General features: G+C 36.4%; 3 protein-coding genes across 6 annotated transcripts; 2 read left to right on the forward strand and 1 right to left on the reverse strand.

The window, feature by feature from the left end:
* Positions 1-9,567: 9,567 nt before the first annotated feature.
* Positions 9,568-19,802, reverse strand: LOC121422032 (caldesmon-like). 3 transcript variants are annotated; one of them, XM_041616835.1, is made up of 8 exons: positions 19,726-19,802; positions 18,507-18,630; positions 18,012-18,029; positions 15,479-15,536; positions 11,392-11,414; positions 10,982-11,042; positions 10,621-10,716; positions 9,568-9,995 (listed from the first exon to the last, which is right to left on the reverse strand). In XM_041616835.1, exons 2-8 carry the CDS (start codon positions 18,584-18,586, stop codon positions 9,909-9,911), a joined length of 423 nt encoding a protein of 140 aa, XP_041472769.1. In that variant the 5' UTR covers positions 18,587-18,630; positions 19,726-19,802; the 3' UTR covers positions 9,568-9,908. The 3 variants fall into 3 exon arrangements, with proteins under 3 accessions (XP_041472769.1, XP_041472768.1, XP_041472770.1); XM_041616834.1 differs by having other exon boundaries at positions 18,012-18,032; XM_041616836.1 differs by lacking the exon at positions 18,012-18,029 and having other exon boundaries at positions 9,574-9,995.
* Positions 19,803-26,956: 7,154 nt separating this feature from the next.
* On the forward strand, positions 26,957-39,222 carry LOC121422033 (synaptic vesicle glycoprotein 2B-like). The gene is made up of 11 exons (XM_041616837.1): positions 26,957-26,992; positions 27,604-27,704; positions 28,652-28,696; positions 29,235-29,396; positions 30,111-30,273; positions 31,821-32,088; positions 33,224-33,307; positions 34,003-34,181; positions 36,313-36,527; positions 37,229-37,388; positions 38,503-39,222. The coding sequence occupies exons 2-11, from the start codon at positions 27,620-27,622 to the stop codon at positions 38,684-38,686; spliced, it is 1,545 nt and encodes a 514-aa protein (XP_041472771.1). The 5' UTR covers positions 26,957-26,992; positions 27,604-27,619; the 3' UTR covers positions 38,687-39,222.
* A 4,700-nt stretch (positions 39,223-43,922) lies between these two features.
* LOC121422034 lies at positions 43,923-51,682 on the forward strand. Of its 2 annotated transcripts, XM_041616839.1 has the most exons (3): positions 43,923-46,904; positions 48,745-48,993; positions 49,947-51,682. In XM_041616839.1, exons 1-2 carry the CDS (start codon positions 44,580-44,582, stop codon positions 48,973-48,975), a joined length of 2,556 nt encoding a protein of 851 aa, XP_041472773.1. In that variant the 5' UTR covers positions 43,923-44,579; the 3' UTR covers positions 48,976-48,993; positions 49,947-51,682. The 2 variants fall into 2 exon arrangements, with proteins under 2 accessions (XP_041472773.1, XP_041472772.1); XM_041616838.1 differs by having other exon boundaries at positions 48,745-51,682.
* The last annotated feature ends 2,742 nt before the right edge of the window (positions 51,683-54,424 follow it).

Genomic DNA, 54,424 nt, shown 5'->3' on the forward strand with positions numbered 1-54,424 from the left:
CTATTTTTGTTTTTGTACGATTCAATTAATGCTACATTGAAATCCTTCAAAAAAACTTGTGTTAAAGAATGGAATATGTTACCCGCTGATATAAAGTAGCAGTACCCTGGCTCAGTTTTGAGTTTATGTAAACAATACTGTATCTATTTGATAAATTCAAGACCAGTTGTTCAGTTACACTTTGGGATGCCTTGTTTCGAGTGTGAGTGTGTATACATGGCACTATAAATGTCAGGGTGTGCATATGGGTGTGTGCTTGCGTGTGAGTTATGTTTCTATACATGTGCTCTTTATATAATTACCGTCTTTGTACAAATACCATGTAAATATTTTTATCATAGTTATTCACTTTTCAAGAGAAATGTTATTTGCAGGGGACCCTGATAGCAAGCTGTGCTTCTTTGGGGTCCCAAACCTGTCCTTTTCAGGTATTTATATGAAACCATTTTGTTTGTATGGTGCATTCCTGTTTTTGTCTGGTTTAAATAAATTCAATACAATTACAGACAACCTTGCCTGGTGACTCATTGTTTGTTTGTTTTACTTGGTCCAATATAAATTTTAGAGCTTAATTTCCTGTGGCATGTTTAATAAAGAATGAAGGGTAAATTATACTTTGCCCAGGAAATGGGAGTCATTATCAGTTAATAACCGGTATCTGCATAATTTAACTTCACCTCATGTGAATAAAGGAGTCACATAAAGATTCAAAAGTATTTGATAATGCTAATTTTTTCATCATTGTGAAGGGGAAGTATTACTAATCAGAAAAATCACCTCCCTTCTAAAAATAGTGAATGAGGCTTGCAGAAATCATCTCTCAAAAATGAAATTTCAATCCATATTTCTGCCTTAATCGGTCTGTCAAGCTACTATATGAGTGGGGTCACACCCTATATGCAACTGGCTGCAGAAAGTACATGTGTCAATTATTTTGCACATATTTGATAATGCACAGCAAGTATCTCAGGTGGTATCTACTATGATGGGGTAACAAAGGCCGGGACTCCAATGCAGAACTTTGCAGACATTTACATACTCATCAGGCTAAAACTGAAGTTGAATTGAAGTTTGATGATACTGGATGCAGATTTTTATTGAGAAAAAGCCATGGAATGATGGTCTCATTTGGGTCAGATGCATAAAAAGAAGCAAGTTCATGCAAACAATTGCTAGCCGAGCTAAAGATAATGCCTTACCAATTGCTTTATTCCATATGCATAAACCCTTTGCTTATGTTTTTGTACACGGTTAGGAAAAAAGTGTGGAGGCTGAAGCCCCGCAGCCCCCCCCCCCCCCCCACCGTTTCTGCAATGCCTGCTTACATGTACTAGCTAGTATTTGCTTGCTTAATATTTTTATGCATTAGGAATCAGCAAAACCAAAGCAAAAGCAGAGTATCAAAGCAATAGCATCTGACCCAATGCACTTGTTATTGACCCTGGATGTTCTACATGTAGCACTTCTCAACCTTTTTTACTCGAGGACCACTTTGACTCTCAAATTTTTTTCGAGGCTCATCTACCAAAAATTTAAGAAAGCGGTATGACTACTTGTCTCGACTCAAAGATAGACAATGATTGTGAGCATATTAGTGCGTATAACTTTCAGTAGCTCGGCCTTTGAGCCCCTCCTCCAAACATATGTACTATGACAACATAACAACTTGTTAACAAGAAAGCGCTGCTTTATACTTTTGGCCCTGGCTATTTGTTTTGTAATATGTAAACTGAAAGAACAGTGGCCTTGCCCTAATAAATGAAAGTTAAGGAATGTTATGTCGTCTTATTTATGAAAAAAATGTATTTTGTATGCATATACTAGATTTTTGTTTGTGCACCTAGAGGATACTGAATTTCTGCTTGGACAAAAGTACAACTGTGCCTAGCAATCATCATTGTTATCATTGGAATCACATCCCTGTACTGTGGACAAAAATCGCTCAGTAGCATTACAAAAAAAGGAAATGGAAAGAAAGTGACATTCACTTTTTAATAGTTTTTTAATTTGATAGATCTTTCAAATCAAAACACTATTACCAATTTCAATACCTGCTAAACATTATTTACATATTTGGGAAGTATCAGTCCCATTATGGTCAGTCACATTATTCTTTGTCCGTCACCACAAATTTGACATTTTTTAGCCCTTCCTGCAACATATTTGAAAATTTTCTTTGAATATGATGTAAAATGATGACCTTCAGAAAATCCAACTGAAAATTTTACAAAACAAACAATAGGATACTTTTCTGTTAAATTGAAATAATCAAATCTAAAAAAATATATATGTAGTCCCATGTATTTTTTTTTATGGTTGGTATTCTCCCATAAGGAAATGCATAAGAAAAAAATGGAAAATGTCCAGAATATTCAATAGGTGAGCTGATGATTGATGTCATGTCCTCATTTTTCTTTTTTCTTATTGTAGGTAACTAGTTTGTACATTGTTCAAGTTTATTGCAGTTTTATTTGTTCATTTCAGTTTTGGTTACAAGTTCATTATTTTTACACCAGAGTCCAAAGTTTGTTAACCCCTCTCTCATTTTCAGGACATTGCTCTACTCCAAAATGACTCTAATTTACTTTCCCATTTTCTTCAGTCTCCATCAGCATTCTTGCCTTTATCCTCATTTATCTTTCTTATCCCCAACTCCTTTGTTACCCTCCTCCATCCTTCATTCCTTGCACCCCACACTTGACCGTTCCTTTTGTTCTACACTTCTTTATCTCTTGGTCCTCTCTTCAGCTTTGTTAATTACTCCCCTCCTCTCTCTTGGTTGACTGAATCATGAATATTCATGTTGTAAGACTCCTTATGTGTGATTGGTTCTGATTCACGATGATGCGTTACTTCTATAATTGTCATCTTCCAAGTTAATTTGAATATGCATTGAAATCTAGTACCTTGTGCAAAGAAAGCCGAGAGAAGAAATGAAGAATAAATTGTGCCCTGCCAAGCTCAGGCAGTTGAGCACAGACCTTCAGACCAGCAACATCTACCTCTTCATCTGTTCTTGTTCTGTGTTGGAAGAACCTGCGTATACTTAGAGCTAATAAAATATAAAATATAGCTCCTACACTGGTGGAAGTGGTGGGAACTAGTTTGTACATTGTTCAAGTTTATTAAAATCAATACATACATATAGCTCCTACAAAATCATAATTATTGCATATTTTAATATCATATTTAGTGTGAATGTTATGTCTCCCTTAAAACAAAATAAGTTGCAGCAATTATTAGCAAACAGTTAAACACTTTTCTTTGTCTGACTTTACTATCTATTTGAATCATTTTTTCCAGCCTGGAGAACCCCTTATGATATCATTATCAGAGAAAAATCACAAAGATAATTGCAATTATGGTGCTTAAAGAAAATGTTGGGAATAACCCATTGTGTAGTGTACATGTAATAAAAAAAAATTGTAGGCGGATCCTACTAGCAGGTAATTTCCTGAAAGGAAATCGCCTATTTTATTTTAATTTATAGAGTGGAATGGGTATCACCTGACAATAATACTGAAAAGGTTATACGATTTATTGGCTTTCACACTGCAATGTACATGTATTTGACATTCTTCAAGCTTGGGCTAGTGTAAAAGTTATGAAAGTGAAACTGGGAATCAGTCATGAACATTAATAAAAGTGATGACTACATGTATGTAGCGACTTGCATTTGTGCATTTACAACATGTAACCAGCTTTTTAAGTGTCAGTGAACAGTTGGGTACATGTACATGTACATTCTTTCTCATACTGGTGTAACAGACCAGCTACAAGGCTCCAAATAGAACATACATGTAAGTAAATCTACTTTTCTTTATTCCGAAAGCTGATTTTAGAAATAAGCTTAGAATTTTCTTTAAAGAGGTGGTCCAGGCTGAAAATATTTATAGCTTAATACACAGAGTAGACCTCACTGAGCAAAATGCTGAAAATTTCATCAAAATCGGATAACAAATAATAAAGTTATAGAAGTTTAAAGTTTAGCAATATTTTGTGAAAACAGTCGTCATGAATATTCATTAGGCGAGCTGATGATATCACATCTCCACTTTCCGTTTTCTTATGTTATTACATAAAATCATATTTTTTTCATTATTTCATACTTGTGTGAATAAAATATCTCCCTTATAATGAAATAAGTTGCAGCAATAAATATCTAATGCACTAAATCAGTTGTCAATCCAATTTTTCTAGTTCTTGGAGGAAAAAATTTGAATAAACCTAATTTCATATAATAAAATAAAAAAAGAACAAGTGGAGATGTGACATCATCAGCCCACCTAATGAATATTCATGATGACTGTTTTTACAAAATATTACTAAACTTTAAAATTCAATAACTTTGCTATTTGTTGTCCGATTTTGACGAAATTTTCAGCATTTTGCTCAGTGAATTCTACTCTATTTATTAAGCTATAAATACTTTCAGCCTAGACCACCCCTTTAAGAGTTTTATAGAAATATATATTTTATTTGTTGATATATAAGCTTTGCAGAAAGTATATTTTTCTATCAACTGAAACAAAAAATTACTTGAAGATCTCTCAGTAAATCAATCGTTGCAAAAACCATAAAAATAATTATATGATCATTTTTCTCCTCTTCAGAATCTGTGGACTAGGTCAAGCTACAAACACATTAGTATGAATTTGAATATTGAACTTTAATGGAAGACACATCTAACTGCTTTACACGTGCTAAAATTGCAACAGCACAACAGGAAATAACCACTCATTTAACTACTCAAATTCCATCTCTGCTTCATCAAAGTGAAAGTCTCACTCTTAAAATGGATCCTCTCAGAAAGTAACTACCTACAGGCATACATACAAGGACATGTTTTTGCACTAAAACTTTGCGGCAGACTACATGTACATGTAATTCTTGATATTTCCAGTGTGTGAAGTGAAACATGTTAAAAAAAAAACATTTTTAGCAACCACTGAGCATCACAAGTGATATATCAAGATCAACAACAGAGAAGGCAGCTTTGGCAAACTTGTGAATTCTTGATGTAATAGAATAGAATATTCAACAAACACTGTACATGTACATGGAAATTACTCTAGTTAACATCTTTGTTTCCTATTTGATAATAATCTAATTCTAATGCTTAATACATTGATGTTGCTGTTATTGAAGTCTGTTAAGACAAAGTTTTGTAGACATAATCCATTTGGGCATATGCAAGAGTCTAGTATAGAATGTGAGGTGAACAACATCAAAAAGACATTGATCTGAGAATCTATAAAAAAATATATATATATTCTTTTGTCTTCTGATCATTTAATCTCCCTTTTTGTTCACTCTTCTGTAAGTTTTTCTTTGTAAATTGAGTTTCCAAACTGAAATCCTCAGTCCTTGCAAATCTGTATTTTGAAAAGATTAATTGGAATAACAATTTCAACACTCCCTTTCTGTGATTCCCTACTTCTCTTTAAATTTGAGTAAATAATATTAATTCGAATATGTGCAAGTTCGATAAAAGTCAAGTTAAAATCACTCAACTCATATTTTTTTTTGTCTTGAGCATGACATGCATCATGTTTAACAATCCAAGTGCTGGTACAATCCTCTATGCTAGAGAAGGGGAGACTGTAGCCCTTAACTTTTCATACCCATGTGACAGCACCACAACCACTTTGCGACATGGATACAAGTTACCCTTCTACAACTCGGCAAAACAAGATAACCCAACACCGCTGCGATATGACCTTCAACATTTTGAGGATAGTGTCACAGATGCTACCTGCTTGGTCCGTTTGACCATAGATCCTGTATCAAGAAATGACGAGGGAACGTTTATTCTCTCGGTATATAACGGGAATGAGTTGCTACCCGACTACCCAAGGATAGGGTTACGTGTTGGTTACCCTCCTGGTAAGGCATCGTGCGGATCAAGCAGTGGCCATCTAGATGGGGTATGGATGAAGCTACACTGCACTGCTCCCAAAGGAAACATAGCAGGCCAAATTCAGTGTTACCAAAATAGTTTACGGCTTCCACATTTTGACAGACCGGTCGAACGTAATGGGGTCTTGCGTCAGGTCATACTGGCAAGAATGACTAATCATTCCATACGATGTTGTTCTTCCATCTTCGATCAAACCAAGACCGTATCACAATGTGTGGATGGTGGATGGGATCCAGTCAAGAATGAAGCTATTACAAATATGACAGACTGGAACACTACTCCCTCACCTTTCCCACAATCAGCAACAAACTTGCTTCCAGGCCGAGGAAGCAATGCTCCTTCTTCTAATCAAACCTTGATACCAGATGCGATAGAAAGCAAAAAGATGCTTTTGAAGAGGTCCCTATTTATAGTAATTGGGCTTCTGAGCTCATTCATAATTATCATGATCATTGTTACATGCATCAAGTGTATTATAATAAAAAAGATTTCAGCCAAAAACCAACATGTAAACATAAATCAAACATGGGGGCCACTCAAATTTGATATCATTCACAATTCTGTTGACCAACCGGTAACCATTCGTTCCATATACAGCGTACATTTCTTAATCCAAGTTATCCTGTTTTGCATTTGAATAGTGCAAGGGCAGAGGAAAACTTTGCTCACACTGTCTGAAATCAAATGCATGTACCTCAGATAATGGAATGCTCGTGTTACAGATAAAACGGTAACACTAAAATAAATGTAACAAAAATCGTTCATGCTACATCAAAAGCATATACTTAATTGTGATCTACTTTATGTTTATATTGGCTATGTAATACCAGTCTTGGAATACTGTGTACCTCTCACATGCCTATCAGTATCAGACAGATAAAATGATCATAATTTGATGACAGAGCGCTCAGGGGTTACCATTTCTTTCATTTTAAAGAGCAAACTCAATCAAGATTTTCCAGTTTCATTAGAGAAAAATAACACTTCTTGCAAATACTATCGTAAATAAATAAGACTCTGATGTATGAAATACAAACAAATGCAAAGGATTTGAATGGAAGAAAAACAGATTCAGAAACAGCGTTACTACAAATCAAATGTTCTCCGTAAAAAGTAAGTAAAACAATTAGGAACTCTTAATGATTTAATATGCTTATTTTGTCAATTTTAATATATTTTTACAACACTGTACTGTATATGTTGATTCTCAAAAGTTAATCATGATCATGAATATCAGTAGTATCACCGATGCATTTTATGATATTTATTGTATTGTCAGTGGCTTTTGTGCAATATCATTGTGAATACAATTTTATTGTTCTTTGTACATGTACATTGTAATATTTGACATACAAACCATATTTGAATTATTGAAAATTATTAAGAATTGAATGCATGTACAAATAGAGGCATTCCCAAATGTATTTCTATTGGTAATGAGTTTTATACAAGGTCCTTTGACAGGAAGAATAATTATTTGTGTTGTTCCAGCATACACTGATGATTTCCCTATTCTAAGTACAGAGGAAGTGAAACAACTAATATTCAATCAATAACTACTATAAACTCCAACAATATTTTTAGAAGATTCATTTCAATGGTGCATGCTATTAGAAACTTTATCAAGGTATCGGTATTATTCAAGAAGGACTATTATACTATCTACATGTACTATCTTCATTGCACTGCTCCCAAAGCTAACATAGCAGGCCGAATTCAGGGTTACCAGAATAGTTTCCGGCTTCCCCATTTAGACAGGTCAAACGTGGTGGGGCCTTGTGTCAGATCATACTGGCAAGAACGATTAATTCCATACGATGTTGTTCTTCCACCTTTGATCAAACCAAGACTGTATCACAATTTGTGGATTGTGGATGGGTTTCGCTCAAGAATGAAGCTATTACAAATATGGCAGACTGGAACACTACTCCCCCACCTGTCCGACAATCAACAACAAATTTCCTTTCAGGAAGTAATACTCCTTCTGCAGACCAAAACTTGATACCAGAAGCGAAAGAAAACCACAAGATGTTTTCTACACCGTCCCTGATATTAATTGGGCTTCTTATTGCAATCAACTTCATCATGATCGATGCCATGATCATTAGAAAGATTAGAGCTCGAAATGAACCGAGCATGAAATAAACTGAGTGATGTACATGTGTAGAATTTATGTAATGAATTGGATGAGAAGATTCTTTAATACATGTACATGTAAAATATGTGAGAAATGAGGGCAAGGCTGTACTTGAGGAAGACTTTTATACATTTTAAATATGAATTATACATGCATAAATTTTGTACAATACTTGAGTATTTCTGGCATCTACTAAAAAAATATGATATTAGCATTTGCTGTAGAATTGTTAACTTCCATGCAGTTGTGTACTGGTACTTCAATTACCAATTAATCAATAACTTCTTATTGAATATTAACACAACTTTTTACTCTTTATCTTATTTTGCATACATATACCGGCATTCATACCATCACACATTTTACATGTACATACACATTTTTAAAAACATTTCTTACATTTCCCAAAAAAACTTAAACTTCCATGTAAAAGCAATTTTAGATTAATAACTCTTGCAAATGTATATGAACTTTAAAGTTTGTTATCAAATACAATCTGAACTTCCAATGTCAGCTCATACATGTTTCATATTTCTGAAATGTTTATAAATCAAGAAACATCTTAACTGGAGATGACTACTGATGCATAGTTATGCACTATAAATATATGTACAGTAGAATTTATTTTATACCTTACACTGTATATCGCATTTTGTACTTTCCAATAAATTTTCTATACAACCTATATACTGGACCATGTGTGTCATGGACTACTCTATTCATACCAGTTATTGTGTCATAGACTTTGGTTGAATCTTACATAATAATAATGTCCCCAACTAATCCTGTCCAGCCCAAGTGTTTATTGCCGTTATCTTGTGTCAAAATCTTGTTCTGCAATCGTCCAAACACCGCCCCCAGCAGATTGCCTATTTTCTTTGGAGGATCTTGGATTGCCCTGTTTCCCAAAACAAACCTACATGTAAATATGATCCATTTCTCCAGAATAGGACATTACCACCGGTTCCATTGGTGGTGCCCTCTGCAGTTATGGCAGACTGCCCAGGAACGACTGCCAATTTTCTTTAGAGGATCTTGGATTGCCCTGTTTCCCAAAACAAACCTACATGTAAATATGATCCATTTCTCCAGAATAGGACACTACCACCGGTTCCATTGGTGGTGCCCTCTGCAGTTATGGCAGACTGCCCAGGAACGTTTGGTTGTACATATGGTGGCAAAATAATCCAAGCCGAATGAGCGTCTCCATGCTGCCTCCTCTAGATACAACTCCTCTTTTTCTCCTCTGCCTCTTTCATCTTCCTTTCCTTCCCCCACTTCCTCTTTCTCATCTTCCCCCTAATTCTCCTCCTCTTCATTCTCCTCATCCTGATATTTTCCCTCCTCTTTCTCTTCTTCCTCCCTATCCCCCTCCTTGTTATTGTTCCATTTCTCCTCCTCCTCTTTCCTCTTCTTTCTTCTTCTTCTCCTCCTCCTCCTCCTTCTCTTTCTGCTTCTCATTCTTTTCCCCTTCTCCTTCTTCATTGTTTGGCAAAACCCCATAAAAAAGTGACAAAATCAATCATTTGGAACAGTAAAATAAATTGATATGCTTCAAGTTTTTCTAACTTAATGTTCCTCTGACTTCAAGTAGAAATGTTAGACTTGGGTAGATTCTAATATAGGTCTAGATCTAGATCTCTTCTCCTTTCCCTTCTTCTCCTTCTTCCCCTTCCTCTTCTTCTCCTCCTCCTCTTCCTCAACATCCTAATCCTCATCTCCTCTTCCTCATCTTCTTCCTCTTCCTCTCTCCACCACTGCCCCCTCCTCCTCCCCCTGTTTCTCCTATCTCCGAAAAAGACTCAATCTGGACGGCACAATCACAAGCAAACCAACCATACACAACAAGTATCATCTTACCTCAGCCCTAGCCTTCCTTTCTTCTGCCTCTAGCATTTCCTGTCGCTCACGTTCTTCACGAGCTCGACGTATCTCCTCCTGTCATTAAAAAAAATATACATTCATACCTTTGCCATCCCTTTATAGACAAAGACCAATGGTAGTGCCAAATTTAAAGAGAAAGTAATTGAATCTACATGTAGTTTGCTTGGGTTTTTACCAAAATAATGATCATTTATTTTTAATATGACATTTCAAAGTAAAACAAATGAAGAGGTACGAAAAAAAATCAAAGAGAAAACAATCATTACATCAAAACTTTATTAATTTCGATACTCTTCCTTGAATTTCCTGCATTTCTCTGGTAATCTTACAGGGTCTATCCTTTAGAGGGTTTCAAGAAGTATCTTGTCAGAGATTTTCACTGACAAATTTACACTGGCATACAGAGGGGGAGGGGAGGGGTTCATGAACAAAAAAAAAGAAAAGAGATAAGGGTGACATATATTATTTTCTGAATTTTATGTCAAAGTCTATCACAAACTTGCATTTTTTAAATGAAAATGTAACAAATTTTCTCGCTCACAATATTTTGTTAATATTACGCAATATGCCATATCAAGCCCACTCAAAAAGTTTTGGCCCATTACGCCACTCTTTGCAAATGCTGTTTTCAAATATCATACTTAAAATTTTACATTGGAATGATTTCAAAGATACAAACCTTCTTGTCTAGGTCCAATGTGACAGAAGTTATGATTTCTTCCTTCGCTCGCTGTTCAGCCTCGATACGCTCCTGCTCTCTCTTTTGACGCAACTCCTATGCAAGAAACAATTTTTTTCAAATATCACTGAGAAGTAATAAAATGATGATTAAGCCAGTACATATTTCTTTGGGTTTTTTAGGATGAATTCCAGTTGTAAATGATTTTTAATATGAGTTTGTAAAGAATACATGTAGGTCTTGAAATGAATAATATCAAAGTTCTACTTCTTCTTATTCTCCCTCCATAATCTCATTGATCTACAGATATTTACTTCTCCTAAAATCACCTCTGTCATTCATCTTAATCTATATACAGTACCTCTGCCTTCTTTTCAGCTTCATTGAGTGGTTTCTCTCCAAGATTATTATTCTTCATTGCCCTGTTAAAAACAACAATAAAAACATACAGTTTTTAAGCTGGTAAAATAAAAAATACACACAAGATGAAACACACATAAATGATGTAAATATACTCTCTCACTTCAATAAAAAAAATGGTGCAATACAAATTTTTAAGTAAATCTGAATCTTTGACCACACAGCGTACTTGTGAAGTAAATTTTTACACTATTGTCTACCTTCTTGCATACAACGAGTACCAAAATTTACCAAATCTACCAAATTTTGAATATTACATGAAAATATGTAAAATACAGATATACTGTTTTGTATACATGTACATTGACAGTGCAGTTAATTTCTTGACAAAATTGAGTTGATAAAACTTACGTGGGTGACTTGGGAGTCTGTTTCTGCAACAAGAGAGAAAACGTACAATGTACAGTAAATCAAACAATAGAAAAATGAAAATGTATATTTTTTTCAAAATACTGAACAAGGAGTGCACATATGAATCATGTAATATTTTAATGATTTATCACATTTCACAGAAAAATCAGTGAGATTTTTTTTCTCATTTGATCATCCAATGGAGACATTAGATTATTAATCAGAGAAATGTCAAACATTTAAAAAATTATTTTCCTTCTCATCATTAAAGAACAAGTCCACCCCAACAAAAACTTGATTTGAATAAAAAGCGAAAAAATCAACAAGCATAACACTGAAAATTACATCAAAATCGGATGTAAAATAAGAGGGCATTTTAAAGTTTTGCTTATTTTCAACAAAATAGTTATGTGAACGAGCCAGTTACATCCAAATGAGAGAGTTGATGTCATCACTCACTCACTATTTCTTTTGTATTTTATTATATGAAATATGAAACATTTTTATTTTCTCGTCATTGTCATGTGAAATGAAGTTTCATTCCTCCCTGAACACATGGAATTCCATTATTTTAACATTTTGTGCTTCAGGCAAGGAGGTCCTAATCGTCAAATTCGTAAAAATTTAACTATTGTATAATTCAGACAATAAAAAACAAAAGAAATAGTGAGTGAGTGACATCATCGACTCTCTCATTTGGATGTAACTGGCTCGTTCATGTAACTATTTTGTTGAAAATAAGCAAAACTTTGAAATGTCATAACTTTCTTATTTTACATCCGATGATGAAATTTTCAGCATTGTGCTTGTCTGATTTTTCTCTATTGATTCAAATCAACATTTTCTGAGGTGGACTTGACCTTTAAGATAATTCAGGTTCCAAGAAGGGGGGGAGGAAGGGGGAAATTCAACTACAGTGCTGTATGCATGTGTGAACACAGGTTTCCATGGCATTTCCTCCAGTGACAATTGTTCCGATGGAAAATCCGCATGTTAAGCCAAACATAAAACCTAGCCTCCCACACTAAATAAATCCTGTTTTTTATCTCTACATTATTCTGAACCAAAAACTCTAAATTACAATCCTACAGTAAATTTAATCCTATGCCGTCTGAGGCAATGTCGCAGGAGCAAATAGTGTGACACCCATCAAACATGCCCCCCTTTTCTAATAAAATGTCTTTGAAAAGACCTGTTTCTCCTCGTCTTTTTTGTTTTGTTTTTACACCCTGAGCATACATGTACCATGCAGATATCACCTTTAAACCAAAAGAAAATCCCCATACTATATAACATTTAAAGTGTGGGTATGTGTGGGTGTGTGTGTTTGAGCAATACAGTTGAGTGCTCCCCCCCCCCACCAAAAAAAAAAAATCCAAAGGGTTGGCTTAAAAGTGTCAAACTGAAAATCAAATCTGTCTGGCTTGGAGACTGACCTTAATTCTGACCTACTGTGAAACATACCCCAATGGAAATAATTGAATCTGTATGGTTTATAATAGGAAGGTTAACATTTCAAGCATACCAGAATCAGGCACAATTCTCCATGGGAAAAAAACAGAGGCACTAGTCTTGATGCTACATTAGATGCTTCGTAATGGAATGATAGAAGGTGAGAGAACAAGAGAAAGAGAAAAGGATGGAGAAGAGGAAGAAAAGAAGAAAAAGAAGAATTTGAAGGAAAAGAAGGAGATGGAGGGGAAATGGGGAGCAAGGAGAAGAAGAAAGAGGAGATGAATATGATGAAAAAGAAGACAACAGAGAAGAAGAAGAAAAAAGAATTTAAAAAAAGAGTAAGAGGAGGAGGGAGAAGAAGCAGAAGAAAACGAAGAAGAAGAAGAAGAAGAAAAAGAAGAAAAAGAAGTAGTAGAAGAAAAAAAAGAAGAAAAAAAGGAGATAAAGAATAAGAGTAAGAGGAGGAAGGAGAAGAAGAGAAGAAGAAAAGAAAAGAAGAAGTAGAAGAAGAAAACTTTATGAAGAAGAGGAGAGAAAAAAAAGATGGAGGAAATGAATGATATATAGACAATAAATTGGAAGTGACAAAAAGAATTGGGAGGTTTTTTTTCACAGAAGAAACAAAAAGGAGAAACAGAGAGGATATGGGATCCAGGGAGGAGACAGATTACAAAAAAAAAGAAAGGAAAAATAAACACTGGGTGGAGGAACAAAGATTCAATAGTGCTCAATGATCTAACCAGTTTTTTTTTATTAAAGGGGAAATTCACCCTGAAAAAAACTTTGTTGCAAAAATAGCAGAAAAAATAGTAAACAGTATTGGTGAACGTTTGAGGAAAATCCGTTAAAGAGTAAGAAAGTTATTAGAGTTCAAAATTTTGGATTTGTGACGTCATAAACGAGCAGCTGCCCCATGTGTTATGTAATATAAAATGCATGAATTTCAAATTTTGCATGGTTCCTGATGACTTAATTTTGTTTTCTATTCATGATTGGGTGTGAAATGATTTGTCTATTGATATACAAAAGGTACAGTGAAACCCATTTTCAATTTTCTGAGAAAATGACATTTCACTGAATTTTTACCATTCGCTATGTACATGTAGGAATGCTGCTCGCATATGACGTCACAAATCAAATAATTGAAATTCTAATAACTTTTTTAAAATTTGATGAATTTTTCTCAAACCTTCTGCAATATTTTTTATTATTTTTTCTGCTATTTTTACAATAAAGTTTTTGTCAGGGTGAACTTCCCCTTTAATGCATTGACCACTATTTGTACAAAATGCATGTAAAATCAGTCATGAAAATCAATTGCAAAATCAATCACCACACTTTGTATCTAAGTTCCCTGTATATATTTATATAATATTGACTGGCCTTGAGGGGAACATCAAATATATTGCCAGCAAATGAATCATATTGGCCCGAGTCTTTAGACGAGGGCAATATGGGTCATTTAAGGGCAATATATTTGATTTTCCCCGAAAGAAGAGCCAGTCAATATTTTTATTATCATCCAAATCAGATATCTAGGGCAAAAATCATGATAATGGGGATATTTTTTTTTAAATAGAGTTCTATTGTGTCATGTTAATATCGGTCTAGGCTCTGCACTTAACCATTATGACGTACTTGCAAGCGCTCGGATTCAGCGTTGTCTTTATTATGACGTATATTGTTGGTGGGCGGATCCTTATGAAGCGTATCTCTTTATACGCATCCACAAATGCCCAGATGTGAGACCAGGGAAAATACAAAGGTATATTTTGCCTCGTCTGTGCATGCAAAGTAAATACGCGCATTGAGACCGAGGAAAATACAAACAATATACCTACCCTTCCCGATATTCAGAAGATGTAGGGCAATACGGTTTTGTAAATGACCAGCTCAGATGTCTGATACGGGTGATAATAGTAAACATACATGTACATTATGTATAGTCATGTAAGAGTAGGAGAGTTTAAGGAAAGTTAAAAAAATCTGGAGACTGTTGCAGAAAGATTTGTCCACAACTCGATAAAATCAAGCGCAAGTCCAGAATGCACACTTTTGAAGATCAGGGCCCAGTCTTACAAAGAGTTACGATTGATTTGACCAAGCGTAACTCTATGGAAATCAGTGTCAGAATTTTTTCTAGGAAAAAGCTGCACAATGTCCTTTGAAATTCAAGGCACAGAAAAGCGCAGTAAATTTTCAAGGAAACAATGAATGCATGAACATACATAATAGCTAGGAAATATTTTGAACAAACATGCATAATTGATGTTGACATTGCTGGCCGTCCATAGTTGCAATTGATCGGATCAATCGTAACTCTTTGTAAGAGGGGGCCCAGGATCCCGCCTTAACATCTAAAATCTATGTTTGTTCAAAATATTTTGCATATCTGATGAATATTCACACATTCATTGTTTTCTTGAAAGTTCAGTGTGCTTCTCTGTTTACAACTTGGACAGTGTGCAGATAGTTGAGGTTGATCAGATCAATCATAACTCTTTGTAAGAACGAATATCATTTTAGAGTTGAGCTTGACTGTGCACATCCCTTTTTGCAATTGGCCCAAGGAAAATGAAGAAAGTAGGTAAAGAACAAGGGATTAAAAGTTTTCAAAATATTTTTTACATACCAGCTGAACACTTGGGACTATCACGTGAGAAGTCTTGGTTGGTGGGGAAACTGAGCCACTGACAAAAATAAAAAGAGGAGAAATGTCTTGATTTTCAACATTTCTAAACGAAAAAGTATTATATAGACACATATGTGCATAGAGGGATTTATAGTTTCTAAGAATTACATGTTACTACTTATGGAAACTTATGGATGCTTCTGGATGCAGGCTTTAGCCTCTGTGTTCAGCTCCAAATTCAAATGAATCTTTAGTTCATTTCCATCAATTACAATTTAGAATGACATTATCATGATTTAGTAATCATGTAACATAGGGATTTACAGATCATAAAGTACAATGCAAAAATTGAAGTTCTAGGTATTATTTGGAGGTGCATATGATACCCATGTACTCGTACTGTATTTAAAGGCCTGCAAGAAGCCACAGCTTGAAAAAAAAATCAAATTTCAGATACATATTCGTTTTTTTTTATTTTGCAAAAAAAAGAAAAAAATAGTTCAATAAAAGAACAAAAAAAGCATCATCAAGGAAATTGCATCGATTTTATTGTTTCATGACAGTCACATTTCTATAGTATGCACATGTACATGTACATGTACCAGTCAAATATATTGCACTGTAAACAGGCATGACTAAAAAAAACGTGTTTAAAGGGGTGTTTTTGTTTTGGATGCGGTCGCGCATGGACCCGTTAAAGGGTATAAAAAAACTCTGATTTTCAAGAAAAAGGGTGGTTTTGAAAGAGTGGTCAAAGAACAATCGCGGGTGAAACGTATTTTGGGTATGTTTTTTTTCCCCCAAAGCTTTTTATTTAGACTAGCCAAACGTGTTTAGGGTATATTTTTTTTTTTTTGCTTCCCCCCAGGTCATATTTTGGCAACATCTTGTTTAGGGGCCAAAATATGAAAATAAAGCCCCCAAAAACTTGTTTCGGGGGTTATTTTGCACACAGAGAAAAACTTGTTTTGGGGGTGTTTGGAAAATTCTTGTTGGTCACGCATGCACGTACAGCAATATATTTGACTGCCCCCCCCCCCCCCTTGTAATCACGATTTGCTCTTTTTAATTCAGGATGGGTACCACACATGTACATGAACATTGGAGTATCAACATTTATAGAAAATTTTCCTCTTCTTGTTCAGATTTCATGCATGATTGAACAATTGAGAAACTGCATCTTCAATAAAGACATGTGCATAACTCTATGGTCTGTACTCTGTCTCCAAAGTCAGGTTTAATCTAAAGTGTGGTCTAAATAACAGTCAAAGCTCATTTGACACTCAAATCATCCGTAACTGCCTGGGAGTTATCTTTAACTTAAAAGAATCAGGAAAGAGCAGTTACATGCATTATAAAAAAAAAACGTAAACAAAATTTTGACATTTCTGGCTTTCCATATTTTCAGCACAGAATTTTAGACCAAATACAGTGAAACCTGTCTATAGTGACCACCCAAGGGAAACACAAAATGTAGCCTTTATAGACAGGTGGCTGCTATAAACAGGTTCTTATACACACAATCTGCCTCCATGGGAAGCGGTTTTAGTGGTCACTATAGGCAGGTGACCACTGTAGACAGGTGGCCACTAACACAGGTTTGACTGTATGTTATCCATTAAAGTTAAACCAGACTTGTAGAATATGGGCCTATGAGTTAAACAAGGACACAAGCTTTTAAATCACCTTTTTATTCATTCCATTCCATAAAAATCTCCCATTCACACACCTTTGCTTATTGTGACAATAAACCCATCTGTAAACAAACTCACAATTACACTGGAGTGATTTGCTTCTAAGCAAACACATTCCTTCCCCATTCCAATACAGCTTGCATGGTGACATTAAAAAGCATAGGAGAGTGTACAAACAGGGCCACATTGTAAACAAGCAATATCGTGCAGGGGATTACATGTACATGTACATGTAGTTGGAACTGGGGTCCGTTGCAGAAAGAGTTGCGTTTAAACGCAAGTCAAAAAATCAATCGCAAGTCCCAAATGCGCGCTTTTATATATGTTGAAAATCAAGTTGCGCATGATTTTTAGAGTTGCGTTTGATTGCGACTCTTTCTGCAACGGGCCCCTGAACTTTTAAAAAATCTACAAAAAATACATTATCAAAATCAAAGAATGAGAATTAAACAGTCCGGACAAGAATTCATACACCGTACAGTATATGAAGGGATATCAACATTTTTTAAATAACACAGGACTTTGTCATGCAATTTTTTTAGCCCTGAAACCTTTTCATGAGCATGCACACAATACTGTAACCACATTTCTGAAGGAGAGCATGTGTTTCTCCCAAAAGAGATATCAGAAGATCCTTGAATTCAGATGAAGATATACATGTAGATAGGGAGTGTGAATCATTTTGAAGTATTTATATTTTCATACTTATTTTGACAGTAAAATTTGCTCCTATACTTCATATAATTGTTTTTGTTAATTTTTAATTTTGACTGAAAGATAGGGGTTGGGGGTTGAGGAGAGTAGCTATGTTACTACATCTCTATGAGCAAAGTACTTACTACATGTATGTATATCGCCTTCTTATCCAATGGGGGCATTAATTCAAACAATAGGCATACATTACGTCCATATTACAATTAAATTAAAAATGAGAAAAATAATAAACTTAGGAACATTTTATTGTCAGAAAAAAATGTAGTACTCAAGGCTCAGACAATTAAATATTCTCATCAAAATTCTAATCTGACCTTTATACCATTATAGCATGAGTATTGCAACAAATCTTGTGAAAGTTGGGGAAACAATCCAAAAGCTGCTGTATGAAATTCAACAAAGCCCCACCCCACCCCCTCTGCCCCCTGCGGTTGTACATGTATAAAAAAGCGTCTTGCCAATCGTCCTTTTTATCCTCCTAATATAAACCGATTGAACACAATTTTCTTACTGTAGACTAGGACTTGATTGCTTACGTTATTTCTGCAAATAGTAAGGCTCAATGGATTTTAAAAATCAAACAATTGCCATTTAATGAGATTGTTAAGATCTCCGCTTACTTTGAAAGTCCTCCATCCATCTCAGTACGCTTCCGTTGTCTTTCCTCTTTCTTCCTCTCCCATTCCTCCTGGAAACTCATGATTGATCTCAGTGATGAGTGAACAGATAGCTTAACAAACAAAACTGTTCAGAAAAAATTAAAAACACCAATGGCAATAAATGGGAATCATTTTCATCATCAACATAATAGACAAATACATTATAACACCTGAAACAATAATGTAATAACAAAAATAATGAAGTTTCTTCTCCCCCCCCCCCCCCCCCCTCCTCCTCCTCCTCCTCCTCCTCCTCCTCCTCCTCCTCCTCCTCCCCTCCCCCTCCTCCTCCTCCTCCTCCTCCCCCTCCCCTTCTCTTTCTCCTACTCATGCTTTCCCCTTCTTCATTGTTTGGCAAAACCCCATTTAAAAAAAGACAAAATCTATCATTTACTAAATGATAGATTTTGTCTTGTTTTAATGATTTAGAATAAACAACAGTAGGCCTAATGATTTAGAATAAACAACAGTAAATCAATAATATGCTGATCAAGTTTCTCTAAATTGATGTACCTCAAATAATAAAAAAATGCTAGGCTTAGGTAGATACATGTTATGTAGGTTCTAGACTTCGACATATAATTAAATCTAACTTTATTATTATAGAATAATAGAGTGTGGACCTACATCTAATTCTAAACATATCCTACTAGGCTAGGTGGCCTAGGCCTACATTCATTTTACAGTTTTAACTTTTATTGGTTATGTAATGCCAATGAATTGGCATTACCAATCAATCAATGAATGTAGATCAGATGTAGCCAGACTGTGCCTGTAAAAATCACCGCCCTCTTCAAATACAAATGTCCAGTTACCACTAAATTCAACTAAATTCAACTAAATACCACTAAATTCAACAAGTTACATGTATTGTAACTTGTCAATGTCAGACTCAGCGCAGTTACAAAATCACTCGCCCAGCTCCCTGGCCCTAGCGCGAGCAGAGCATCAATAGACGCTTCCCCGGATCCCAAGGCTCAGCGATGCACAGACAGGTGTTTCTCATTCTCAGAGTCAAGTCAAGACTCAATCTCGAGCTCCTCGCCAAATGCAAAGTAAAGTCGAATAAAACGTTATTTACATCTCCAAATCATAAGATTTACACACTAAGACTAAGATGGTCAACTCTTTCACAATTCATGCAAAATTAAAGTAACTACATATGTATGCATACACTCACTTTTCGTCTTCGACTACGTCGTAGGATCTCACCTCCGTTTTGTACGCTTGATCGATCGCGATCGATAAAACACAGATTTGTTTATGAAGATTTACAAACCGTACGGTACCCGTGGTGCAGAGGGGCAATGGCGTAACAGAGGGGGGGGGGGGGCAAGCTTCCCCCTCCCCCCCTGGCGGATTTCACCGGAAAAGTGTAAAAACAAAAAACAAAAAACGGAGAAAAATTAAAGAAAAGGGAGAATAAAAGGGAAAGGGAAAAGAAAAGGAGGAAAAGGAAAGTGAAAAAGAAAATGAAGAAGGTAAAAATATTTTTAATAGAAAAGGAAGGAAAGCGGGAAAATTAAGGAACGAAAGACATTTGAAAAGAACAAATCATTCCGAAATAGGCCTAATGCAATATCATGATGGGATAAAGATATCAAAGTGGTAGCGGGAAATGAAGGTTAGTCAAAGCTAAATTGGAAAACAAAGAAAAGGGGCAAGAAAGAAAACCCATTTAATCGAACACGCCGGACTAGGCTGCCGAGGATTGAAAATAAAGAGCCGAAAAGAAAGATGGACTGCATACAACATTGTGCTATAATTAAGCTTGCTAAATTTTATGCAAGTATAAGCTACCGGGGCTTTGCCACTGATCTCTCCCCCCTAGGGGAGAGATCAGTGGGCTTTGCCCAGACCCCACGCAGTGGGGTCACTCAGCCGCAGAGGAGGACACGTCGACCGTTACCACAAATACAAGTGACCCCCTATTGCAGTCAATTTCAAGGACATTTTGTGAAATTTTTCACGCAAAACAAGGACAAAATTGCGGTACCTTGAAACACCCCTAATTATAAGATTGTAAGGACACTTTCCCAATTTCGCAAATTTACCCCTATTTACCGTATAGTATAGTATTTCAAGGACATAGGGCATTTACACCCTTTCCTCATTAGAGGAACAGGCGTCAGAGTGCTCAGTCCTGAAAGAGGACCAAGAGCCATAGTGATACAATAATCCAAAAGAACTTTATTTTTCTTGAAAAATAAGAAAAGTTGAATTTTTTGTAAAAAATAAATGTAGAGTTGTCCATTATAAAGATACAGAGCATGATGATGCGGCTGGTGACTCGGCGACGGACTACACATCAGTGCTATGTTTTGCCCTCTCAAAATATTTGGTTCAACTGGGTTGAATAAATGTTTTGTATAAAAGCTATTTTCTGTATATACCAGCAATTTGATTAAAACAGCGGCAATCTGCAAGGTTTACTGGATTTGATATCACAAAATTACGGGGGATCCAGGCGGACCCCAACCGCATAGCACTAGCTGTCGTATATGGTAGGGTTGGGCCATGGTCCCCAAAAGTTAAACCAAGAAAAAAAGGAGGAAAGAAAAGCAAAGGAAAAGTGTAGGATATGATTTTATTTACAGAATATAATGTCCAAAAAATCTCAAAGAGTTAAATTCTCATGAAAATGTGATTTTTATTCTCGCTCGCTTCGCTCGCTCGGGACTTAGCCTATATTAAGCAGCTTTTTAGCACATGCGCCATACTGCGCCTCTTGTTTTTTACTCTTCACGCTACTGGGGGCGGCCGCAAAGAATCATGTTCACAGTGGCATACAGACCACAAAAAAGGGAATGGAAAGAGAAAAGAGTAAAATATATTATTCTCTGGATATCTTGTCAAAATCTATCACAAAATTTGATTTTTTAATTAAAAATGTCAAAATTTTTGCTCGATCGCTTAATTTTCTCGCTTGCAACGTTCTTTTAAAAGATAAATTATGCTTGATACGCATATCTGGCCTTCTCAAAATCGTCGCCTCATTACACCTTTATGCCTGTATCATACCATGATTATGACCGGGAAATTTTGGGCTCTTGCCCCCCCCCCCCCCCATGGCCTCCGACCCCTGTTACGCCGCGGCTGCAGAGGGGGTATACAGAAAAAAAGGTAAAATTGGATGTGAAACCTTTTGGGGGGATCAGAGTGGGGTAATCAGAGGCGGGGGCAAGCTGCCCCAGGCGGATTTCCGGGAGGGGGACGGTGGGAAAAGGAGAAAAGGGAGGGAGAAATTTAAAAAAGGAAATGGGTGAGGCAAGGGAAAGGAGAGGGAAAGGGAAAGGAAAAAATCGAAAACGCATTGTATATTCTCCTGAAGAAGACGGAGGTCCGTGGAAAATTCGAGGAAATAAAAACTATATTGGCTTTGAAAGCATTACCATTTATCTTCAGCATATTTTGTTACTATATAAATTATATACACTGTATATATATATATATATATATATATATATCATATATATATATATATATATAAAGAATAAAGGAGATAACGTACTCGATAAAAACAAAATATCATGGGCCAAAGCAGACGAGTTAAAGATAACAAAATAACACGATCTGCCTCATGGATTATCTAGTGTGTCTTTTAATCACTTTGCTTTCAGCAATAAACAGGGCATCCAGTAATAAACAAACTTCCTTGCACATTTTTCATGGCAGTAATCTTTTGTTTGATCAATGACAATGAGTAAAGATGATCATAAGAGAAATGTCATTTGTCGGAAGTCTAGTTATCATCTTGGTCATGACAGTCCTGCTAAACATGATCTAGAATAATTCCTTATTTTACTAGTATAGTAGTATACTCTTTTAAAAGTAGCGATATTGTTAATGATCAAACGAATGAATTAACAACTAAAGGAATAAACAAATAAACAGCCAAATAACTAAAAAAATATCAATTACAATTATAGTAATAGGGGTAAAATAAAAAAAGCTCAACATTATATTTCTTATCCACGTGCAGATATGCGGACACTAAAATGATAAGCACACTCTGTTTAAAATTACCATGATTACAAAGGCTTGATTGAATTAAGTATGGAAATGAAATAAACCTCACCGGGTTGTCGAAAGTAAACTGTATAGATAGTAACTTGTTATAATTTCGATTCATTTCTTATTATGTACCTTGTTATCATAGGCGGATCCAGGGGGGGCCCGAGGGGCCCGGGCCCCCCCTATTGGCGGAGCAAAAAAAAGAAAAAAAGGGAAAAAGAAAGGAAAAAGAAAAGGAAGGGAAAAGAGAGGAGAAAAGAAGAAAGGCAAACATAAGAAAAGGAACATGATTGAATAAAATAACATGAGGGGAAGACTTTGAAAATAATTTTGTGAAAATTCTATTTGTTAGGATATAAAATTTTCGCTCGTGCTTCGCGCTCTTATTGTCTTTTAGGGGATTTGCATATCTTGCTCAATATGGAGCTTGAAATATCAAACTTTGAAGTCAATATACAAAACATATTTCAGCTGGGAAATTGAACTTTCATTATTTTGTTTGATTTACAAATTGATTTTAAAAAAGTGCTCTGTAAAAATGTCTGTGTTATGGTCTGAATATTATCATTTTCTGCTTGCGCTGCGCGCTCGCAAAATTTGATTTGTCAGGTACCTATTATTTTCCTGTATTCCATAAAGTTCTCAAAAAGTTCCCTATTCAGGTCAGATTGTCCAAACGTATCAGCTAGCGCTGCACGCTAGCATTTTGATTAGTGAGTTATGTATCCCAATATTATTTCTAAATCAAACTACTTTGATGACAGTTTATCAAAAATTTCGGCTCGCGATTTCCGCTCGCATTGATAGATATCATGCATTTTATGCATGATTAAAAAAGTGCTTTAAATGTCCAGTTTTCAGGCCATAATATTAACAGATTTCGCGCTCTCATGCTTAGGAAGAGAAATAGGAAGTCTCAAGATAGTCATCATTTTCTTATGATGACATAATGTCCCGGTCCTATGTAAAAACTCAAAGTAATAATAATAAAATACATCAGCTCTTTTTTAACTGTCATCCATCACGATTCACAATTTTCCCACAAAGTGTTTGCAATACAGAGCTGAAATTGACCCTTTGTTAGATGGGAATATCATATATTTTTAGCTCGCGCTTTGCGCTCGCTTTATTGATTTTCATGATAAGAAAGGTACTTAGAATACCAAATTCTAGGTCGAAGTCTAAAACACGCGTTAATTCAGATATGCAGATTGTTCTCTATTTAAATCATTATCCAGTTTCAGATTACAATATCAAAAAGTGTCTGCTCGCGGATAAATCCTTTTCCTGATTTACAAAACATGAATAGAGTGTCCAGAATTTTTCCGCTCGCGCTTCGTGCTCGCATCAATAAAGTTTAGTTTAAATACTTAGAGTCCTTCCAAGAATACAAAAAGTGCTTAACATTTCCATTATTCAGGTAAAAAAAATCAATTTTTTTCAGCTCGCGCTTCGCGCTCGCAATATTTGAATGTTGAAATATGTAACGTCTTCGTGGCTAAATGCATGCAAGCAGTCCATAACAGGTACATTTCGAGCAGTTCAAAACGTATACAAAAATTTTATGCTCGCGCTCTGCGCTCGCATTATTAATATAAGGAAGATCCCCACTTACTCATCCTTTTCATGATTTACAAAACTAATTGAATAGAGTGTCTTGTTCAGTAGGTCTAAATCTCTAAATTTCTTGCTCACGCTTCGTGCTCGCATGTTTAATTATATACCTATTCTGTTAAACAAAACGTGCTAAGAATTTCCATTCCTTAGGTAAAAATGTCAAAAAAATTCAGCTCGCGCTTCGCGCTCGCATTATATAAAAAGGGGTTATGGTATTATACATTTATGTTTCATAAGAATAAAGCTAAAAAGTTACCATTAGGACTACCCCTTCAAAGAAACAAAAAATCCCGGCAAAAATCATATTTGAGCGGCCGATCGGGGAAAATATGGCTGAAAAAATTCCGGGCCCCCCCTATTGGCAAAGGCTGGATCCGCCCCTGGTTATGATGATTATGGTAAAAACATAGGTAAGGAAATGTAACAGTTTATAACCTTCAAACCTAGAAGACTGCGCACATATACAGAAATCACTGGTAGAAGTAATTCCAAAATACAATTGCGCCAAAAATATTGAGTGAAAAAAACCTCGGATATCACTGAGGCCATCCAAAATTTGCACTTTCATTCCAAAATCATTCATTTACTAATTCGCTCCTCAGAGACTGAAAATTTTCACCTTTCCTTTGCAAAGTAGGGGTTGAGGACATGGCCAGCAGAGAAAAGGGTCAGTGTATGTGTATAGGTAATTTCTTATTAATTCGTTTGAACAGTGTTAATGTGTTATGAAAGCAATTGCTCTGAAAGGGAGTGATTAAGCGACACATTCTTAAATCTGTAATGAAATATTTTGAACTTATCTCCTTTGCAAATACATAATTATTATAAGGAAATGTACTTGGTGAAACTCTGAATAACGATCCTTAAATGTATATGACGACGCAAGACAGTTGTTATTACTTAAAACTTGCAAGTTGTAAATGCATATAAGATGATTGACTCTGAATAAAAGTCCAATTTTGATCATGTTTGTCATTGCTGTACGTTATGATTATTACTGCTATTATTATTGATTGATTTTAACTAGCATTCATTGCTTTATTACTGTATAGTTTTGCTTCTTCCCCCACAGAAACCTGGGGGGGGGGATGATTGTACACACCATCCCCCCACCTAAAATTCTGGGGGGATGCATCCCCCATCCCCCCGCTATCTTCGCCCCTGGGCGCACTCAAGTGGCCCCCGGGGTTTCCATGTTAATATCAAAACTTTTGAACTCGCGCTTCGTGCTCGCATAAGTTATATCTATTTGAATACCCGGGTTAAATACTCATGCTCTTCGTAATTTCCAAAAGTGATTAGAATGACCCGTCTATAAGATTTACGTCTAAAAGAAATATCAGCTCACGCTCGATCTTGTTTAAGGGGGCTGCCCGTGCAAAAAATTACAAAAAAGTTAGACAGTAATTTTATTATTTTATCCAGCCCCCCCCCCCCCCGTTCGGTACGTGGTCCCTGCAAGTATTGTCATTTTAGTAAAATCTCACCAACGGCGCGAGTCTAGCGGCGCTCTGCTTCGCTTTAATGATATATCCCTCGCTTCGCTCGGGAAGCAGCCGACATGGCCTCGACAAGAGGCTAGTGCGATCGAAGCTCGAGCAGATTTTTTTTTATTCCGGGATTCATATATACTTTTTGTAACCGTAATGCGTGCGCGAATCGCGAGCAGACATTCCGACTTAAAAAAAAAATGAACAGTTTATATCAACTGCAACAGTTTACATTATAGATTTTTTTGTGTAAAAGAAATGATTAACAAGTGAGCTTAAATTCTTGGCGATTTAAAAACTGGCCCTTTTTTTTTTTTGGGGGGGGGTGTCATATTTAACGGGATGAATATTGTAACAATAATTTATGCGAATGCGAATTAAGCGCTGAAAATATCTGATATATCCCTATTTTTTTCAATGACCCATATATTTTGATCGGATCGATGGAATGCGGTGCCCATGCAGATATGGGGCCGGGCCCTATATCGGTGTGCCATGTGTGATATGGCCCATATCGGATTTGGATGCTAACTCTATTTGGAGCCATATGGGTTAACTCTAATCATTATAGCTTTCAACATTTGGCTTTGATGCTATTAAATCTTTCGGCCTGTCTGCATGACCGTATGGGACAGTATTGCGTGATTAGCAATAATAATAACAAAAATAATTGAACAAATCCCGGAGATTTAATATACTGGGTTATCAATTTTTTTGGAGTATAGCTGCAATTAAGTTTCAATTTTCATCATGATCTTTTTGTCAGTTTCATTGACCTTTTTTTCTGAGTCAGACAGATGCAAGGAGGTCAGTAGCTAATTAATGTCGGTGAAAATCTTTGAATATTTGTTTCACATGCTCCCCCGAGGCCGAATAATTTATCTATTTCCAAACTCTGCGATCCTATATCCCTTCCTCGCACCCCCTAGGCCTACGGGGGAGGGGGCGGGGGGGGGGAGATTTACGTACACGTGTGCACTTCCGGGTTCGGGCTGATGTATATCGCGTGAAGAACGACAAGACATGCAAGACTAGAAGTAGAACACGATACTTTTTGTTTTCAAACAAATTAGGTGTTATGGGACAGCTGTGAGACTGTATTTACGAAGTTTATTGACAGAAGTTCAAGTACTTTTGTCGTTAATGTTGGATTACGAGATTAATGTGGCCATAATAGCTTAATTTTCTTTGTTGGTTTCTGCTGAATCCCATATCTTCGTCTCTTCACGACAGACGCTGGCCTCTGCTCCCTCTCCACCGCCGGGCTGTGCGTACCGAGCCGAGCTCCGTTGCTGTTGCTAAGCTAAGCCTTGCCGTGACGTTGACGTGAGTATACAATCAGGCGGCGCAGACAGATGGCCTTGTTTAAGCAATAATGAATAAGAAAAAAAAACAATAATATAAAAAGCAATTTTTTCCAGATAGTGAAATGCGATATTATTGGTTACTTTTATATGCACAGACACACTCCTCAGTTCTGTCCGGCATTCTGTCTCGTCTGTTTTTTTTTTCTAAACATGAAGTCATGATAATGTCAACAGGCTCAACTTTTTGAGGAATGAGGACTTGTCTTTTTACCTTTTATTTTTTTGAAAACTTCTTTCTTTTTGCTCCTCATACTTAGTCTTCCATTTTTAGGAACAACCTAAAAAAGAGTTAGAATATATTCCCTAGTCCTAGATCTAAACAAGAATCAGACAGAATAATTTAATAATATGGATTATGGCAATAATAGCCATGATGTAATGATACTAGTGCAACTTGTCAATAGGTCTAAGGCTTTAGCTAGAAAATTATATTTTGATGGAGGTGTGCCTCACTAAACCCTAAAATGGGGGTTGAAGGAACTGACCATGGGTAAAATACGGGGTGTTCCTCAAAATAGTACCCCAAATAACTTTTTTGTATATTCATACTCTCTTTTTGAATGTCTGCAGGCCCTCATGAGATGCAATGCCTTCTGCCAATCATCAACATGTTAACTATACAAGACTGAAGGAAGATAAGGATCTAGCAACCGTGCAGATCAAAGAGAATGGTATGTAATGAAGGAAGTCATAGGAAATGACAAAAAAATGATTGAACTGTACAGTGGGGTAGGAACTTAACGTGCACAGGAAGTACTTGGGGAAAAATAGGTGGAAAGGGGAGGAGAAGGAGGGAGATGAAAAGGAATAATGAGAAAGGGGGGATGAAAGAAGGCAGAGCTCACGCATCCAGGGTCCGTCTCACGCATGGCACCCATTTTTCTCACTCGGGACCCGACAGAGAAAAAAAGAGAAAAATTAGCATTATTCGCTAGATTATACGCACTGGCCAACCGATTTCGCATGCCGTCGGGTCTACCTCGGCACGTGAGACAAATCGAGAGTGCAGTCAGCGCACAGCTAGTATGTGATACGATGAATCGCGTGCATGCATCGCATGGTTTTGTAGTATGGATCAATATCATGATGAAGCCCATATCTCGCACCTTTTCGAAACGTACAAGTGTAAGTACTGGCCGCGCGCGCAGAGACGCCGAGTCATGAAAATCTCACGCATAACATTTTTTTGAACTTGGCATCTCTGAGAAGAAGAGGGAGGAGAATGAGAAAGGTAAAAAGGGTGATGAAGAGGAAGACAGAAAGGAATTGGAAAGATGAGGAGGAAGAAAAATAGTAGGAAACATATCTGAATTGATCAAATACAGGAAAAGAGATTAACTTTAAGCTAAGATGGAGATACATGTATGCTTTCATTCTCTGATTTGTATCTTTGTAATTTGTTATTTTCTTTTTTATAAACAATTACTATATTTTTTAAAATTGTTTTAATTTTGTATAAATTCATAAATTTTTGATGTAAATTCCTAACAAACTTTCATTTGATTTCATTTAGTGAAACGATAAGTATGTATTAGACACAGCTGGTTGGAGGCCGATTGTAAAAGGGTTTATGAATAATTTCTAGTTCACTTTCTTTCCTTGGTTTATATTCCTTCAGGAAACCCAAACAGAGGGAACTTTAGCAGTGCAATAGAAGCAGCAGGTAAGATAAATCAATTTTGCCCAAGGTGTGTTTAAAAGTTTAGTCACAATGGGCAATTTTATGCATTTTCTCAAATATAAAGAAGTACAATACACAGGTGCTCTGAATCATTTGTTTGTGAAGTGTGATACAACTATTTGCATGGGATAATTGAAAAGCGATTGGTGTTGAAAATTGATAGTTTGGAATATTTTTCGTCTTCCTCCTCATCGTCACCACCAGCATCATTTATCTCCATCATCATCACCTCCATCAAACAAATTTTTTTAGCTGCTTACATGTACCTTAGGAATGGGGGAGAACAGGTTGGTCAGTAAAATTATATGCTTTGGAAATGCTGGCAAGACTTGATAAAGGGGTCTTAAGGGCCACTCAAACCCATACTGCCATTATATGGGAGTTTCCCCCACCCTCTCCCTCAGCATCAACATCATCACCGTTCTCGTCTTCATCATCATCATCATCAATATTCTTTTGTTAGTTTTATGTAGTTTGCAAATATTTTTTATACCATTGAAACTTTCTCTTTTCTCCTCAGGTTTCGGGAGGTTCCACATCATCTTGCTTTTGGTTTGCGGTTGGGCAAACATGAGCGATGCTGTTGAGATCCTCAGCGTCTCCTATCTTCTCCCGAATGCCTCAAGGGACATGGAGATCAGTAGCCCCCAGAAAGGTCTTCTAACATCTATCATCTTCATTGGTGAGTTCAGTAGAAAGTAGAGGTGCCGGTCCAAAACCATTCTGAGTTCGTTGTAACCTAATTTTTATCACACATATCAGTGGAAAAATTTTATGCTTTTCCAATTGTATAATTGAGCAAAATCTGTTTTTTCACATTTACATGTAAGTGTTTTTTAGCAACCATAGATCTGCAGAACTATTTTCTGAAACATACATAGAATTTCCCATTTACCCAAAAGTTATTTCATCAATTGACAAAACCCCTTAGATGGATCTTCCAAAAAAAAAGGATAAAATTATAGGGGGAAGAAATGTTTTCTTGATTGCAACCATTGGAATAGGCATTGTAAGCCTGAAGAGAATGAGAAAATTATATGTAGTCTGCTTGTTTAATTGAATTTGAAAACTTAGTCTTGGGAACTGGGAATGCTCCCCAGGGAGTGGAGATAGTGCCTTCATTGTTTAATTGTATGGGCAAGATGCCGTGCCATCCTGTATGAACCTTTTGCAGTGATGTCATTGCAACGCCATCTGTAGAGGCTGAAGCCATTGACTTTTATGAATTGGTGAACTGTAGCTGGCGCATCTCTGACGACTCCATTTTTATTTCTATATCCTCTGAAGAAGGGCACTATGAGATTATGATGTCACATGCATTAAGCATTATATAATATGTGGAATATTATTATTAAAAGGAAGGATAAAAGCAGCATTTATCTCTTTTTCGTTTCAGGTATGCTTGTTGGAGGATATTTCTGGGGATCATTAGCTGATATCCAGGGGAGGCGTCAGATACTCATCTATTCCCTGGCTTGTAATGCAACCTTTGGGCTCTTGTCAAGTATATCACACAACTTCTGGCTATTTCTCACCATGCGATTCCTCAGTGGAGTTGGGTAAGTTTTATCATCATTACTTTCAATGGCAAATGGCATTTCATTTTGACTCTCATCATTACTTTCGTGAGACCTGTCTGTAGTGACCACCGAAGGGAAACACAAAATGTGGCCTGTATAGACAGGTGCCTTCCTGTGAAAGAGTGCTTTAAGACCATTTACAAAGTTACCATGTACTAGTTTAATAAATACTTGATGAATAAATCAGAGTCTGCTGTAGACTCTGATATGCTCATCTCTCTTTATGGGAATCCCCATTAATGGTCAGTCATATTCACTAACGAAGGGTAGGGGAAGGCGGGGTAAGTTGTGACACTTTTTGCATTTTGCATGTTAGAATTGATATGACTAGTACTATTGTAGAAATAAGTACCTTGCCTTTAAATTTGATTCTTGGGAAATGTTTTTCACCTACATATAACTTTCTACCCCCACACTGAAAGTCATCGTGACCTTTGAAAAAAACGATGTCAAATGGCTCAACTTGCCCCATATATGGGGTAAGTTGGGCCACCTTCTGGGGTAAGTTGAGCCACAAAAAACTATGTACAAAATGTATGGGGGAGAACCAGCATGTCAATTTTTTGTTTAAAGTCTTTTCACTTGCTAATTCTCTATAAATACTAACATCCTGTAAAAGGAAAAGAGCAGTTATGTAAATTTGCTCCTTTCAGCCTGCATTTCAATCAATTTTTATGGTTTGTTTGTTTTTTAAGATACATTACCATAGGAATTACCATGGCTCAACTTGCCCCATGCCCTTTGGCTCAACTTACCCCAGTCCGAACTTAGTGCGATAATTTTGTATCCACACATTTATTATGCATCCATCATATAAAAGACTATGATAAGAATGAAGATCCATACCTGGACTTATAATGTTGTTGTCATGTCTTTATTATATTTAAAGACGTGTGTGTTTATAAAGCACTTATCTATTTCACACTCTTTTTTACTTTTTTGGCTGAAATTCATATTTTTTACTCTAAAAAACTACTTTTTGTTTCAAAGTTGGAAACAATGTGGTGGGGTTAGGGGTTATGCTATGGGTTATCAATACATGACACCACCACAATGTCTGACTCATTCATTATTGGCCTGGGGCTGGTGGCTCAACTTGCCCCTATGCTCAACTTACCCCACCTTCCCCTACTGTCTTCTTTTGTTTTTGATATTGCTTTAATTATCATTTGCTTTGATGTAAACACAAGTCATGGTGACAAGTGGTGGTGAATATGATATTGCTGATGATATCAGTGATGATGGTGGTGAGTTTTATAATGATGGCATTGATAATAGTGATCATGAGGATAATGCTAAGGATATGAATAATAGTGAGAGTGGTGATAACAGTGATTGTGATTTTAAACCTAAGGTAAGAAGAGTCCTTAGAAAGATTTACATCATTTGTTTTACTGTTACTTTGTTTCGTTTTATTCCAATGTGAAATGATTCTAACACTACATCCATGCTGTTTAAGAATGAGGAATGAATATCCTGATCATTGCTATAATTTTTTTTTTGTATTTTCTTATCCCTGTTTACAGTGTCGGCGGCTCAATTCCAGTCATATTCTGTTACTTCAGTGAGTTCCAGCCGTCACGGCACCGCGGAGCCATGGTCAGTTGCCTCGCTACGTTCTGGATGGCTGGTAACATCGTGACTGCTGCCCTCGCTTGGGCCGTCATACCCAGGGATTCCCTGCTGGCCAGCCTGGAGAGCTGGAGAGTCTTTGTGGCCCTTTGTTGCATCCCAGCTGCATCATCGGTCCTAGCTTTCTTGCTCATGCCTGAAAGTCCTAAATATTTGCTGGAGGTAGAGATTTCTTTTCCTTCATACGTTCATGGAATGTTTATAATTGTGTTCTTTTAAAGGACAAGTCCACCCCAACAAAAACTTGATTTGAATAAAAAGAGAAAAATTCAACAAGCATAACACTGAAAATTTCATCAAAATCGGATGTAAAATAAGAAAGTTATGACATTTCAAAATTTCGCTTCATTTCACAAAAACTGTTATATGAACGAGCCAGCTACATCCAAATGAGAGAGTTGATGATGTCATTCACTCACTATTTCTTTTGTTTTTTATTGTTTGAAATATGAAATATTTTGATTTCATTGTCATGTGAAATGAAGTTTCATTCCTCCCTGAACATGTGGAATTCCATTATTTTAACATTTTGTGCTTCAGGCAAGGAGGTCCTAATCGTCAAATTCGTAAAAATTGAAATATTGTACAATTCAAACAATAAAAAACAAAAGAAATAGTGAGTGAGTGACATCAACTCTCTCATTTGAATGTAACTGGCTCGTTCATATAACTATTTTGTTAAAAATAAGCGAAACTTTGAAATGTCATAACTTCTTATTTTACATCTGATTTTGATGAAATCTTCAGCATTGTGCTTGTCTGATTTTTCTCTATTGATTCAAATCAACATTTTTCTGAGGTGGACTTGACCTTTAAAAAATTACCTTGTACATGTATGTTGATAATGGTAATAATAGAGAATTCTTATTAATTGCATATTAACTACTGTAGTTATCTTTGTTTTAACAATAATGAAAAAAAAACAAATTATATATAAATATCCCATCAATTTAGCAAGTGGGGACTTTATTAACAAAGACAGTTATTAAAAAAGAATAAAATGATATGGCAGTTCATGGATTCTCTTTGTAATAGACAATAATTTCTTTGTAATTCATTGGAAGTACATGTATCCATATTTACTGAGTTTTTAGAAATACACAGTTGCAAAATATGAAAGATAGTTAGAAAGATGGAAAGAATATATGAAATGTTTTTTGGATATATTGAATAAGAAAAGTGAACACTTGATATCACTCCTACACCCCTGTGCAGTCTCTGGTGGAGCCCAAAATAGTAAACGGTTTGATAATGAAATTCAATGATGTATATATTTATATTTTTTTTTGCATTACAGAGAGGAGAAGAATCGAAAGCTTTGAATGTTATAAAAGATATGTATATGCAGAACAAAGGAGTATCAAATGCAGATAGTTATCCAGTAAGTATAATATTGACGGTGGTGCCAGTATGATGGTAATAAGTTTTTTGATAATGTAGAGTTAGTTGAAGCATAGATAACTTATCAGACATTTATTTATGAATTATCAAATGGTGTTTATGCCTACTTCTACATCAAATCACTACACCGTAGTGGATATATTTGCCCACGATATGTGGTTGCCAGTGGCATTGTGTTTTTGAGTCGTCACCATGTCCTGTTGTCATTCTCGCACCATCTACAGTCGTTTGATTGATCAACTTCAAACTCAGTCCAAGTATGGATATAAGAGTGATAATTTGGGATCATGATGTCATAGGTCACAAACTAAAGATTTTTTTAGAGATTTCAACTTCAAACTTTGCTCATGTACGTATATGGTAGTTGTGAAAATGATCATTTTCCATTGAAGAGTGGACAGTATTCGTGATTGATGAGTGATGATGAATTGAGTCGATCTTGGGAGTCTTGATGTCAAAGGTCAAAAGTCACAGAGGTCATTGATGTCATTTTATACATTGAAATATCTTGTTCTTGCAATGACTGCATAAAAGTATAAATTATCAATTGATCTCAAACTTGGTTTATGTTTGCATACTGGAGGTAATGTGATCTGAATGAAATTTGATTGAAGGAATATGAATAAAAAGACTAGTCTAAAGAATTTATCATGTCTTCATCTGTTATATTTTCAGATTCGTTATTTAATAGCATCGAGCAAGGAAGAGAAACAGATGTTGAGGAATGATGTCAAGCGAGGGGGCTATTGCGATCAGACGTCATCCCTCTTCCGAGCTACCTGTGATCTGTTCCAGGGTCCACTGGCAAGAACTCTCATCTCTATGCTCGTCATTATATTTAGTCTCTCTTTTGGGTAAGGATGATCAGTCCCTCGTCTTACAAAGAGTTGCGATTGATTAAATCAGTCACAACTATGGCCGGCCAGCAAGGTCATCATTTAAAAAGCATGTTCAAAACATTTTCTATGATATATATTCATCCATTCATCGTTTTCTTGACATTTCACTGTGTTTCTCTTTGCTTACCAAGGACATTGTGCAAATTTCTAGTAAAAATGATTATGACACTGATGGATTTCCATAGTTAATTTGATTTGATCAATCATAACTCTTTGTAAGATGGGGCCCAGTAAAGCCTTATTCAGATATGGGGAGCTTTTCATAAAATAAATAGTGATTTTCACAGTCAAGTTTGCTCTGAGCCAGTCAGATGTAAGGATTTCAGTAGCTTATTGCTAATGTTGGTAAAAACAAAGATTATTTGTTTCATGAAATGTCCCCCTGGTGCATCAAAGCATATCTGTATTTTGTGTACAAAGTCAACAGTAATAATAATATAGGTATATTTACCCAGCAAAGCAACTTCAGTTCTGAAAACTGTTCTCCCAGCGGGCTAAGCTATTATTATTATTACACCGGCTTTAGCTGGGCTGCCTAGGCGCTCAAAGCATTCAAGGAATTTCTTCCTTCATGGTATTGCCCCTGCTTATCTTCAAGAACTTGTCCAGATTCATAAACCTAAGCGTAATCTCCGTTCTGGCTCACAAAATCTTCTCTCTGAAATTACTGTCAAGACCAAATCATATGGGGATCGGGCTTTCCAGAAAGCTGCACCAGCACAATGGAATTCTCTTCCATCGACATTAAGAAATATTACCCAGCTTGAGAAATTCAAAGTTCAATTAAAAACCCACCTTTTTCAGAATGTTTGATTTAGTCACTCGCGCATAGAGACCTGTAGGTGTTATGCGTATTTAAGAAATGTACTATTATTATTATTATTATTACCCATTTACCTCACCTGGGTTGAGTGCAGTACAGTGTGGATAAATTTCTTGCTGAAGGAAATTACGCTATGGGTGGGATTTGAACCCATGACCCTCTGTTTCAAAGTCAGAAGACTTATCCACTGGGCCACAGCACTCCACATGACATATAAGGCAACAAAGAACATGTCTTCTGCCCCAGCAACATTTTTCGTTGCAAGGTTGTCTAATAAGATTTGTAATAAAAGTATTAAACCAAAAATATATATATTTTTAAAGTTGTGCAGGTTTCACAGACAAACTCATGATATATGAAGACTTAAAACTAAACAAGTCTATCATATTGAACGCTACTAGATGAATGAGAAGAATTAATATCAGTTTAAATTTATGTCATATGACATAGCTCCTGTTATTGTATGGTAATCATTGATTTTTTGTTTTACCTGCACAGATAAGACAAATCTTAAAAGTGGAAGCGTAAATATGCATTAATTAGCGTAAAGGCCTCTACTCACTTTACGATTGGTCTTCTACCTGATATTGTATTAAAACGTCCTAGAAATTGATGCTAATATTGAAACATGGAATATCATACTGTGTAATGTTCTAAATCAATTTAAGAATACCTTTTTTCAGATCTGAGTCTATGCTATAATCCTTATTAGAATAAAGGTGAATTTAACATCTAGTCGTAATGATGTCATAGCAATCGTACAAATGGCTACGATTTGAATCTAATTTTGCCTTTACTCCAAGATAGGCTTGCAATCATCCCAAATTGTTATATTAGTATTCTTTCGGTTAACATGGGCCTCAAATTAAAAGATACTGTTTATTCACATTGTCAGAAAATTAAGCAGACCAATTAGAATGAAAAATCACTCTTTTATGAATTTCATCTCCCATAGACTTTGTACACAAAGTATAAAAATGAGCCATTTTCGTCATGACATTGTCTCGTAAAAAGTCACGTGGCATCACGATGCAATACCTGTATGTCACAAATTTGATCTCAAAAGTTGCGTGAGACGTCAAAAAAAGAAGTAATAAAATTTTGCTTCGTTATCCTTTTTCATTTCGGAAATATCACGCAAAGCATTGAGGGGGCCCATCAATGCCCCCAGTTCTTTAAGGGTAAAGTGAGATGATCTGTCTTACAATACCTGAAAAAATAAAAATTCAAATAGTCTATATACATGTATATTTTTCTCTTCAGGTATTATGGTCTATGGATGTGGTTCCCAGAGTTATTCAAGAGAGTAGAGATGGGTGGCTCGGCATGCAGTGATCTTAAGAAATTAGTCACAGCGCCCTCTATAAATGCAGAAGACAACATCTACAAAGATGGTTTCTATACAGCACTCTCCAACCTTCCTGGGAATCTGGTATCCATCTTTCTCATGGATCGGCTTGGAAGGAAGTTCCTTCTAAGTAAGTATAATAGCGAGGTTTCGATTTCACGACCCAGCTCATGACATAGAATCTTCTCTCGCTTAAAGGGGGATTCAATATAACTAATGAAATATAAGTGTGTAAAGTTGAAAATAAGAGAAACAGATTGGAGATTTGAAAGAAATTAGAAAAGGAAAAGAAAGTTTAAGAATATTACAGAAATAAGATCAGTAACTATGTGCACTTCAAACTGGAATCTTCATGAGTAGATTATGGCCAATGTAAAGGACAACCCTAATTGGAATTTTGTTATTTCTGCTAAGCCCCTTACTCTTGTGACCATATAAAACTATAATGCATATTTGTCACATTCCCTCAAAAAAAAATATGATTCTGAGTATGGTCTTTGGAACAGATCAAAGCAACCATAACGTGATGAAAAGAGAAGAATCAGGTTCTTTTCTTATTGTGCTCAAGAAGAGAAAAATGTTGTGCTTTGAAGGACAACGTGAGTTTAAAAAGTTCAAGTTCAATTCATTTATTTCCAACTAAAAATCACAATATAAAAATTCATAAAAACACATAATTGAGCAAATGTAAATCATAATCTTGTACATGTATTGCAAAAGTCTTCCACTTAAAATATATATGTATACAAAAAGATGAGGTCATCATCGTAGTACATACCCACCAAACATAATCTGACTGCCTAATTTTAATGATTTTTTTTTTTGCTGCAGCATCCAGTCTCTTGGTTTCCGGTCTCTGTGTATTCTTCATATGGTTCCTAGAGACGAGGGGGCAGGTCCTTGCCATGTCTATTATATTTGGCGCCATCTCTGTTATATCATGGAACAGTCTCAGCGTGCTTAGCGTTGAACTGTACCCTACTGTTTACAGGTTAGGAAGTCATTTACCCTTTGCACGCTGATGTTGTAATTTTGCACATTCGTACAATTAAATTCAACAACCGTAATACTTAGTTTTCTCCCCTAACTTCATTTTAGAGAAGCCAATCAGTGGCAAAAGTTCTTGGACAACATGTATGTAATAATCGTAAGTACTAATGGTTCGAAATGGAAATATTGATTCAAATAAAATAACACAGAAACAATTGTCATTATAATTCCCCAAAAGTTAATTCAGCGATCAAAGATTTAGAGGGAAATTTAACGGGGTGGGGGGATTTCATGAAACTAGTTGGCTCCGACTCAGTCGTCAGCTGTGACAATGTCTGTGAAAACCCAGGTTTTGATGGGCTTAGAAGCACTGGTCCCCCATGGAAATTGTCAGAGCTGTCAATGTAGTCGGTACTGACAACTTTCATGAAATGCCCTTGTGGTTAGGTTAGTAGAATTAGTAATGTTAATGCAGAAAAATAAGGAAAATGTAATGATGAAGGCTTGAAAAAAAATCGGACAAGAAATTAAGAAATCAATATAATTTGAAAATTTCAGTTGCAAGTTTGCAATGAATAAATCAGTTTTTATTATTTTCTCTTGCTTGAAAGAGAAATCAGTCACAATGTTTGAACCATTTGCAAGTCTTATTGATTGATTTTAAAACTTGGGTTGACTAATAGTTGATTGCAAGTTTTGATTACTAAGTTCCAATTGTTAGCAAGAATTATGATTGATTTAGTACTTGAAATTTGCTTGCAATAGATCACATGTTTCTTGCAAAGCATCTATGTTGATTTTTTTCCTTTACAGGAGTACAACATTAGGAGTACAGGGTGTGTCTTCACAAAATATGAATTTCTAAACTAAGATTGATTTCCAAAGTCACTTTCATCTCTTTGCCTTTACAGGCGTGAAACATGAGTGCATGGTGTCTATTCATAAAATTACAGTTAATTGCAAAACTTATTGATTGAACTAAGATTGATATTAAAACTCACTTTCATCAATCTGCATTTACAGGAGTACAAGGTGTCTATTCACAAAGTACAAGACTTATGATTGGATTGATGTTATGTAAGATTGATTTTAATTTAATCTCTTTGCCTTTACAGGAGTACAGCTTTAGGGGTGCAGGGTATCCTCAACCGGACAGGGGCCATCTTGGGCAGTCTAATGTTTGGAATCCTGATCGACCTTCACTGTGCTGTTCCGATGATCCTCATCGCATTCATGCTCGCCCTGGGGGGTTTCACTGCCTTCACCTTGCCAAATACGACAAAGATTGAGCTCAAATAAGCTCTCCTGTAAAATTATGATTAAAGGTAAAAGAAAGTAGTTGCAGCAAATGATTATTTCATGACAAAGTCTTGAAATCAAGGTTAAAGATCACAATGTTATCATTGATCTACACCTGGTACATTAATGTAAACCTATCTTTGTGAAATCATAAAATCTCAGATTTTGAACTCTGATATAACTTAAACTGTAGTCCAGTGAAATATGTAGCATATTAATGGAAAGCCAGGTATGAGGCAGATCATTTCAGTCAATATTACATTTAACAGCACTTTTGATACCCAAACAGTTGAAAATTGTCATATATTTCGAAATAATGTGTATGGCCCAAGATAGGCATATGTCAAAAGTGGACTGAAGCACCTCGACATATGCAGATAAACTCACTATTTTTGATCACCGGACTGGACTGAGTCCACCTAAAAGGTAATGTGAGTCCTGCAATTAACCCCCTTGGCGGCTTAAAGAGAAATTCCAGTAGTTGCAGTTAACACTGATTTCATGAGAAAGTCTGTAAAACAAGGCTCAATTGCCAGTATATCATCGAGGATCTAGATCTGGTACAGTTACATTAACTGGACTTTGTGAAATCTTGAAATCTACGCTGAAAAATGTTCACACCGAAAATCCCCAACACAGATAAGGGCACGTGGGACAATGTATAATTATTGCTTAGGGCGTCGGGCCCGACGCCCTACCCGAATCCCGTGCTTATTTGCTGATTTCTCAGCAATTACACAATTTCTTCCAGAATCCTTTGGCACATGCGTTTTATTTATACAAACAGACACTTTAGTGGTCATTTCATTGGATTCTGTACGAACTCATTTTGATATCGTTACCAAACCTAGCATTTACCTTTAACCACTGAACTAGAACAAATATAGAAAATGTTGGCATGAAAAGACGGTTGATTCGTGTCACTTGAATAAAAGATGTGGATAAAGAATCTCAAAGCAATGTTTCAGTCTACTTCTAGCGTATTTGTATCGCCACAAAATTGCAGGCTTCAAGGCACCTCCAAAGCTGGCGGCCTCAAACCCGACACGTGTTTCTTGGGCCTTAGATTGTTTGGCAAATGTACAGGCCAAACAATGATAAATATTGTTAGAAAATTGCTGTTCATGGAGTCAGGGGCGGAAATCTCTCCCAAAAGGTAGGGGGGACAAGGGTCTGGAAAATTTAACAAGCAAAAAAAAGAAAAAAGGCTATTACCTAAAATTTAAGGTCATTTCGACGAAAATATATTTGACAGGAAAAAAAAAAGGTCATCTCGTTCCAAAACACACGTTTTATTCCCAAATGTCCCCCCTACTATTTTGAGTAGGGGGGACACGTCCCCCTGTCCCCCTGTCCCCCCTGGGATTTCCGCCCATGCATGGAGTGAATATTACTTGGATAGATGGCTTTTCAGCACAATTTTCCCCTTCTTTTTTGTATGAAACAAAAGAGACATCAGGGTAGGCTTCCCCATCATAGCCTAGCTTATGTCAATAAGCTTTGGAAGCACATAGAGATACATGTATTATAATCATCATGTGATATGCATTTATGCGCCATACAAGAACTGTTTCTTATTGTTGTTATTAATAAATATAATTATTACTACATTTGGTTTGCCATACACACAGCTGAATGAAAGATGCCCTGGGCCCTGTTGCATAAAATTACTATTTATGGTAACTTTGCCATCCAGTGGTAACGCTGATCAACAGCCAATTGAAATCAAGGATATCATGATAGATACCATTGCAGGGCAAAGTTACCATAATGATCGTAACTTTTATGCAACGGGTCCTGGTTAGATTGCTAACTTGGTAAATAAATTTGAAAAAAATTACTTATATTCTCATAACCTTGGAAAATCAACCCTATGTCAACTCAGACCTCACTTCTATGAAGTGCCACTTGACAACATATCCATTAATGGGTATTATTTTAATCATGTGATGAGAAATTGTCCCCCAACAACCCCCCCCCCCCCCCCTCACTGCCTCCAGTTGTTTTTATTTTTGTATTGTATGCTATTCCAAGTGCAATTATACTCTTATTTGTATGTTAATCAAGAACAACATTTAAAGTACTTTTTGTGTCATCATCATATTTTTAATTGATTGGAAAGAGTACTTGCATAGCTCTGAAATGATTGAATTTTGGTTGATTTTATATGTCTTGTTCATTGATTTAATTATTTTAAAGAGGTCGTTTGTGTTACTTACTCTTGATTGATATTATAAATTTATAACTTAATGAATTGAAAATCGTAAAGAAACAGATAAATGGTGCAAAGATCAACTGATATTTGTCTTTGTGTACAAATCATGTCTGATCAAAAATGAATAACAAACTAATTTGTAAAGTATGTTAAAATAATGATGGGTTGAAATATTTTTTAAAATGTTTTATCAAACTTATTTCTAAAACCTTGCCAAAGTCAAACTTATTCAAGTGAAAAATGTTCCACTCATTTGTTTGAAGTTCCAACTGCTGATTTGTCCAAAAAGTGCCATCTGGGGCCCATCTTACAAAGAGTTGTGATTGATCTGATCAATCGCAACTATGGAAAGCCAGCAAAGTCAACATATGAAATGCATGTTTGACATTGTTTGTTGATTTTTTTTTTATATATATGAATGTATGTTTATAAATTCATTGATTTTTTTTGGGGACAATTTGGTGTGTTCTCCTTTGTTTATAGAAGACATCTTGCAAGTTTCCTGTAGAAAAAATTATGACACTGATGGATTTCCATAGAATTACGATTGATTGGATCAATCATAACTCTTTGTACGACGGGGCCCTGGTCTACACTGCTGTGTAGTTTTATTCCACAAGGTCTAATCCTTGTGTATCTACAACTCATTCATCTAAGCATTTGGTCTTTTTGCCTTTTAGGAATCACCGTTTTGTCTAATTACCGGTTAAACTGTACCCATTTCATCCAATATCCACTTGTTCTAAAACCTGTTAGTCTGTATAGCTAGATGAACTGTTAATGAACCAAGTTTTCATTTGAAAAAGTGAAAAAGTTGTTGATAAAAATACCAAATAGAAATTAGACCATCTGCACATTATACTAAAAGAGAATTAGACTTAGTGGGTATTAGACCAATTAAGTGTAAATAACCAAATGGCCTGTGTTCTGAAGTCAGGTTTAACTTAGACAATGATCTAACTCTGTGCTGAAATTTTGAGGAGCCAAATATTCAAAAATTCTGTTTCTATTGTATATTTCTTATGTTTGATATTTTGGTTTCATAATGAAGAAAAGTTCTTAAAATACTTTTTATCATTCCCAGACAATTATGAGCAATTTAGGTGTCATATGAGTTAAAAGATTGGATGTGTACTGTTAGGGATTTGTGCCCCAATTGGCTCTCCATAGTTAAACCACAACTTTAAACCAGGGGTTTAATTTAAAGCTGAGTTCAAAATATGGGCCAGTGTGTTTACTCCCTGTGGAATTAGACTATCGGAGAAGTAGGCCAAGTGAGTATGAAATTGGTCAGTCTTGCTTGGCAAGGTAATATAGACCAAAAATTTTAAGGAATTTATTTTGCTCATTTCTCAGCAATTTCATATTGTTTTCCAGAGTCCACTTGCACATATTTTTTATTTATATATACAAACACTTGGGTGGTAATTTTATTGGATTCTTTTCGAACTCATTTTGATATCGTTATCACAACTGGTATAGTTATCTTTAAGTGGAAAATAACAGTCACTATAGAAGAGATCTTAAAAGAGATATATGTCATGTCTGTAACTTTTTCCTGTCTAGTCTACTCTATTGTATGTAAATTATTTAACTTTTCTTTTTCACTTTTTCAATGTTTTGGGGATGTATTCTAAAGACTACTATTTTCTGCCAGTATTATATTATTTATATTCATGTATTGAGTCAATGTAACAATCTCAATTTATCATTAAAACAATGATTATATTTTCTCATTTTAGAGTCTTTTCTTGCATTGTATTCATGATGTAAGAGAGGGGAGAGGGGGAAGAGAGAGAAGGGGAAGAGAGGGGGGGGGGGGGGAGAGACACAGGGGGGGTAAAGATAAAAGAAAGAAGAAATAGAGGGAGGTCAGATCGAGAGACTAAAGAGGAGACAACCTCCCCCCCCCCCCAATATGAGGGGAGAGTGCTGTGCATTTATATTGACCATGGAATATTTTTGGTTGCAGGTTATGTCTTTTTTCTTATTTTAACACTACATATAGGCTTATATACTGATGGTCCTCATATAAACTCATACTATATATGGCCTGTAATTTATCGTGATAAATGCAGAACAGCAGAGGGGTGTAGACACAGTCTTTCTTTTTTTAAATTTCTTAATAATCATATCCATCAAAGTTTGAATATTATTTGAAATATTCATGTTCAAGAAATGAAAAGAGTGTGTGACATATGTGATGCTACCTCATCTTACCAGGATTTGTAATAAAACCGAATACTATTTTACATCTATTATCTGCCTATCTTGTGGTTTAAAGGTCTATAATTTTCTTTAAGTATTATTGGGGGGAATTTTGCCCTTTCAAATCTATAAAAAAAAGACAAGATATTTGCCCCCAACACAACACAAATATGAATTCATGATGCAAAACTATAACAAAAATGTAAACAAATAAATATATGTATATTCATATAATAATAAAGCATTAGGTGAATATATGAGAAAATTAAAAGCCAGAGTCTCTGGATGGATAGGAAAAGTGCCTGGCACTTCCCCTAGACCATTAGCATAATCCTAAACCAGTATCGTATTGCGAAATATAAGGGCTTCCAATAGTGTTATGTGATGAAATATACATCACACTGTTATTCAGCATTCTTTGGGTTTTCCCAATTTTTCCCCGCCCGTTCGATCCCGAAAGATGTTTCGGAAGTGTTCGAGACTAATCGTTAGTTTCCGGAAAATTAGTCTTTTTGCAAACTGTGATGGTGCTCCATTTTATATTTTTCTAAATTACACTGTACAATTTCTCTTTAACTGGGCTTCTTGAACAAGAATATTTAGCTAGTAGTTGATGAAGTATTTTCAAATACAAATCGATATTATTTTTCACAAAATAATTTATTGAATGGATACATTAACATTTTCAACGTCTGAAATTTAAATTTAAACATGACGTCATGTGCTAATAATGACGCAATTCATCATTCGGAGACAGTCGAGTCGAGTCGGCCTGCCGACCGCCGGTACGGTCATTCATTAACACACTTTAACATGACAGCCAATCTAATTTCGTAATCATGAATTTCCGCACGTAGTATTCGAACACCAAAAGCTTCACTTGTGTTGTATTTTCTTAAGTTTTCTACGATAAGAAATGGATGTGGAAGATTTATCAAATGTTTTGTCCGAAACCGCGAATTGTGAAGATAACTCTGATATCGTCAACAACTTGGATTTTCCTGAACAATATGTTGCACTTGCAGACACCTCTCCAATTTTTCGTGTATCTGTGCCATCGACTGTGTACAAAGTGAATGGTGAACAGATTTGTATGCGCTGTATGAATGGATGTAGGCCTAAGCTGAGGCCAACATTTCCTCACGACATAAAAACTCTGAATTCAGACGCCAACCCTCCTATCTGTCGTTCCAGTAAGATGAAGCTTACATGGCATGCTTGGCATAGTTTAGCTTTCATGTCTTCATTTCAAGTTCATTCTCTTGTTCCTCATGAAAATGTCGGTGCCAACACGGCCCATCTTCAAAATGTGAATGATCAAGTTCAACTTCAAATTGATCTTTGATAGAGCAAAGATATTAGACTCTAAATTCTAAGTTAGACACTGATAAGTCAGAGACTAAATTTCTGAAGTTTCAAACAAGAATTCTCTTTAATTTTTCTATAAGCAGGATAAGATAATTGTTAAAAATGGCAGACGTTGCAGTCCGTAATTGTAGAATGTCTCATCATGGACATCAAAGACAAAAATCTGAGAAGCAAAATTATAGCTATAGAAGTGGACGAGGGAATCCTTGTGCACAAAAATATCAAAGTAAGAATCCGAACTGGAGAGATCAGAATCGGCCAACTTTCTTCCGTTTGGATAGCACTGGAGAGAATTCAGGAAGCAGCTGCGAGGATTTGAACGGAGCAATTTCCCCTGAAATTCAACAAGCATCAAATCACTGCCAGCCCAGATTTCAATCGCAGGACAATAAGTTTACGTGTACTCGTCAAGGTGGTGGTCTACTTGACAAAGTCCAATCTGCCTTAGGGCCGTTAGGAGTGTCAAATCAAACTTGGCATCCTCCTCGGAGGGAGACGACCAGAAACTTGATGCAGTCGCAAGGGACCCTGTCAAATAGTCCAGACTCTCATCTTGCCACTTTAGATTCTGTAGCAGAAAAGTTAACCAACATGAGCATGCCGAAACACCCTCCGCATTGGGGTAACCCGATGGCAAACTCGCAGCAGAGTAGCCAGATGGGTCCACCCCGTCATAACGCCCAAGGCCAGTGGGGACGGACTTTTGTTCCGCAGGATAGAGGCCATGCGCCAATCTTCCATCCTTACCAGGGAATGAACCAATCCCCTTTTCTGGCATCGACACAAAATTATCAAAGGAACCTCTACAGTAATCCTTGGCATCAAATGATGGGTGGGAATAATCAACGTCATCCTCCTTATCATCAGGGATTCCATCACTTTGCTCCCCCTCCTCCTCCTTTTCCATGGCAACAGTTGCTAGGTCCCCAGATGATGCAAGGGTTTGCCCACCAGGGACCAATGAATAGAAACCAGAGAGCTCGATCTCCTCCAAAGAAGCCTAAGTGGAATAATGGACATGGAAATCGGCAAAGAACATTTCCTCAGTCAAAACCCAAGTCTCAGTCTCGATGCCATGCTGATCATAGCAGTTCTTCTGTAACATCTTCCTCTGAAACGTGTGTCCAAATCTCCAGTCAAATCAGATCATGTATTGACAAGACTGTTGTACATGTGCAAATCAACACATCTGAGGTTAAAAGTGATGAAACATTAGTAACTGCTGACTGTGGTTCAGAAGAATTCATAGGACATGTAGTTGACAGTAGTGCAATAATTTCACCAGAACGGACTGAAGACTTAGTAAAGACTAGTCAAGCTGAGGAACGTATTGCAAATTTTAGTGACCTCAGCAAGTCTAATACTTCATGTCTCATGGTAAAAGCAGATGAGGAAAATGTTGCTGTTCAAAATGAAAATTGTCAAACTACAAATGAGCGTAAAGATGGCAGTAAAAAGAATGAAGAAAGCGAGTTTAATGAACGACACTCATCGATCGAACTTATTCTCGCCGACTACAAGGTACAATCCAGCACTCAAGATAAAGAGATGGCTCTTTCATCCAGCAGTGATCCCGAATCAGGAAGTGATTCAGACAGTGCAGTAGAGGCAAATGCAGATCTTTGGGAGAGTTTCACAGCAAGCGATGACCCATACAATCCTCTGTGTGGCTGGCGCTGTAGTGACAGTATTCAGGAGGGTCACCCTGGCACGAAGTCGTCTTTCCAAGAATGCCACATAGACTCTGGAACAGATGAGGGGGACAATTGGTCAGAGACGGATAGTGATGATGACTATGATAGTGGGGATGATAGTCCTGTTGACGATGTTGACACCAGTCTTCCAAGATCATTCAAGCTGTCCGATCCTCAGCTCCAGGAACTGAGAGACAGCCTCTCCTCGACACCCAAAGAGAAGCCAGATTCCGATTCTGGTCATCACCCTTCAGTGGCCTTTATCCTTGGTTCAACCTCGAGTTCATCCGATGACGATGATGACGACGATGACTGGGACACTCTTGATGATCCCTCTACCCTAGAGGATGATCCTCTCTGGGACTCGTTCAACAGACCAAGGGACCCGTACAGTCCCATGGAGGCCTGGAAATGCCATGATTCTAATTTGTCTTCCAGCGTTCCCGCCTCAAGCCCTTCAACCCCAATGAGAAAAGACTCTGTTGAAGGACTAAGGACTTTGTTGCTAGCATCAACAGAACGGAAAGAGACACTACCTCGGATATGTGAGGGATTGCCTTCCAGGGAGAGCGACATTGAAATCTTTGACATTGCTACTATCAGGGTCCATGGGGCCAGAGATGATATTGATCTTGGATCACCCACAGTCGCTGAAGGTTCTATGAAGCGTGTTGCCAGTGCCAGCTGTCTACGGAGATACCAGTTGACTCCACAAGACAAGGCTTCCAAAAAGGTATTAACCTTAACAGAGTCATACCCCTCCCCCAAAAAAAATATTAATCAAAGAAATGCAATAAAAAAATGCTACAAAATACAAAGAAAGTAAGGAATTTTGAGGTTTGAGGCAAATGGCAAAACATTTCCCTTTCTCTTTTGTGGAAAAAAAATTGTTGTCATAAAAAAATGATTGTTCATAATGCTTTCTTGATTTGATAAATGCTGTAAAATTGTGTACATTGTAGAAACACTCATTGCCGAATGCCTAGTCACGTAATAATAATAGGCATTATGTATAGCGCCAGCTATCTAGAGACACATTGTTATTACATATTATTATTACCCCGGCTTTAGCTCGAGCTGCCTGTCAGCGCTCCTGCATTCAAGGAATTAATCCTGCTGGGTACCCATTCATCTCACCTGGGTTGAGTGCAGCACAATGTGGATAAATTTCTTGCTGAAGGAAATTACGCCGTCGCCATTGCCGGGATTTGACCCCACGACCCTGTTTCAAAGTCAGAAGACTTATCCACTGGGTCACTAGGCTCTTAGGCCTATATTTCAAACCAGTGTGAATGTACTACATGTATAGTTCATGTAACAATGACAACAATGAGATACATGGACATTGTACAATAACGTGTACGCTGGGGTTCTGGGAATGTACACAGTGTCAGTTTGTACATAGATCCCATACAAATGTGATCATTTCATTCCATGCAGTCTGAATCTTGTACATTTTTTTTTTTGGGGGGGGGGTAACTGGAGCTTTTACAATGAATGCTTCATCCTTGTCCCGGGGGGGCCACTTACGTTGGCGAGTGGATACCATGCGCGACCAAAAAAACACGTAAAAAGGATGTCTTTTTCACGATAGGGCACGTTACGTACGTAACGTGATAAGGGTGTCAAAAACACGAAAATTATGAAAAAAGGGTATCTATTTCGCTAGGAAAATTACGTGTTTAGGGTCGAATTTGCGGGGATGATAAAACAAATTAGAATGTTTTAAAAAGGATGTTCTTTTGGCCCCAAAACTTCGTGTTTAGAGTCCGATTTGCGCGAGGTGTAGAAGGTGGGGTCGTATACTAAACCAAATAAGGTTAAGCCGACGACCGAAGGACCCGTAACAATAAAACATTCCTGTACTTGTTTAGGGGTTCATTTCAGGGAATATTTGCCAAGAGTATCATTTTGTTTCCAATACTTGTTAAGGGTAGGGTTTCACACGCCAATACTTGTTAAGGGGTGCATTTTCAGAATATGGAAATTACGTGTTTAGGGTGCTTTCCGAGACCCCATGGTCGCGCATGGTATCCACTCGTGAATGGAAGTGGCCCCCCGGGATCCTTGTACATTTTAGTTTATGTGTATGAACATGTTTGATGTATGTCAGGATTTACAATCTTTGTAGAACTAATTTACTTTCCTTTACATGCAACAAGGACTAAGGTTGCATCAGATGACTAGTACCCATGCATTGTATGACTCACATTGTAAAATAACCTTTACCTGGCTTTTTTCACCATTGCGCAATGTTATTGGTGTGTTGATGCCTTATACCATGGTCACATTTGCTCTACGGCGGCCGTACGGCTAGTCGAAAACAGCCGTTTCAACATTTTTTGTACCAACTACATGTAGGTGGTTTGAATTGAAATTAATAAAACGGCTGTTGTCGACTCGCCGTACGGCCGCCGTAGATCAAATGTGACCAAGGTATAAGTGATGTTATGTCATTAAAAGCCGTCAAACCATTTTTTCAGTAATAACTTACATGTACGCAGTACATACAATAACTTAGGTTGCAATATCCTTGATTATTCTGCTTGATTCGTTAATCAAAATATCCGCAGGTTCGCTTCTGCCCCGACTCGTCTTTCATCGTCCTTGTCGAGAAGGATCCAGCGTCCTGTGAAACCAACCCCACCCAGGCCTCAGAGAACGACTGGCAAGCCTGTGCAAGGGATAGGATGAGATTCAAGGCACGCATTGATCAACTCTCTCGTGTACTCGACCCTGTTCTCACAAACACACATCGGGAGCAAGTCTACACATCTCGAATGGCAGAGGGGGAGGACAGATGACACCTAGACGGTCAAGAAGTAAATTGATTATTATTTTCCTAAATGTGTATTCTGTGATATTATGCTATATATTTGTTCCATTTATTTTTTTGTTAATTATTTTAGTTTGTAAATGAGTTGATTCTTTGAGAACAATTTAGACACTCATAGAGATGTAAGGAGAGGGGACACTTGATTCTTTCAGTTAAATTTCTGTTGCTATGCATATTTTTTTTTTCTTCGAGCAAAGTAATACTTTTCCCATCATGTAAGTTTTCCTCGTACATGTAATTGCATGTCGTTAAGCCATTTTCACAAATGGTTTGTAAATTCTGTAGACCGTCCTATTCACAATTACATGTACATGGAGCCCATTCCCAAGCTTGCTTTTTACCCACAACATTTGTTTGTTCTTACTAAATTTGCGATTAAGTGAATCTTCTATATTTATCTTTAAATAGGTAAGAAAGCCTAAATATATTTTTTTTCCGGACAGTTTGTAATGACTTGATTCAATATGTATATGGGCCTTTTATTTTATTTCCCTGAGTGAGTGCGTGTACACAGGCCTGGTGTACAGCAAGTTAAACAGAATTTTGTTTTACTGACTCTTGGGGCATTTGTTTTGGACACAGCCATTTTCCTGTTTTAGCTACCCCTTTCCTGGTTGTATGGCAATATTTCATTTTTTTTCATATTGCCTTTGAGTTTGATATAAATATCTGGGTTTTTTTTTTTAATGTACATGTAACTCTTATTCAATTTATCCCTTTTTGGGGGTGTAGATTTAGGTCCTTTAACATAATAGGTCATTTAGTTTTACAATTGATTTTAATCTACAAAATTTCTAGCTTCATGTATTCATTTGCATGAACCAGGAGACTAATCAGTTGTAAATAATTGCTTACTGAGCCCTTATATTCTTTTTCTTTGTTGTATGTTTAAATTAAGTGCCTTTTTCTATTAAATTGTACTCTTGTTATTTTCATCAGGTTGGTGTTTCATAAAGCTGTTGGTAAGTTATGACTGATGATCCTTTCTTACACACTAAATAATAATCTATGAACATTTAATTGTGAATATCATTTACCACAAGAAAGGGTCACCAGTCGTTCAAAAAGTGATTCTTAAATTTAGAACTACATGTGTGAACAGCTTCATGAAACTCCCCCCCCCCCCCCGCGATCTGTACCCAATTCAAACACAAAGCTTAGCGCTTAATCGTAGCCGTAGGGCTGGTATTTTCAAGTATGATGACATTGATCATTGTGTGAAATCAAGCATACAAATCAGCTGTATGATCAATGACAAGATTTTGTGTTACTGGATCATGATGATGGCATTACATGTACACATACATTCGCATGATATGGGCAGCTTTTGTCTTTACATGGGCAATTGTGCATTACATGTACACTACATGTATACATGAAGTGGATTTCAAATTGAATTTATCATAAGTTTACATGAGGGTTATTAACATGGGTCCTTTTTAAAGGAATGATAATTGATGAGTGGGAAGTGGCAATTATAACTACATGTAAAGAGAGGTAAAGGAAAAATCATAACTTCTGTAGAAATTGCTTTGAAATTTGTACTTCAAAATAAATAGGGATTGAGTATTTCTTTTCCTGACCTACATGTACATGATGTGATCCTTTATATCAGTTTATAGCACAATTATTCAGTCACGCTTATGAATTATTTCATTGTAGGGACTAGGGCGTCTACATGTGTGTGGCTATATAATGTAATTCACATTAAAATGTAATGCACATCTAACCTGGGGTAGTACATGAAAATGTGTCCCCAGCCATGCATGTACTGTATGCCTAACTGCACCTGTTGTACACGTACATGTACAAAGGTACACATCAACATGCATGGGTATTTATACATGTACATGCACTGTGACAACTGACAAGTGATGCCAGTAACACGAGTGGAATTTGCTGGTATGTACATGTACATGTACACAAAGTACTGTGTATACAACACCACCACATCATATTGAAATAAACGTAAGAATTGCATTTTTGTCAAGTGATTTTCATACACATGTATGACTCGGGACCATAAATATCTACATGTAGTATCAAAGATGCTTTAGTCTAAGCCAATTTTCTTGGTCTAAGGGGGTGTTGCAAGAAAATATTTGCAATCAATCGCAAATATTCTTTTACAATTTTACAATTGTTTAATCACTTTTAGCTTTAGCAAATCAGATTACACTCCTTGTTACATGGAGCAGATTAGCAATCAATCACAATTTTGCAATTAATTGCAGCGGCATATGCTTGATTTCGGGAACGAAAATAGACTTGCGATTGATCGCAAGTTTCTTGCAATGCCCCATTAGTCTAAGACCACATGGAGTTAAACTGCATGTAAATTGATTAGACCAAGTGGCTTAAAAAAAAATGTTTTTGACTTCCTCAAATACTTTCGTGTTTATTACCATACAGTTAAACATTTACATATTACATATAACCCTGTGTGTTTGGAAATGTGTATACACTTTGTGTGTGTTCTGATCAGTCACCTCTGTCATAGTCAGATGTTAAAACCTCTTATCTGAAATTTACCACAAAAAAGGGAGAAATCTCCAGTTTATAATGTCTTTTTGCATACAAGTGGGAACATTCTTTTGACTACATGTAGGAAGACTTCTGTACTGTTATTCAGAGACTATTTTCAGACAATAAGAGGTCACCAACATTGCCATATTTCTAAAAATACAGCCTTTTTCTTAGCTGCATGTAGTCATGTACCCCCATACATGTATATCTTAAAATTTTGAGATGAGAGGTTTCAGCACCCCAGTTGCAATAGAATGTAAATGAGTTCATATTTTATGCGGTTATCTATCTTTTGTTTGTAGTGTCTTTGTACTATCATTTCAGTCAATATATCTTGTTTGTTTTGATCCATAAAGCCTTGCATAGGTCACCATAAAAAAATGATGCAATAGAGTGACAATGCACTCTGATTCGCATGTGCTCAACTAAAGGCATATATTTGCTGGGAATTGTTGGCTTACACATCACCTCATTTAAATTTCATTAGAAAAATTGATTGTAATAGCAAAGAATGTTTTCGTGGAAACCATTCCATAAAAGTTGTAAGCTCTGTTTATTTCAGTAAAATCCTTGGTTATGATTGGTTGAAGATTATTTACCATTCTTTGACTGTTACTATGGTAACTGTTAAAGAATGGAAATGGCAACTTGCCAGTGCTGGCAACCCTAATGAAACTTTTTCCACGTCATAAAAAATGATCTGTTTGAATTCTATTGAGCTTTATTTACAAATGTATTGCTTTCTTTTTACTGAAGTACAGTGTTTGATTTTCAGTTCTTAAAGTTAGATATTTTATGTCCAGATTATATTTTTTATCTACATCTATGTAGCCTAAACATATCTTATGGCAGTTTTTCTGAGCATCGAAAGCTTTCATTGATTGTCATTGGAATTTAATGGGATGTAGATTTTCCTTTTGGAAAAAAAGAAAGAAAAACTTATTCTGTTGGCTTTATTTCATTTTGACATGAGAAAACAATTTCATTTAAGTCAGGTTTATTGATATATTTGATCGCATATTTTGACAAAACTGTTGTTTCTGAAATAACAATGGCAAAAATATTTTTGAAAAATGCTGTTTCTTATACAGGTACATGGTGAAATTAATATCTTTGGGGGAAATTAATTGATTTTACTTGAGCAGTTGATATTTTAGTCTAAAATTATTGGGAAATTACTAGAGTACTACTGAAATTGTAACTATATGTATGTTCTGAAACTGAAGTATGTCAATAATTAACAAAATATATCTGAAGGAAATTTGATTAATTCAACGATTTGAAATTCTTTGTGTGTATGTCTGTTTAGAGTTAGATAGTTTGTTGCAAGTAGAATCGTGAGGAGAGGATTTAATGGAAGAAAGAATTGGTAAAAAATTATGAAATATGGAGAGGAAGAGAGAGCGCGGGGGATGAGGGGGAGAACAGTGAGAGAGGGGGGATGAATGTGAGAGAATGGGGGGGGGGAGAGAGAGATGGACACGAGCAGAAAGAAGGGGGTGGGGAGAACGGAGAGAGGGGGAGAGGGTTAAGAAGGGGATAGTTGAGGGAGGGGGAAGTTGGATGAAACAAGGAGAAAGATAAAATGAGGAGGAAGGGAAGTGAGAATTAAGCTAGAGATGGAGGAGGTGGGGTGAGAGAAGCGGGAAGAAGGACAGATGGAGGGGTGGATGAAAAGACATACAGGGGAGGAAAGGGGAAGAAATAAGGATGAGAAATGACAGGTTTGGGTCGTGTAATTTTATATCACCCCTTCCGTTCCATGATTATAAAGCTAGTCCTCCCCACACCTTACTACTTTTGTACAGTCTCTGTGAGTCCTGTCGCCTTTCCCCTGTGGGGCTTTAAGTCTCACCCCCCCCCCCCTCACGCTAAATAGAAGCATTTTTAAAACATCTCGTCGGGGGAAAATACAGCGTTGTGGTGATGGTGATGACGATGATAGTAATGATATGATGATGACATAATAATGATTATGATGTTGATGATGGTGAGGATGGGGATGAAGAAATGATGATGGTGATAATGATGTGGTGATGATGGTGATTGTGATGATGATGATGGTGATGATAATGATGAAAAATGGTAATTTCATTTCAACGAAAATAAATTTGGCAAGCAAAAAAAAAATGGTTGTCATCACAAAAATAAGGTCATTTTGTCCTAAAATACATGGCTTATTTCGATTTTGAATGATATATTTCTTACCATAAGATCACAAATAGTAGGGGGACATTTGATATTGTGTCCCCCTACTATTTTGAGTAGGAGAGGCACGTCCCCTTGTTCCCCCTGGGATTTCCGCCCATGATTTAAAAAACTATTTATGGTTAAATGAAACATGTCCCTGGGACTGATTTTATTGTCAGGTCATCCGGTCGCACAATCAGTGATTTGATCATTTTAAGATGAAACAATTTAGATTGGAATGTATGAAGATGAGGAAAAATTAGGATCTGAAATTATTATTGATGTTTGCATGAGGAGGGAAGAGACCAAAAAAAAAACATAACCGAAAATTTTAGGTAAAACTTTAAAAAAGGGGCGAATTTTTTACCAGGGATAATAAATGTCATTATCTTTTCCAGATGCACTTTTTCGAAAAGGTCCTAAGAAGCACTCGATCTACCCCCTAGCTGCCCCTTCAGAATGCTCAAGGTACGATAATGGAGATGCGTGATACTGACGGGAGGGGGGGGGGTCTACGAAATGTATGTCTACGCTCTGCAATGACATAATTAACATGGTGTGCGAGCAGAATTTCAACAACAAAACAGTTGTGAGCAAGCAAATGAAAAACAAATAATAAACAAAAGCAAAAAAATACTTCTATATAATAAACAAAAAACTAATATTTGCGATTGATAGATTTTAGCAATATATCTTTGATA

The sequence above is a fragment of the Lytechinus variegatus genome, chromosome 9, assembly GCF_018143015.1.
Source record: "Lytechinus variegatus isolate NC3 chromosome 9, Lvar_3.0, whole genome shotgun sequence".
In the NCBI taxonomy this organism is placed as follows: Eukaryota; Metazoa; Echinodermata; class Echinoidea; order Temnopleuroida; family Toxopneustidae; genus Lytechinus; species Lytechinus variegatus.

Coding starts and splice junctions, on each gene's coding strand:
- LOC121422033 (XM_041616837.1), top strand. CDS start 27,620: ATGCCTTCTGCCAATCATCAACATGTTAACTATACAAGACTGAAGGAA. Junction 27,705..28,651: donor CGTGCAGATCAAAGAGAATG/GTATGTAATGAA, acceptor ATATTCCTTCAG/GAAACCCAAACAGAGGGAAC. Junction 37,389..38,502: donor CTGTACCCTACTGTTTACAG/GTTAGGAAGTCA, acceptor TTGCCTTTACAG/GAGTACAGCTTTAGGGGTGC.
- LOC121422032 (XM_041616834.1), bottom strand. CDS start 18,586: ATGAGTTTCCAGGAGGAATGGGAGAGGAAGAAAGAGGAAAGACAACGG. Junction 15,537..18,011: donor AGGCGATATACATACATGTA/GTAAGTACTTTG, acceptor TATTTTTGTCAG/TGGCTCAGTTTCCCCACCAA. Junction 11,415..15,478: donor TAGTCCCAAGTGTTCAGCTG/GTATGTAAAAAA, acceptor CTCTTGTTGCAG/AAACAGACTCCCAAGTCACC.
- LOC121422034 (XM_041616838.1), top strand. CDS start 44,580: ATGGCAGACGTTGCAGTCCGTAATTGTAGAATGTCTCATCATGGACAT. Junction 46,905..48,744: donor AAGACAAGGCTTCCAAAAAG/GTATTAACCTTA, acceptor AAATATCCGCAG/GTTCGCTTCTGCCCCGACTC.